Below are 71,866 nucleotides of genomic sequence, written 5' to 3' on the forward strand. Positions count from 1 at the left end.
GAGCATTTCTGCCTCAGCAGCTTCACTTCTTGCCACACTGGCCTTGTTTCCTCCTGGCCAAGGGGACTTCCCACCTTCACATCCTCAAATACTTAGTCCCTTCCAATTGCCTCTTTTCCACTTCTTCAGTGAGAAGAGTGAGGACAGCTCTGATTCCTCAGCCTGTCCATAGGGGCATGGGCCCATTCTTTGCTTCTGCAATGTTTTTAATTCCTTTGGGAATTCCACTTTTGGAAACCAATTTGCAAATTCCACTCATTCTCACCCAGGGAAAACTATCTCCAATATTAAGGAAAAGATTTTAGAAGTGTACTCCGAGCTTGGGCTCAGAACACCTTGAACAGCACTGCAGACTGAAGACAGTTTCATGACAGATACAAATGCAGTGTTGTCCCATTTAATCTGACATAGGTTTTCCTTTCTCCCTGATTTATGCATTTACTCATATAAAAATCTTACGAAAGTATACAAATGAAATCACAACCTTTTATTTCATAGATCATTTTTACTGAAAAGAATAAGATGCAATGGCCTCCAGACTGCTGGAAGAATCCAAGGTGAACAGCTTGGTGACAGTGGAGCCTGAAGGGAAGTGCTTTGCTTCTTTCGTCAGTAACAGTGCCTCCAGGACAGCTGACCTGCAGATGAGCAAACACAGCCTCCTCTTTGCCTTACTGAGCAGAATCACCATTGGGAAATGGACTCAGCCCACTCAGAGAAGCACGCTGGGCTGAAGGGGAGTCGGCTTGGCTGGCTCTGCTCCCAGGACAGAGCAGAGCAGGAGGCCTGGCACTCACCTGGCACAAGAGGATGCTGGGGGCTCTGGCCCCAGCAGGACGGGGTTCTCACTCGGCTTCCCTTTTTCTACTGCAGAATGTTCACAAGTCTAACCCTCTTAGTGTAACAGAGTGGGTAATATTTTGGACACAATTTGGAAAGCACATTCCTGAAGGGAGAGGATTGCTTTTGTGTGGTTTTAGCGCAGGAACAAGTTCTTTATTATCAGGAGTTATCACGAATTATATACTTCACTGCTTCTGACCCAACATCCAAGACCCAGTGAATGGTGACAGGATGCTCTGGGAGAGGCCCAGGACCTGCCAAGGACAGAATCACTTGGATCAACATCTATAAGCTCTGAACCAGCATAGAGCAAAGAACAGACTCTAAAAGCACATTACCTGGTTCAAGGTCAGACTCTGACAGCTGGCTGTCCTTATGCAAGTTGCTTCACCTTTGTGTACCTGCTTTTCCTCTGTAACACGGGAGAGGTGACAGTATGTCCCTTACGGGGGTGCTGAGAAGGCTGAATGAAGTTATCCACAGAAGGTACTTAGTAGCCACCTGAATGTCAGCAGTTTTTACTATCATCACCCTCCAGCAGAATTCAAAGGCCCAGTGGACTGCATCTCAACATCTCAATCTCCAGCCGGTGATTTCTCTCTCCTCCATTCTGCCCCAGACAAATCAACCCAGCCCTTAAGCTGAACTGTGTTCTGCCTTGTCCTGGCATGTATGGGTGTCTTGCCTAGCTAACACGACTACATCCACCTTGAGTTAGTAAAGCCCAGGTCTAAAGCTTATCTAGAGGGTACTCAATTATTTTGCCAAGCATATTATCCAGAATGACTTTATTTTAAGCATTATATATACATTTTTAAGTGCCCATATGATGTACTTTATGTACATGGGTTAGGTAGCTGTTTAAGGACCAGCACCTATGGGAAATTATTTTCTACAAAAGTAAAGTGTGGAAAATGATACAGATCAACTTAGAAGATGAAAACTATACATGGATATAAAGAATGGAAACAGGTTCTCATAATCAAGAACACTATCCTCCCCACCTCCCCCCCCACCCAGGTGGTCACACAGGGTAAAAACTTTAACAAACGACAGAGCTTCAAGGTGCTGGTCCCTGGCTGTGAGGGACAGAAGGGAAGAGCAACAGACTAACAGGCACTTCAGTAGTTGGCTGCAGCAGAGTGAAACCCAGATGAAGATGTCCGGTCATTGAGAAGTGATGGGCCCCCTGCTCCAACTTCTCCCTGACCGACTCAATCCTCCTGCCTCACAAGGACATCAGAAAGATCCTCAGTTCCTTCCAGCTTCAGGTTCTGAAGGATGATCAGACATACATGAACTGTGGCATACTGAGAAAATGAGAATCATAAAACAACGTCTAATCAAGGTAATAGTCTAATGACTACAAAGAATGAGGTCTGCCCCATGGTATTAAGTAAATAATGTCACAGCAGATGTAATTTGCATGATAAAGCTGGTTGCAAACCCTGGCCAGTTGCTGGGGAAAAAAAGCAAGAAGCAAGACTTCCCTGACACTGGTTCCTGCAACCAACTCTCTCATGAAGGGCCCAAGAGCTAAAACTGTTTGCCTCGGAAGGAAGGAGCTAAGGAATTGCATGGGGAGGCCACAAGGAGCCACAACACATTTATCACCCTGTCCTTGTATGGCTTCCTCCAGGTCCTCCCCCCACTGCCCCCAACCTTACCCTTGGTGATGGGCATGAAAACAGCCTTTGTCCCCTCTCTGTGCAGGCCCATTCCCTATTCCCAATTCCTCCCCCACCCTGGGAATTATCCAACAACCCCAGGCAATCATTTCCCTCAGGACTGAGCAAGCACCAGAAGACTTTGGTGCCTAACTTCACCGCCTACACACCTCCCCTGGCTCGCACAGAGGAAGCACACAATCCACACCCTGTCCTGTGCACCTTCCAGTACTGCTGGAGATGGGAAGCTCCAATCTGGCCTCCCACATGTGACTTCTGCAGCTTCGGTTCCAGAAGCTGCCTGGTTTGGCTAATTGGTGGCATTCTGCTGCATTATCCCTGCCGATTATCATGGTAATTATCAGGGCCAATGTTACCAGTCAAATCTTCTCAAGTAGCCCCAAACCAGGCCCCAGTAATGACCTGAGAGCTCTGTCCAACAGGCCATGGTCTGGAGCCACCTCCCTGTTCCTCAAATGCTGAGCACTCTGGGCCATTGGAGAGATGTGATCATAGCAAAATGAACAGAGCTGGCAGTGCCGCTGGGGGAAGCGGGGCAGCACCGAGCCAGAGCATCATCCACCTTCACTAGGCCACTGGATCATGACTGCTGCTTAGCTGGGTTTACTCAGCCTCGGGCTACTCGGGAACAAGTGGGGGCCACAGAGCTGCTTTCTCACAGGAGGAGGCAGGCTTCCGTGGAGACACACAGCCCAGGGCAGCGCTCTGACCCTCAGACTGGTGCACCTGAGTGAAAGAGGCCAAGCTCTTAATGTGGACTCAAGCTAAGAGCTTCTGAGCCTTGGAGGCACCCACACTGTAGGAGCCAGTGGGTGAGGAGAGCGCACACAGTGGGACCATCCACCGGCACCTTCACCCACAAAGTGGGCGTGGGACTCCAAGCCTCCCCCAGGACTGTTTAGCAGGGGACAACTGGGAACATCAGACAGATGGATGGCTTGTGTGCCCTCCTCCTCAGACATGGATCCCATCAGAGCCACTTGGGGATTTCTTCTCAAGATGATGACAACAGTACATCTTTTTATTCGTCTCCTTCTCTTAGTCAGTCTTCCTTCATGTAGTTTGCTTCTGACAGGATGTGTCAGGAATCGGCAGTAGACACTGTCAGATCTCCCACAACCACGGAGAGATGCTCTGGGGCCCCAGCCCTGTCTGCCTGACTTCTGAGCAGGACACTGCCCCCACTGCTGCTCACTGCCTTCCAGCCTGTCAACAACCATCTGCACCGGCTTGCAGCGCACGAGGCTTCTGCTGTGGCAGCCAAGCAGGTTACGTGTTCGTACCTCCGCTGTGAACACCCAAACCGTGGCCACAGGCCCAGGTGTCAGCACCACAGTCAGAGATGCAGCACTTGTCTTGGCTCGGTGGCTCTTCTACTCTGTTCCCCCATCCAAAATCAAACTAGCTTCTGTTAAATGGACAGCTTCCTCTTCTTCAGTGGGTCACGAGCTTAGAAGCTGAAAAGTGGTCCCTGACCCCAGTGGTGGGTCCCCTTGGATGGGTTGTCAACTGTGCTACACAGGCCAGTCCCTGGGGTAACATCTCTCCTTTGGGGCTGAGAGTCAATCCAAGCAAAGACAGGCCTGGGAAACAGCCAATCATTACTGCTCCTGATGTCATTGTGAGACCCGAGGCACCTGCATATAGGAAATTCTAGAGCTGTCTACCAGCACCCCCTTTTTGCTACCATTCCAGTACCAATTCCCTCAGACTATATTTATGTTCAGACAGGCATTAAGCTCTAATCCCCCAATGCCAGGCAGGACACCTGTCCTAGACGAGGTTCAGTGTCTACAGCAGTGGTACACAATGGCAGCCAGGCACCCCAGCCCTAGTGATGTTCTCCACTTACACTAAGGCCCAGCCCCCTCTCCTCTACATCAGGTGCTGAAGTTCTGGGGGATCAGCTGCCTGGGGACATTAAGTGACATCAAGTCTCGATGTACCCCACGAACGGGCCTGTTGCTGGCTGTCTCACTGAGTGCGTCCCGGTAGCACCAACAGACTCCTGAGAAGATGGGCCTCCGCCTGCTCTCTCAGTACCTGCTCCGCGGCTGCCCGGCTCTGTTGGCTGGTGGAGCATAACGGAGGCTGGTATGCTCACAGCTGGCACCCCTGCTCTGCTGTCTCCTTCCTGTGGCAGAGCTAACCCCCAGCTGTTCTCACTGCTCCCAGTGCTCCTGCTTTGCCCACATTGCCTTTACGCCCTATCTTTCTGCATCCTCACCTTTCCCCTCTCTTCTCTGCCATGGTTCCCATGTGTCTGGACTTTGACACTGGCTAGACTTGGCTTTTAAAGCCTTTTACTCCCAATGATGTAAAAGTACTTCATATTTTTAAGAGAAGAACTGACAGATTATAACTTCAGCACCTAAAATTTTCCCATTTGGGTCCTCATTATTTTCATGGCTAATCATAACTGATGGCCTCTAGGCTGCTTCCAGGTGCCTGGTTAATCCTCTGGGTTAAAAGTCCTGCATAGGTCACTGTGTTTAAGAGCTCCTATGAGGATGCCCATGGAAGATGTAATAAGCAGCTCAAATACTTTGACACAAATAGAGAATACTCCCAAGCTTACCAAATTTACCTACCTTTTCATTGGCTAAATGTAGGAGACAGGCAAAGGCCAGAGGTATAGAGAGGTTCTGAGCCATGATGGGAGGCAGGCTATAAAACAAAGAGGCAAGTATTTAGATAGGTTACTGCAATTCTAGGAACAAAGGCTCTTTCATTAAGTATGAATACACAAGTTCAATGAATAAACTAAGGAGAAACAAAGAAATATTTCCGATGCATTTTATAAGCAGGTTTTCCCAGTTTCTTATTTGGAAATAAAATATCTCCTATTCCATTCTAGCCATTGGTGCAGAAAAATACCTTTTTAAAGCTGATCTCATTTACCATATAACTCATTTATCAATGCAGAGAACAGAAAAATTGCTGTAAGTGTTAAAACAATAGGTTGTGTGCAAAGGGTCTATCACACTGACAGCTCAGGCTAGAGTACCCTCAGCTGGGGCTCAGAGGAGAAGCAGTGAGCTCCCCATGTTCACTGGCACCCACCTCTTCTGCAGGTCCTTTGTGAGCCCACTAAGCATCTTCTTGTCAGCCACCTCTGCCAGATCCCCTTCTCTTTCAGTTTCACTGTGGTTTGCCTAACAGATGAAGATTTTTATAGATTAGACATTTAGGACCAGTTTACTTTTGAGAGAGCAACATAAACTTACAAAACTGTATCTCCAAAAAGAAAAGCCTACACCTAATGGAACCCAAACATTTTCTCAGTTGCATTTTGAAGAAGGAGGACCCACAAAGGGACCCACTGCCTCAAGCGCTGGTCCATGACACTGACCACCAAGTACAGTCAACATGGGTGTCAATGACAAGTACAATCCCAGAAAAGAGGTTTCTAGGTACCTCTGAAAAAACAGTAAGGAAAAAAAAAAAAAGACAAAACAGTAACAAAAAGCCATGATTCATTTATAGCTTTAACTGAACTACAAAGCCAAGAGCAGCAGAGTCTGTATCTGAAGCAGACTTGAGCTTTCCACTTAAAACACACACACAGGATGGGGGCTGTTTCCTTGCTTGTAGGCTTTGAGTTTCAAAGCAAGTTCCTTCTGGAGATTTGCATTAAAACAACTGAGAGTGTGTACATGGGATGGCACAGGTCTGGGTGACAGTAAAAAAAAAACATTGACAACTATTGGAAATGGGTGTTCACTACACTATTCTACTTTCTACTTCTGAATGTTTAAATATTTTCATAATAAAAAAAAAGTCCAGACACTAAGGAAACAGCATTTCCAGGAAGATGCATCAAGCAGGCTTGAAAATGGGCACTTCCAAAAAGATTTGTGACAAGCTTTCCATCCCATATATCAGCACCCCTGATGAACAAAATGGCCCCAGAGAAGCCCCAGCCAGACCCTTTTATCAACATGGGTGCTTCCAGCATGAACTCGATACCACAGGATCCAGCTGGTCACCCGATACGGAGGATGCCCCAAACGCACCTCATTTTTACGCACACACAGAATGAAGAGCTGGAGCTCTATTTAGCCATACCATGTTTCCAGATAAGAATCTCCAGAAGGAAATTGCTTTGAAACTCACCCTACCTGAGTCAACAATAAAGATTCGGTCCCAGAACTGGTGATTCAAGAAGAGGAAGCAGCAGCAGAAACAACAATCACTAAAGTAAAAAACCAGATCCTTCTGGCCAAGAATGTGCCCACCTCATGCACAGCATCAACCAAACCTCCTCCTTTTATTCCTAGTGTTTCAGATTTCTATAGCTACATTCCACCTCAGACCTTAGGCTCTTCCAATATCGTATGGGACACTTTCATCACTGAAAGTCCCACAGGTGATGTCCAAATGCAAGATCCTCAGTTGGACAGGCCAGTGGCCTCAGTTCCTGCTTTGTACTCTGATGCTTATAACATAGCTCAAATCATAGAACTGTAAAGTCTTCTTGATGAGGATGAGATATCCAGGTCTTCTTTCCACTGTCTGTATCAATCTCTCTCACCCACAAGGCCCCAGCTAGAAGAACAGAGTGTTCCTCTCCTAGTATCTTTACTGGTACAGCTGTAGGTCTATCTCCTGGGCAAGCCTGATCCAGTAGGACAAACTGGAGCACTGCACCCTACCATCTAAGAGACAGCCTGGAATTCCAGAACCCTCCAGTACAGTGGACTCTGGATTTCTCTGATCCAAGTATTAATAAATACAAGGTCATAAAGAGAAAAAGTCCCCCCACCAAATAATAAACCTTTAATTAAACTAACCAGAATCCCTGCTATCATGAGTCATTTAAATCCCAAGATTAAGCAGAACCCCCTTCCCACTTAATAAAGAGGATGGTTCTCTTATATTTCCATCCCATTACATTTTAGTTGATAAAACCTAATGAACATGACTGAAGCATTATCTGATATCCAAGACTACTGTGGATAAAATGAAGGTTCCTGGTGGCCAGGATTCTCACCTGGCCCTGGTTGGCTAGCTCACTACACACGTGTGGGCAATATGTTGTTATTGACTTTATATAAAGAGCCCTGCCCAGTGCTCTGGGTGACACAGTGGCACAGCTGCAGGAGAGCAGAGATGAGACTGGAGTGGTGGCAGCACTGAGGACAAAGACTGAGACGGCTGCGTGGGCAGAGAGGCCCAGAGGCAGAGACCGGCTTGCTGCATGCAGACTCGCTCTGAGTGGACAGGACTCTAGTGATTGACCTGCCACTGTGGAAATAAAGTTGGGTATAACCCTTTCACCCCAAGAACGTTCTACTGTCATTTCTTTGGTCCCATTGAATCCATAGTGAACTTGCCCAGAGTCCTCAATCAAATCATCAATTTCACTTTTTAGCCAGCAGGAGAAGGTATGAAAGAATAGGTTGAGTTCGGAAAGCTCACAATATTCCCTGAGCAGAAGAGGTCTGGAAGAGGGGATGGAAGGATTCTAGTTAATTTAGAGTCTCATTTAGATGGAATGAGTTAATCAAGGTTTCACCTTGTACTGAAGGAACATGAATTATTTTTACTACTTTCCTACTTGGAATACACTTCCCAAATCGAAATTATCAAAGGCTGTAGGGAAAATGGAAGTTCCTATGGCCAGGATCCTCACCTGACCCTAAACTACTTGATGATGTAACTGGCCTGCTGCTAGGCTACTGCTCCCACACCCATAGGCAATAAACTATTACTGACTGAGTCCCTATACAAAGAGCTCTGCTCAGTGCTTTGGACAGAGGCAGAGATAGAGGTGGATTACAGACCTGCAGACTTACAGGGTGCAGACATGATTCTAGTGCTTGACCTATTGCCGTGAGAATAAAGCCAGGTAAAAACCCTCTTACCCCAAGAATGTTCCATTGTCATTTCCTGGTCTCACAGAATCCGCAGTGAACTTTCCTGGGGCTGAAACCCTCAGGCAAGAGAAGGCCTAAAACATTTTACAGCATCTGAGATATTAGAATTTGCTTTCCAGAAGGGTCATTTTTCAATTTAGAACTGCACCAGCAGTGAAGTACTCCAACTCAACTCCATACTGAAACACATTAACTGCTAATGCTGTTATTTTAAACCACCATAAACATGTTTTCACTTGTATTCCAGGATTACCAGCAAGGTTGAACAATGCCCATGCACTAGTTTACCACCTATATCACCTTTCATGTGACCTGCTGTGGATAAAGTGAGGGTTCCTATGGCCAGGATCCTCACCTGAACCTAAACTACTTTATGATGTAACTGGCCTACTGCTAGGCTACTTGCTTCCATACCCAGGGGCAATAACTGACTGAGTCACTATAAAAAGAGCTCTGCCCAGTACTCTGGGCAGAGGCAAAGATGAAGGAGGATTACAGACCTGCAGATTGTTGGATGCAGATGTAATTCTAGTGCTTGACCAGGTAATAAACCCTTTCATCCCAAGAATGTTCCTTTGTCATTCCTCGATCTCACTGAATCCACAGTGAACTTGCCTGGGGCTGAAACCCACTGGCAAGACAACTGCCTGTTCATACCCTTGTTCATCTTTCTTTCAGAGGTGTGATGCCTTCCTTGTGTTTCTGAATGAATGCTTCCTGCATTAGTGCTACTGATACTGGGAGCCTTAGACTTCAGCCACTCCCTTCCCACATGCTGGGCACCTGGAGAGTAACAGATCATGTTACCTCTGTGTCTGCTTGCTTGGAGAACTCTGTCAGCAAACGCCACATGCTCTGCTTCAACTTCTTCATGTCCATCTTTTTAGCAGTCTTGGCATAATGAATTTCAATTTTATTTACCTGAAGTAGGTATGTGACACAGTAAAAGAAAGGCAGAATAAACACCACTGAGTCACTGTAAAATCAAAAGTCTGAGTCACTGTAAAATCAAAAGTCTGGATTTTAAATAAAGAATCAATCTAATTTAATCCAAACAGTTATGCTTTCTTTGGACATACTAAAATAAAGTCCCTTATTTCAATCTAATTTCTTTCTGATCAAGTGCAATCCACAAAGGCTAACCTGGAATTCTAGTGTTAAAGAGACAAATGTGCAGGAAAGCACAAAGCCTGTCACACCTATTATGGAATAAAGAGACACTTAAAGAATAATTTACTATGAATTGAAATCTGGCAAAGGTTTTCCATAGTCAAACAGCTAGCCTCACTTAATCAGCATAAAAACCCATTCTCTCTGCCTATAGCTTTCATCCTTTACTTGTATGACTACTTTGCCCCTGGTCCTACAGTTTAGCACGATCTTTGCAGAGATGGCTAGTTCCACACAAACTTAATCAGCATCAGCTCATTCCCCTCCTCAGCCTTATTTAAGGATCAGCCACTTGGAAAGCAACAGGTTAAAATCAAGAAAAAATAAAAATCAAACTCAAACCAATGTCACTTTCATATAGGAGGCAAGTTAAATATATTAGGCAGCTAGGTGGACATGAACGGGTCTGTCCTGTGCTGGACAAGGTCCTCCCCTTCTCCAGCTACCCTTCTGTCACCAGATGGCAGAACTTGCCCCAAACCCCTCTTGTTTATGGTTCAGTCTCCTGCCTTATCAGGGCCTAACAAGATGTAAAAAGCCCCAGCAGGGCTTCCAGACAACCAACACAGGTTGGCACAGGCACATTAAGACCCAGAAGGTGACCCAGAGCTACCTCAGGGTTCATCATGCTATAATTATAATAAATTTACACTGTGGTTTTGCACCACCCCACCCCTCCACCTGCCTCTCCCACCTCCCAGCCCTTGGTTTAGCTTAGGTACATATGGGTAAGTGCCTGTACACTAGGAAGGTTATATAAGTCAATTAAATGACACAAGACATGGGGAGGGACTTTTCACCATTTTAAGAACCAACCCTAACCCTAACAGTGGGGCTGCTTCTGGTTTCCAGACAGCCCACTCTCTGCCCTTCTCCAGAGTATACTTTCACTTTGCTTAATAAACTCTTGCTGCTTAAGATTGTGACTGAGAAAACACAATGCACTCAACCAGTAACAAATAGATCTTAGGCTAACAATGTAAAGTATAATTCTTTGCTTCATCTTTACCTTCTGAGGCTCAGCTACTAGATTTGACTCCCCATAAGTGGTGATGTCTAATCCTTGGACTTCAGGCACATCATCGCTGTCTTGTGTTGTCTTAGGTGGATGACAAGGATAAGCTGAAAGGTCAAAAGTCCCAACTGGTCCCACAAATAAGTCATCTGACTCTTCATAATCACTGTCAGCTGCCTGGCAAGAAAATAGCTCTTTAAGTTTGGCAGAAGCTGTTCTGAGGGGCTTAGAAATATCCTTGAAAAAGCCCCAGTCTTTTTAATTACACAGTAAGAGCAGAACACTGGAGAGTCCATGACCTGAGTCAAGCCTGGAATGGGCTTCTAGGTGCCTCCAGTTATCTTCCTGTTGTACATAAACCTTACTAGTTCCACTAAGATCTCTGGAGTGATAGTTAAAAGGAATTCAATTATCATAACTGCCACAGTGTCCCGTGGCTTCTAACCAGTTGAGGGTTTCACTTTACAGAGAGCGTGCCTGAAACACCACAGTTGTGATGCGCACCCCTTACCCAACATGAGCACAGGAGATGCCAGGGGTTGGATGGTGGTAGCAAGGGTCCTGGCCTGCTGGACTGAGTCCAGGCGAACAGATGAGATCTCTGGGGTGGAGCTGAGTAAGTGTTTTATTAATAGGCCTCATTCTCAGGGACAAGTTGGAGAAGCCCTGGTCAGTCTAGATTTTCACTAAAATATAACTACCCAACTCTCCTTCAAGTAAGAAAATAAGGTCAATAAACTACTCTTCCAGTTATTTTCCCTCTCCCCACATATAGGGACACAGATGAGGCCTAATATTTTTCCTCTTTCTGTTACTTATATTTGCCATCTCACTAGTAGAATCACAGAAGGAATATTGAGATTATTTAGTCTAAACCAAAAAGTAGACATGGGGGCGTGGTTTGTATAAGCTCACAATGTGAGAACCACAATCAGAGCTACACACCTGGTCTCCTGTACTTACCCCCACCAGATTTTTTCCCATTAGGCCACATCATCTTTACACTGCTAAGTATTTTGTTTCCCCAACCAAAATATAACTCCTATGAGCAGGAGGAGTATTTAATTTCCTTTGAAATAATAAAACGCCCAAGGTAAGTGCTTTGCACAGGTTAAAGACTCCCTACATGTGGACTGGTTTACTGGAGTATATCCATTCACTTCCTGCATATAGGGCTGGAGGTAAGGCAAGGTTTTGGCTGTTTCCTCAGCTATGCTCAGTTCCCTGAAACCTGGAGTAGGGCAGGCATCCACAAAGCCCCACCTGATTCAGAAATCTCCTACAACCTTCCGCTGTATAGGAACCGGATAGGAAGCAGGAAATACTCTTTGGCTTAGAGAGAGGATATAGCTCCTCTCTCCTTTTACCTGTAATCTTGGACAAAAGTTGGCAGTGTCGTTAGGGTTATTGTAATCATAGTCTTCAATTTCTTCATAATGCTCAGTGCCTGCCCCCTGGTCTTGGGCCATCTTAATTAACTAGAACGAAGGACAGAACAATTGCAGTCAGCAAATTCTACAAAGGCAGCTACTATAACTACACTGGAGAAATAATCTTACGACCAATTCCCTAGAATTACATACTTTTATTAGAGTTATAAGGGCACTGAGAATCATCTAATCCAACCAACTTGTACAACTCCATTCTCAAGAAAACCCAGGTAGCAGGGCTTGGAGCCTCCATCCATCCCAAATAAGCCAGAGCAGCTAGTGTAGAGTTAGATCTACACACAATTTTATTTGAAAAAGGGTCCCTTCACTAAAAGTAAAACTGCCTATAGACCTGAAAAGAAGTCAACTTGCTGCTGCTGGAACAATTCTGAGGAAAACCCACCTAACACTTCACAGACAGCCTGTCCCATTTCTGGGGTGGTCATTGCTCCTTACACAGCCTCAGGGAGAGACATCCAGCTCTTCTCCCTGTCCTGACATCTGTGGGTCCTTGTTCTGCCCTTCAGAGCCTCACAGAACAAATTAGCCTCCTCCTTCAGAAGTACCTGCGACCACAGCCCCTCAGATACCTGCTGGCCCTGAGAACAGTGATTTTTACCTGGGGCATGTGTCTTTGGGGTGAGGGAAATGGGGCTGGAAGTGTGTACAGTTTACAAACCATAGAGAATATTTTAATACAACTATATACTTCAAAAGCAGCCCAAAATACACATAATGTTTCTGTAATACAAATCTAAAAATACATACTGAATTAAGAAATGCCCACTTTCCTCCACTGCTCTTCATATAACACAATTTCTAAAACCCCCCCCCCACTTAGGATACTCTCCTCTAGGCACTCTAAACTGCCTACAGACTACAAGAAGTGTTTCAGGAAGGGTATGCACCCTCCTCATGCACTGGCTAGTTGCTATTAGAATCACCCTTTAAAACTGCCATACTACAGAGTGAATTTGTTCCTGTGGATAATCAGAAACAGAAGTCCTTTCTTCTATAAGAAATAATTTTGGGAGTTCAGAAAAAGGTGGCAGCATATGAAGTGAGGCAGAAATCTCCCAAAACCACATTTACAAAAATACAGCAAATACAACTAATCCTAAAAGAGTGATCAAGAAGAAGATTTCAACAACTGGCCTACATCTGGAGGAAAAAAAAAAGTAGACTTCACGGAAAAGGGTAAAACACCAAGGCTGTGATCCAGTGGGACCAGGCCCTCCCCCAACTCCAGCTTACCAGCAGCAGGAAGAAAAACAAAGCAAGGAGGTAGTAGAAGCCCAGGACTGCTAAATACCCAGCACTGGAGATCTACTCCAGGAGCACAAACCCACACTGCATGGTGCTCTGGAGATTAGAGGGGTTGTAAAGCTAAGACAGGTAGAATACTTGGAGAGACTGAGATTCCAGCCACTTACGGAGAAAGAGGAGCCCACAACCAGCTACTCTGGGACAAAAGAAAGCTGGGAATGATGAAAGACTTCCTAACAGTGAGAGGGCTGCTAACGGGGCAAGGATTACATAGTTTGCTGCTCAGGAAAAGGGACAGGTGGACAAAATCATCCTGACACACACAGCCCAGCAGGTTGGGAACTTTCAGGAGCTTCAGGTGCTCCATCCCCCTGGCTGGTAAAGCAGCCTTGAGGCCCCCCATTGCGATATGCACCCTGCTTCTTCTTCCTCCTGCCAGCATATGCTGGCAAACCTGCTGTCCCTGCCATGGTGCCAGGCCAGCCAGAGGGTGGCCCTGCCTAAGGCAGCTACAGGAGTGTAACCAAGAGGCTGCTCCCTGCATACTCAGCTCACTGGCCCTGACAGTGGAGGCAGGCACTGGGGCTGGGAAGCAGTCCCACCTACAGCAGCTACAGAAGCATACCCAAGAGGCTGCTCCCTGCATGCTCGGCTCACTGGCCCTGACAGTGGAAGCAGGTACTATGGTGGGAAAGCAGGAAAGAGCCCTTTTCCCTTGGCAGGCACAGGCACTGCTCACCTGTTACCCCCACCATTGCTCCAGGTGCTGGGCAGTTCCGAAGAGTAGAGCTTCTGGGCACTAGAGGGCGACGCCTACACAAAGCTAATATTCCACCTTATCCAGTACGTTTATGAGAAGGCAAAAGAACCTTGTTCAATCCAAAACCCCTCAAACACCAGAAAGAGGGCTCAATGATACTGAAATCATCAATCTTCCTCAAAAAGATTTCAAAATAAAAATTGTAAACATGTTAACAGCTACAGAAAACTATTCAAGATCTAAGGGACAAATTCAAGAGAGAGACACATTGAAAAATACAGTATCTGAAATGAAACATACAATGGAGGGATTTAAAAAGACTATAAGGGGCAGAGGAGATAGTAAATGGAATAGAAATTAGAGAACAAGAATACAAAGACGCTGAGGCAGAGAGAAAAAAGGATCTCTAGGAATGAAAGAATAATAAGACAACTCTCTGACCAATTCAAATGGAACAATATTTGCATTATAGGGGTACTAGAAAAAGAAGAGAGAGAAAAAGGGATAAAAGTGTCTTTGAAGAAATAATTGCTGAAAACTTCCCCAATTTGAGGAAGGAAAAAGTCTCTTAGACCCTGGAAGTACACAGATCTCCCAAGACAAGGGACCCAAGGAAGACAACACCAAGACATATAATAATTAAAATAGCAAAGATCAAGAACAAGGACAGAGAATTGAAAGCAGCCAGAGAGAGAAAACAGATCACCTATAAAGGAAAACCCATCAGGTTATCATCAGACATCTCAGCAGAAACCTTACAGGACAGAAGGGAATGGCATGATATATTTAATGCAATGAAACAGAAGGGCCTTGAACTAAGAATACTCTACCCAGCAAGAATATCATTTAAATTTGAAGGAGGGATTAAACAATTTCAACATAAGCAAAAGTTGAGGGAATTTACCTCCACAAACAATCTCTACAGTGTATTTTAAAGAGACTGCTGTAGATGGAAGCACTCCTAAGGCTAAATACCTAGCACTGGAGAAAACAAAACCACAGTAAAGAAAGTAGACCAATTAATTACTAAGCAAATAAAAAATTAAATCAGCTACCCACAAAGTCAGTCAAGGGACACACAAAGAGTACAGAATATGACACCTACCATATAAAGAGGGGAGGAGGAAGACAAAGAAGGAATAAAAAAAAAAAAAGAATATTTAGATTGTGTTTATAATAGCCTAATAACCAAGTTAAGTTAGACTGCTAGACAGTAAAGAAGGTGCCATTGAACCTTTGGTAACCACGAATCCAAAGCCTGCAATGGCAATATGTATATATCCATCGATAATCACTTTAAATGTAAATGGACTGAATGCACAAATCAAAAGACATAGTCACAGAATGGATAAAAAAGCCACACCGACCTATATGCTGCCTATAAGAGATTCACTTAAAACCCAAAGAAATACACAGACTACAAGTGAAGGGATGGAAAAAGATATTTCATGCAAACAATAGGGAGAAAAAAGCAGGAGTTGCAGTACTTAGATAACACTGACTTTAAAACACAGACCGTCATGAGACAAAGGATGACATTATATAATGATAAAGGGGTCAGTCCGACAAGAAGATATAACCATTATAATAAATATCTATGCAGCCAAAATAGGAGCACCCAAAAATGAGCAATGAATACTAACAAAATCAAAGGGGGAAATAGAATGCAATGCATTCAGGAGACTTCAAGACACTACATACTCTAAAAGACATATCAACTAGTCAGAAAATAAGTAAGGACACAGAGGCACTGAACAAAACATTAGAACAAATGGACCTAAGAGACATCTAGAGAATACTCCACCCAAAAGCAACAGGATACACACTGTTCTAAAGTGCACATGGAACATTTTCCAGAATAGATCACATACTAGGCCACAAAAAGAACCTCCTCAGTAAATTCAAAAAGATCAAAATTGTACCAACTTCTCAGATCACAAAGATGACACGAGAAATAAATTGTGCAAATAAATCAAAAAGGCCCACAAACACATGGAGGCTTAAAACATGCTCCTAAATAATAAATGGATCAATAAACAAATTAAAATAGAGATCAAGCAATATATGGAGACAAATGAACAGTTCAAAACCCTAACTTCAGTGGGATGCACTGAAGGCAGTTCTAAGAGGAAAGGATATAGCAATTCAGGCCTATTTAAAGAAGGAAGAACAGTCCCAAATGAACAGTCTAACCTCACAGTTAATGAAACTACAAAAAGCAGAACAAATAAGGCCCAAAGTCAGTAGGAGGGACATAATAAGCATCAGAGAAGAAATACATAAAATCAAGAAGAATAAAACAAAAGAATTAATGAAACCAGAGCTGGTTCTTTGAGAAAATAAGCAAAATAGATAAACCCCAAGCCAGAATTATCAACAAAAAAAGAGTCTGTACACACATAAACAGAATCAGAAATGAGAAAGGAAAAATCACTATGGATACCACAGAAATACAAAGAATTCTTAGACAATACTATGAAAAATTATATGCTAACAAATTGGATACTCTAGAAGGAATGGACAACTTTCTAGAAAAATACAACCTTCCAAGACTGAACCAGGAAGAAACAGAAAATCTGAACAAATTACCAGCAATGAAACTGAATTGGCAATCAAAAAACTACCCAAGAACAAAATCCCTGGACCAGATGGCTTCACCACTGAATTATATCAGACATGTAGAGAAGACCTAATACCCATCTTTCTTAAAATTTTCCAAAAAGTACAAGATCAGGGAATACTTCCAAACTCATTCTATGAAGCCAGCATCACTCTAATACCAAAACCAGACAAAGACACCACAAAAAAAGAAAATTACAAACCACTATCCCTGATGACCAGAGATGCAAAAATACTCAACAAAATATTAGTAGACCGAATTCAAAAATACATCAAAAAGATCATCCATCATGATCAAGAGGGATTTACTCCAGGTATGCAAGTATGGCACAATATTAGAAAATCTATAAATATCATCCACTACATGAACAAAAAGGAGGACAAAAACCACATGATCATCTCAAGAGATGCTAAAGAAGCATGAGATAAAATTCAACATCCATTCATGATAAAAGTTCTCAACAAAATAGGCATAAAGGGCAAGTACCTCAACATAGTAAAGGCCAAGTATGATAAATCCATAGCCAACATGACACTTAACAATAAAAAGATGAAAGCTTTTCCTCTAAAATCGGGAACAAGAAGGCCCACTCTCCCCACTTTTATTCAACATAACCCTGGAGGTCCTAACCATGGCAATTAGACAACACAAAGAAATAAAAGGCATCCACACTGGCAAGGAACAAGTTAAACTGTCACTCTTTGCAGATGACATGACATTGTACATAAAAAATCCTAAAAAATCTACCCCAAAACTACTAGAACTAATACTTGAATTCAGCAAAGTTGCAGGATACAAAATTAATACGCAGAAATCTGCTGCATTCCTAGATACTAACGATGAACTAGCAGAAAGAGAAATCAGGAAAACAATTCCATTTACAATTGCATCAAAAAGAATAAAACACCTAGGAATAAACCTAACCAAGGAAGTGAAAGACCTATACCCTGAAAACTACAAGACACTTGTAGTTTTCAAGACACTCTTAAGAGAAATTAAAGAGGACATTAATAAATGGAAATTCATCCCATGCTCTTGGCTAGGAAGAACTAATATTGTCAAAATGGCCATCCTGCCTAAAGCAATCTACAGATTCAATGCAATCCCTATCAAACTACCAACAGCATTCTTCAACAAACTAGAGCAAATAGTTCTAAACTTCATATAGAACCACAAAAGACCATGATTAGCCAAAGCAATCCTGAGAAGGAATAAAGGCAGGGGGCAGGGAATTACTCTCCCAGACTTCAAGCTCTACTACAATGCCACAATGATCAAGACAGTTTGGTACTGGCACAAGAACAGACCCACACACCAATGGAACAGACTAGAGAGCCCAGATATAAACTCAAGCATATATGGTCAATTAATATATGATAAAGGAGTCATGGATATACAATGGGGAAATGACAGCCTCTTCGACAGCTGGTGTTGGCAAAACTGGACAGCTATATGCAATGAGAATGAAACTAGATGATTGTCTAACTCCATACACAAAAGTAAACTCGAAATGGATCAAAGACCTGAATGTATAAGTCATGAAACTATAAAATTCTTAGAAGATAACATAGGCAAAAATCTCTTGAATATAAACATGAGCAACTTTTTCCAGAATGCATCTCCTCGGGCAAGGGAAAGAAAATTAAAAATGAATAAATGGGACTACATCATGCTAAAAAGCTTCTGTACAGTAAAGGACACCATCAGCAGAACAAAAAGACATCCTACAGTATGGGAGAATATATTTGTAAATGACATATCCGAAAAGGGGTTAACATCCAAAATACATAAAGAACTCACACACCTCAATACCCACAAAGCAAATAACCTCATTAAAAAATGGGTGCAGGATCTGAACAGACACTTCTCCAAAGAAGAAATTCAGATGGCCAACAGGCACATGAAAAGATACTCCACATCACTAATTACTAGGGAAATGCAAATTAAAACCACAATGAAATATCACCTCATGTCAGTTAGGATGGCCACCACAGAAAAGACTAGGAACAACAAATGTTGGTGAGGATGTGGACAAAGAGGAACCCTCCTACACTGCTGGTGGAAATGTAAATTAGTTCAACCATTGTGGAAAGCAGTATGGAGGTTCCTCAAAAAACTAAAAATAGAAATACCGTTTGACCCAGGAATTCCACTCCTAGGAATTTCCCTTAAGAATACAGGATCCCAGTTTCAAAAAGACATATGCACCCCTATGTTTATCACAGCACTATTTACAATAGCCAAGAAGTGGAAGCAACCTAAGTGTCCAACAGTAGATGAATGGATAAAGAAGATGTGGTACATATACACAATGGAATATTATTCAGCCATAAGAAGAAAACAAACCCTACCATTTGCAACAACATGAATGGGGCTCGAGGGTATTATGCTCAGTGAAATAAGCCAGGTGGAGAAAGACAAGTACCAAATGACTTCACTCATCTGTGGAGTGTAAGAATAAAGCAGAAAAAAAAAAAAACTGGAGCAGACTCACAGAACCTAAAAATGGACTAGCGGTTACCAAAAGGAAAGGGGTTAGGGAGGGTGGGTAGGAAGGGAGGGATAAGGGGATTAATAGGTGTTATGTTTAGCCCACATAATATAGGTATGGCACAAGTAAGGCAGTATAGCAGAAAGAAGACAAGTAGTGACTTGTGGTGGGGACTTGATAAAAGGGGGGAATAAAATAACCACAATGTTGCTCATGCAAAATCTGAGCGTAAGATTGTATATCTATGCTATCTTAATAAAAACGGAAAAGAAAAAAAAAACAAAAACAAATTGTAAGGAATAAACCAAGGAAACATTTACATCACAAAAAGTGCTTTAATACTAAATGCCACAAATATATTTTTAATTGTTAGTCTACATAATATTCAGAAGGAACTGAAGTGAAAAAAAGTGAAAAAGAAAAAAAGAAAAAAAAAGAAACAATTACAAAAAAACAAAGTACATCTGGAGTGCAATGACCCAGTGACTTTGTTCTATCATCTTAAGAAGTGTATATGCAAATTTCCACCTAAGGCCACATTCTTAAAAGCTCACCGTGCCGGCTTGAGGGAGGAGAGGGTAGCTTGCCCACAGTAAGCAGCTCCAGGCTGGGCAAGGGTTGGTACAAGCAACTGTCCTGCTCTTCTGCCTCAGGGCTCCATTTTCAGAGTAGAGCAAGTTGCTGCTAGCATCTACCCAACACTGACCACAGCCAGTTTCTACTAATGCTTCACTGTGTATCTATTATTTATTTATTTATTTATTTTTCCTAAGGTATTTTTGATATACACTCTTATGAAGGTTTCACATGAAAAAACAATGTGGTTACTACATTTACCCGTTATCATGTCCCCCTCATACCCCATTGCAGTCACTGCCCATCAGCGTAGTAAGATGCTATAGAATCACTACTTGTCTTCTCTGTGTTGTACAGCCCTCCCTGTGCCCCTGCAACATTATATATGCTAATCATAATGCCCCCTTTTTTCCCACCCCCCCTATCCCTTCCTTCCCACCCATCCTCCCCAGTCCCTTTTCCTTTGGTAACTGTTAGTCCATTTTTGGGTTCTGTGAGTCTGCTGCTCTTTTGCTCCTTCAGTTTTTTCATTGTTCTTATACCCCACATATGAGTGGAAGCATTTGATACTTGTCTTTCTATGCCTGGCTTATTTCACTGAGCATAATACCCTCTAGCTCCATCTATGTTGTTGCAAATGGTAGGATGTTTACTTCTCATGGCTGAATAATACTCCATTGTATATGTACCACATCTTCTTTATCCATTCATCTACTGATGGACACTTAGGTTGCTTCTATTTCTTGGCTATTGTAAACAGCCTTCACCCACTTTTTAATCGGGTTATTTGCTTTTTGGGTATTGAGGCGTGTGAGTTCTTTATATATTTTGGATGTTAACCCCTTGTCGGATATATCATTTACAAATATATTATCCCATACTCTAGGATGCCTTTTTGTTCTGCTGATGGTGTCTTTTGCGGTACAGAGCTTTTAAGTTTGATGTAGACCCATGTGTTCATTTTTGCTTTTGTTTCCCTTCATCAAGATGTATTCAGAAAAAAGTTGCTCATGTTTATATTCAGAAGTTTTTTGCCTATATTATCTTCTAAGAGTTTTGTAGTTTCATGACTTACATTCAGGTCTTCAATCCATTTCAAGTTTACTTTTGTGTATGGGGATACACAATAATTCAGTTTCATTCTCTTGCATGTAGCTGTCCAGTTTTGCCAACACAAGCTGTTGAAGAGGCTGTCATTTCCCCATTGTATGTCCATGGCTCCTTTATCGTAAATTAATTGATCATATATGCTTGGGTTTATATCTGGGCTCTCTAGTCTGTTCCATTGGTCTATGGGTCTGTTTTTGTGCCAGTACCAAATTGTCTTGATTACTGTGGCTTTGTAGTAGAGCTTGAATTCAGGGAGCGTAATCCCCCCAGCTTTATTTTTCCTTCTCAGGACTGCTTTGGCTATTCAGGGTCTTTTGTGGTTCCAAAAATAATTTTATAATTATTTCTCTAGTTCATTGAAGAATGCTGTTGGTATTTTGATAGGGATTGCTTTGAATCTGTAGATTGCTTTAGGCAGGATGGCCATTTTGACAATATTACTTCCTATTCATGAGCATGGGACGTGTTTCCATTTATTGGTGTCTTTTTTAATTTCTCTCGTTAGTGTCTTGCAGTTTTCAGTGTATAGGTAGATCTTTTACTTCCTTCGTAAGGTTTACTCCTACATATTTTATTCTTTTTGATGCAGTTGTGAATGGAATTGTTTTCCTGATTTCTCTGTTAGCTCATCATTATCCTGTAGGAGTACAACCGATTTCTCTGTATTAGTTTTGTATCCTGCAACGGTGCTGAATTCATATATTAGACCTAGTAGTTTTGGAGTGGATTCTTTAGGGTTTTTAATGTACAATATCACGTCATACACAGTGAGTTTAATTTCTTCTTTACCAATCTGGATGCCTTGTATTTCTTTGTCTTGTCTGATTGCCGTGGCTAGGACCTCCAGTACCATGTTGAATAACAGTGGGGAGAGTGGGCATCCCTGTCCTGTTCCCAATCTTAGAGGAAAGGTGTTCAGCTTCTTGCTGTTAAGTATTATGTTGGCTGTGTGTTTGTCATATATGGCCTTTATTATGTTGAGGTCCTAGCCGTCTATACCCATTTTATTGAGAGTTTTTATGATGAATGTATGTTGAATTCTGTCGAATGCTTTTTCTGCATCTATGGAGATGATCATGTGGTTTTTGTCCTTCTTGTTGATGTGGTGGATGATGTTGATGGATTTTCTAACATTGTATCATCCTTGCATCTCTGGAATAAATCTACTTGATCATGACGAATGACCTTTTGGATGTATTTTTGAATTTGGTTTGCCAATATTTTGTTGAGTATTTTTGCATCTATGTTCATCAGGGATAGTGGTCTATAATTTTTTTGTGTGGTGTCTTTGCCTGGTTTTGGTATTAGGGTGATGCTGGCCTCATAAAATGAGTTTAGAAGTATTCCTTTCTCTTGTACTTTTTGGAAAACTTTAAGGAGGGTGGGTACTAGATCTTCACTAAATGTTTCATAGTATTCTCTAATAATTCTTTGTATTTCTGTGGTGTCCGTAGTGATTTTCCGTTCTCATTTGATTGTGTGTAGACTTTTTTTTTCTTGATGTCAGGCTAGGGGTTTATCTATTTTGTTTATTTTCTCAAAGGACAGCTCCTGCTTTCATTGATTCTTTCTATTGTTTTATTCTTCTTGATTTTATTTATTTCTGCTCTAATCTTTATTATGTCCGTCCTTCTACTGACTTTGGGGCTCATTTGTTCTTGTTTTTCTAGTTTTGTTAATTGTGAGTTTAGACTGTTCATACGGGATTGTTATTTCCTGAGGTAGGCCTATAGCAATATACTTCCCTCTTAGCACCACCTTCGCTGCATCCCACAGATTTTGTGTTGTTGAATTATTGTTGTCATTTGTCTCCATATATTGCTTCATCTGTTTTATTTGGTCATTAATCCATTAGTTATTTCGGAGGATGTTGTTAAGCCTCTGTGTGTTTGTAGGCTTTTTCGTTTTATGTAATTTATTTCTAGTTTCATATCCTTGTGATCTGAGAAGCTGGTTGGTACAATTTCAATCTTTTTGAATTTACTGAGGCTCTTTTTGTGGCCTAGTATATGATCTGTTCTTGAAAATGTTCCATGTGCACTTGAGAATGTGTATCCTGCTGCTTTTGGGTGGAGAGTTCTGTAGATGTCTTAGGTCCATCTGTTCTAATGTGTTGTTCAATGCTTCTGTTTCTTCCTTATTTTCTGTCTGGTTGTTCTGTCCTTCAGAGTGAGTGGAGTGTTGAAGTCTCCTAGAATGAATGCATTGCATTCTATTTCCCCTTTTAATTGTTAGTATTTGTTTCACATATGTAGGTGCTCCTGTGTTGGGAGCATAGATATTTATAATGGTTATATTCTCTTGTTGGATTGACCCCTTTATCATTAATGTAACATCCGTCTTTGTCTCTTCTGACTTTCTGTTTTAAAGTCTGTTTTGTCTGATACAAGTACTGCAACTCCTGCTTTTTTCTCCCTATTAGTTGCATGAAATATCTTTTTCCATCTCTTCACTTTAAGGCTGTGTATGTCTTTGTTTGAATTGAGTCTCTTGTAGGCAACATATAGTTGGGTCTTGTTTTTTTATTCCTTCAGTGACTCTATGTTTTTTGGTGCATTCAGACCATTTACATCTACGGTGATTATCAATAGGTATGTACTTATGGCCATTCCAGGTTTTAGATTCATGGTTACCAAAGGTTCAACGGTAACTTCCTTACTATCTAACTTAACTCACTTTGTAAGCTATTACAAACAAAATCTAAAGGTTCTTTTTTTCTTCCCCTCTTTTTCCTCCTCCATTCTTTATATATTAGGTATCATACTCTGTACTTTGTCTATCCCTTTTTATTACCTCTTGGGACAGCTATTTAATGTTAGGAACACTTCCATCTATAGTAGTCCCTCCAAAATACACTGTAGAGAATGTTTGTGGGAGGTAAATTCTCTCAGCTTTTGCTTGTCTGGGAATTGTTTAATCCCTCCTTCAAATTTAAATGATAATCTTGCTGGATAAAGTATTCTTGGTTCAAGGCCCTTCTGCTTCATTGCATTAAATATATAATGCCACTCCCTTCTGGCCTGTATGGTTTCTGCTGAGAAGTCTGATGATAGCCTGATGGGTTTTCCTTTGTATGTGATCTTATTTCTCTCTCTGGCATCTTTTAATAGTGTGTCTGATTAGTACTGATTAGAAAGAAAAATTTATCAGGGTTGGTTTAGAAAAACAGAATGTAAGAACTCACCGAATTCAGGAACTGATACATATCTTAAGACCTTGTGGAGAAAGAGGCAAAATAATGAAGAGGAACTGTAGACTGGATTCTTGACACAAGACCAGAGCCAGGAACGCAAAAAAGAGAGGGTCCAGATCAAATGGAACTTAGCATAAAGTGCAGAGAGCACTTGCTTGCAGTGCCACCCAAGAGCTACAGGCAGATATTCAGTATATCAGTGACTAGGTGCAGCGCCAGTGGCCTGCTGTTCATCTCTACTGCATACGGTGTGGGCCGGAAAGCTTGAGTGGCAGGCACACTCAGATGCTTGGCATCTGCATTACCTCAGGCCACAGTGGGCTCCTGTCTACACCTTGACCCAAGGGAGGCAACGTGGTCTGGGAAAGCATCTGGCTAGTGAACCTACAATGTCTATGAGAAAGTGAAAGAATCAAGAACAACTAACCTCCTATAGAAACCTCAACCTAAACACAAGATTTTGTTTATCCCCCTAGCATTTCAGCACGCAGGCCTCAGTGTCCACCCAGCATTCTCATCAGGTGAGGTACTTCTGGATCTCCAGTGGGCATCCATCCTGTAAGCTCCCCCCAACCCCCCAGCTCAGCCATATCCATTTCATCTCCCTGTATTGTCCTCTGGCCGACACACATTCCTGTTCACACTTGGCTCTTCCCCAAAGGAGCACCTGACCCCTCCAACGCCATCACCAGGTTCAGGAACTGCAGCAGCAGGAAGGAACCATGAAGAGTCTTACCCTGGTGCCTGGTTTGAGATGCAGCTGGACAAGGTTATCAGTCTCATAGTGGAAATCCGTAGGAAGGGTGGTGGCTTTCCAATGCTGGCTCTCCAAAGTAGACTTAGTCAGAACAGTGGCAGCCTATTAATTTTTTTTTAAAAAGTGGTTTTTAGGCATCTTGAAGAAGAATGGTTAAAATATTTTTTTTTAGGAGCTTAGGAAAGGTTTGGGCAGCACTAGTCTATCATCACTTCCTAGCTCTGTGTAAAACAGTGATTTTGCTAGACATTCTCCATAGTCTAAACTTGAATTCTCTCTGCCACTGAGTTTGGCACTATTTTTCAATTCTTCTAGGGATTGAGGGAAAATGAAACCATCTATTTACCCTAAGTCTGAATTTATAATCAGGTTTTAAAAATCACATCTGAAAGGGGAAGAGAGATGAAGATAACTTAAGGAAGCACAAGTGTTAATAAATGTAGCACAAACCTTTGTTTTTTGAAAATATACATCAAAGTCAATATCATCATCAAAGTCAATTTCAAAATCTTTCTTTGTGGTCCTCCTTTTGTTCTCTGATTGTGAGGAAGCAGCATCTTCTGCAGAAATGAATATAGATGTCAACACTTCACTTCTGTGGACAAAATATATACTCATTTTGCAAGATCCACTGACAGCCTTATTAACCACAAGATAGCATTTGGGTCTGAGTATCATTAACAGCATTAGGAAAGGCAATCCAGACACCTAATTTTTATCCTTCACTCAAAATTTGTTTTTGCTAAAACATGATTAAAAATATGCTAATTAATCCCTACTTTTCAAAGAGAGAATATAAACACAGAATGCTGGCACAGGACTTTGGTTTTATACAGAGTGTAGCTGCATGAGCCCAGTGGTCTTTCCTACCTGTGGCCACTGCTTGAAGTCACATGGGTACTAGGCAACTAGGCAGTAGTAGAAGGTCACAAGCCCAGCTCTCCTGACTCTAGGCATTCACTCTTCTCACTCAGAGTCTCAATCTTAAATGACCCCTCATCCCAGGCCAGGTCCACTAACTGTCTAGCCAGCAGGTTGGCATATCTATATACTTCTGCAACCTACTGGGGCACACCCAAGCCAGAGGCTGCCATTCCCTTCCTTGGCTGAAATGCTGACTAGATGGTCAGTCATCTCTGCTCTCCAAGTTCCACGCAGAAGTACATACGTTTGTGTCGGGGTCTAAAGCGCCAGTGATCCGGGCCAGCCCACATTGACATGGTATGGGGACTAAAATAGGAATATTCTCCAGGTTTCATGGATAGAAGGGGACACATAGTCCTAATGTCTCCGAGAGGAATCATTTCTTCCCTGTAACACACATGAAATCATTTTTACATGTACAATCACATACATATCAACATACACAATACAATCATGTGTTTACGTGTAAAGCAACATGTAATGCACCTGAACTCTACCCACAAATGAACATTTCTAAGAGTAAGTCCAATATAAATATTTCATCATTAATAATCCTTTCATTTTTACTTCATCAAAGTACTTCTGCTTCTCTTAATTTTATAACAATATAAGGAGGCATCAAAGCACTTCATAAAATCCAAGTGTTCCAATCTGAGACAAGAAAACAGCAGTAGGGAAAAATTAAGTTTTTATATAAGACTGCACAGCCAGTAAAATGCCAGAGCTGGGAGTAGTTGGACACGAGTCTCTGAATTCCAGCCTGAGGATCTTTCCACATACGTACAAGGTTTCCTGCCACACAAAATGATAATCTCTCATTCTTTCTCCTTATCCTTCCATAAATGAGGGCTCCAAGAACACTATCATCATTCCTACTGAAAGTGAATAAGGTGTTATTCCAATTTATGTTCCCCAAATGATGTAGGGGGCATATATGATATAAATGATATAATCTATGTGGTAAGCTTCCAGCTTTCTTCTTTGCTGTGTGTGTGTGAGGTGTCTAACTGGCCAGTCCAATATGGCACTTCAGGGCTGGTTTTTCGCCCTTCCTGAGAGGTACTACAACGTGTGAGGTGGCTTTCTCCTGAAGACCTCTGATTCTTCGGAAAGCATGTACTGCCCTCTTGAAGAAACTGCAGACAGCAAGGGGCTTCTACCTGTACTGAGCCACATATATAAACCCTCTTTATAGCAAGCTGACAGAATAAGCTAAAAAAGCTTTTAAAGGAGACTTTGCCTCTATCTACAGAATCTTTTTCTAAAAACCAGGAAATTGTATTTGTGTATTTATTAAAATTTAATTAAAAATCTTAAAAGTACTGAAAAATTCACATTTTAGTCTGTAGAATGCCCAGTCTATTAACTAACAACTGTACTGCACTGTGAACTCCAGAGGGAGGAAGAAGATGGCTTCAGTAGTATCCCCACTCAATTCTTATAGATATTCTTCTGTTAAAGTTTTGGTGGTTGGGCTGGGAACTTATAGGCAAAGCTATAAAGAGCCTGGCTCAATTCCCTGAGTCTGTGAGCCATGGCTGGACTAAGGCCCTGGAGGCTTGAACACTAGCCATTTAATAATTCTTGCAATACACAATGCTATGTGGCAGGCACCCTACTGGTCCCAACCTCCCCATCAACAACCAAGCTAATCCACTGTCTATCCATTTTTCAAGGCCTGAACCCCATCAAACTCGTCTAAACCCTCTAGAGGATCTCTTTCTTTCTCCTACTCCCCTACCCCAACTACAGGGCCTCTCCTCCAATTCAGCACCAGTTCACTACTACCTGCAGGTGGAAGGTCTCCTCCCAGCTGGTTCCTGCCCATCACTCAGCATGCAGCAGAGTGCCTCTTGCATGCATGGAGCTGGCGTCTTAAGACCAGAGACTAGGTCTTTAACCACAGCAAGCGCCTGCACCAGAGATCAGCTCAAGAACATATGGGTGCAGGCAGAGGGAGTGGGTCCAGGCTGCTCTTAGACCCAAAGTACTTTATCAGTTCCGTCCTTGTCAATGTATGCTGTGCCATTGTCTGGGCTGGTTTTTCACCCTTTCTGCGATGCACCAGAATGTGTGAGGGGGCTTTCTTCAAGACCCGATTTGCCATTCAAGGACAAATAAGGTTGGTATCTATAATTCATCATTCATTGCCTCTACTCCACCCTGAGCTAGAGAAGACCTTTCATTATAGTACAGTGTTTGCAACCCTGGGTGCACAGCACCATCACTGGAGATTTGGAGAAACAGTGAGGCAATGCCTGGCCTCTAAGATTCTCAGTTAAATGCTCTGGGGTGGAGACTGCTAGCCAAAGCTCATTACCTGCAGCCAGAACTGGCAAAGGTGCTGGGCTATACCCAGTTCCACCTCATTACTTAATTTCTCTGAGCCTGTTTCCTCATCCATAAAATGAGAATAGGACCTAAATAAAGGCTGTTGCCAAGGATAAAGTAATTTCATTTTATATATTGTGTAAATTATGCTAAATAATGCAGGTAGGGCACTTGGCATAGTGTCCGGCACAAAGAGAAAAATAAGGAGCTCAATAAATATCAAACATTACTATTACCTAATCCCAACCCTTCATTTAATGGATGAGGAAACACAGACCAAAAAAGGTGACACTACTTGCCCCACATCTCACAGCTATCTATGGCAGAGTCTAGTCTGTTCAGTTCAAAGATTTACTGAGCTCTCAGGAAAGGCCAGCACCATGCCAGGGACAGGGAATTTCAAGACAAAACCTTAGACTAGAAGCTAAGCCCCCTGCCCTGAAAGCACCTGGGAAGGTGGATTCTAATATTTTGTTCTGTTTGAAACTGGGGAGAAAAATAAAGTTAGTTGTTCAAAACTTCTTCAAAACAAACCATCTATGGTTATAACAAAATGCAAGTGACTAAAGCCCTCTGTGACATCAGTTCCTCAGATGTCACCACGTTGTTTAGGAAAATAGTTCTTCTCTGACATTTGAAGATGATATTAAAAGAGCTCATCCCACCAACCTGCCTACCATTTCTCACTTCGTAGAAGATAGGATGGGAGCAGAGGCAAATCGCAGGCGTATTAACAGTATCAATCAGGTGAGGATAGTGTAAGTCCGGGAGTGGGTCCGGGCTGCTCTACTGTATCAATCACATGGGTAATTTTTACCTCGAGGTGCCAAATGCTTAATTAGCCCCTCAATTTATACTCCAGTTTGAAGCTGTATCATCAATCTAATCATTTCCCACATGGGCAAAGAAACTGAGCTCAAGAAAGCAATCTCTTATCCTGGAGACAATCAAGCAAAGTTCTTGAAGGGACTTTTACCTCAATGGGAAACGATACTGGACAACTTCTAAGGTATTGCCCCTACTCAACCAGCTTGGCTGCCCACAATGTCAGGCTTGCAAGGCTGTTACCAGCACAGGAGTTACAGAGAGACTGTTGATTCTCATCTCGTGTCATCTCTTACACACCAGCCCATTCAGGACCTTTAGAGGCCCTCAGCACTACAGGAGTGTGAGATTCTGCTTTCAAATCGTATTCAAAATTCAAATACTAATCTGTTAAGCACATATCCTGAAGGACAACAAAGCTGGGTTTTCTTATATGCTTACTAGAGCAATACAAAATTTCATTTACTGCAGACCAGCCCTACCAGCTCTCCTCCTGACCAATAAACTCAATTTTATCTACTTATTATTTCCCCTGCTTTTCTCATGGCCAGTCTGCCTTTCTGGTAACACAGGGCCACCTTTTTCCCATAAACAACATGCTAGCTTGTTTCTACCCCTAACAGATATGGAGCGATTCAGCCAAAGCCAGGTGCCTGCAGTGTGTAGAGAAGGAGTGTGCTCCATGCTAACAAGGTGTGAGCAGTAACAGCCACTGCCGAGGTAGCTGCTTTTTTTCAGCACTTGACATATTTTAGTTCCATCCTCACAAACTCCTACAATGCCAGTTTTATAACCAGTAAGTGGCTGAACCAGCTTTCAAAGGCAGGTGTGACTCCACCAAGTCAGGATGGCTCTGCCAGTACGCATGACAGGGCAAACCAGCCCAGCCAATCAGAGATGAAATCAGATTGTCCCAGCAGGAAATCTGATGGGACTGATGGAAAACTCCTATGGGAACATTTTCCACCATTCCGAGCCTTACTGGCAGCTGTGGACGTGGCACGGCTGGTTCTGGCTCCTGAACTCTGTGTGATCTCCAGCTGTGGTGCGGTCCGGTTCCTCGCTGGCATCAAAGTCGTCCTCCAGGGGTCCATCAAGGAAGTCCCCACTGTCACTGTCCTCTACCTCAGCGTTGATGTCAAATACCTGATCATTCTTCTTAAACTTGTCCACCAGGGCCGACACAGACTGGAGGGGGAGGAGAGAGGGTTCTCTAGTTTTCATTCTCATGAGCACTGTCACTGTTGGAGGAGCAGCTGCCGGGGTGTGCCTTCTCCTCCCTAAATTCCAGTTTCCAGCCTTCTCCCCACTTCCCCAGAGCCCGTGTTCTCACGACAGTAAAACACTGAGGAAGTTTACACTGTGTGGCACAGGATGAAGCTGTATTGTCATTAGGCATGTTTTGTAAGACATGAAACAGGAATCTATATCCATTAACTAAGTGTTTAAAGTTTTCCATGGAGACCATTTATTCTGGAAGCAGTAATAAGTAGGCTAAAGGGGGCCATGCTAAAAATACACAGAGGAAAGCTTTACACATGACAATTTCTCAGGAAATTCTATGCCAAGGGACTCAGCCCCAAGGAGCAGGAAATTCCTTGAGCTTGATAGCAGCCTAAGAGACCAGAGGCCACGGGGATGTTCAAGAGTAAATGTTATAAAAAAATAAGATGCACCCTGGAATGACTGGGCTGCCTCACCATCAGGAAGCAGAGAAGAGGCCATGAAGCTGACCCCCAAATTCACTGAGCTATGTAATGCTCCTATTGGAGTGCACAACTCCACTCCTAGCCCCCAGGTTTTAGTCCCTACACAAAGGCCAAAAGAAATATTTTCTGTACTCTTGGCTAAATAAAAATGATGCCACAGTTTTGGTTCCCACTGGGCAGAACTTATCTTGGGCCATCTCACTGAAACCATGAGCTGCTGGAGAAATGCCCACAGCCCTTAGAAGTCCAAAAGCTCACCACACCTCATTATGTGTTTCCCTGTCCCATTTGGTGAACTGGAACCCAGCCAGGGAAGGGCAGATCTGGCAATCTTTCACACACTGCTGCAAGGATGCTGGAGAGGGAAGGAAATGGCAGATGGGTTAGAAATGGATGGACTCCTCACCCCTCAGTGACCAGAGCAGCACAGTGGAGGAAAGACAATCATCTCTTGTTCTCTGGCAGAGAGGCTGGCTGGCAGCCAATGTCTGTGTCACAGATGCTCTCTAGGGAGAGGAGATGCACAGGTGCACATCCATGCAGAGGTAGGCTCCATACTGGCATTCTGGGGATTAGTAAAACACTAGAGCAGAAGCCTGAAGCAGAGACATTTGATTCTGAAATGGACTCTGTGCCCTATGCTATAGATGGGAAATGAAAAACCTTCCAATCATACAATGTTACTTATTTTAGTCCCCAACTAAACTAGCTACAGATTACCTACCTCAGAGAATTAGAGCTCCAGTTGAAAGCATAAACTTGGAAAATGGATTGTTAGCACAAAACAATTATACTCAGCAAAGTCGAGACAAGGATAGAAAGGAAAATGGGCAGCACATCTATGTGGTCCCAGCTGGGAGGATCAATGTCACCCAACACAAAGATGATCACACACAGGGAGCTATTGCATTCTCGTGTCTGAGCTTCATATCCACCTGTGCCTGTCACAACATTCTCAGGGGAGCCCTGATGGGTTAGGAGAGTTAAAGCCCTTGTCAAGCCAATATAAGGGGCTGACAACAGAACGGCCTATTCTCAGATGACTGAAATAATTCACAATGCCCTCTTCTCCTCAGGACCTCCTGTATTAGTAACTAATAAGAACAAGGCTTCTCTGGCTCCATGAAAGTCTCTTAAAGTCCCTTTCTCAAGTCCAAACCCTGACACTCCAATGTTGGCCTGGGGCCCTAATATGTGACTATGAGAACTGGCTGCTAACAGGGGCATTGAGGGAGGAGGCACATACAGATCAAGGGCAGTGGTGAGCGTCAGCTACTACTGTTTCACACTTCATGCTGCAGAGAGGAAAAAAGTTGGCTTCCCCTGAAAGGATGCCCAATTTGCTGTTTCAGAGGAATCTTCTGGGGAATTTGAATAAGCAACATAATAGCATGATGGGCTTACCATACCCCATGGTTTTATGGTTTTTATGATGATTGAAATGCTCTGGTGAACGACATTATGTGTACTCACTTTTTAAATCTGTCATTTCTACCCAACCTAAATCTGGCAAGTCAAGAGGTTCTTCAGTGGAGAGAGTTTGGAGGTCAGCAGGAAAGAGCAGCTCACTTCTATAGTCACAGCTGTTTAGGGTGGACAGAAAAACGCCGGATGGGCTGCACTCATCAAACGAGGCTGCAGTCTTCTGAAACATGGGATCAACCTGAGTACAAAACCAGGAGGCAACTGAAGAATTATGGGATGTAGCCAAAGGAAATACAAAATCTGGACTGAAAAGTCTCTATACATGCTCAAAAGAAGGGAGGGGTTTTCTTCCTGAGCAGGTAAAATCCCTAACAGAGATCAGTTCAAAAGGAAGGCCCTATGTGTCAGATGAGTAAATGTATACTGCTCAAGCTTATGCCATGCTCATCTGTTTGTTACAATATACACACACAGTATCCTCTGCTGGTCTCTTTCCAGAAGTCACCATTTAAGTGACTACCTTTAATAGAATTTTATCACAACAAATTCTGCTAACTTAAAAAGCCTGTGTGATGGATCTGTTCACAAGATCCCATTATCCCTCTGAACAGAAATATTTTCAAGGATTTGGAGAACACAACCAAGAGATGCAGGCAAAGGTCCCCAAGGCAGGGTCAAGGAGCAGAAGTGGTACAGCCCCACGACAGCAACCCTAAAGGTGGCACAGGGCGTAAGTAAGAATGACGACTGGGCAAAGTACATCGTGTGTGTAGAAAGAGGGTAGGAGCAAGCACTTCCATTAACTAAGGAACATTTAAAAAGCCTTTCTGTGCATTTGGTTTTTCATCTGATGAAAGGCATGACAGATAAACCACTTGCCTGTGGTTTAGAGGATTAAATGGGTTGATGTATCTCTAACACTTAGAAAAGCACAACGCAAAATTGAGTGTTCCACGCACATGGTTGGTGACAGTGCTTACAGGATGCATCTAGGAGAACCCTGCAATAAAGGCCAGATCTCGTCCATCACTGACTTCCTGGCTCCCTTTCGAGATGGGGCATGAAGCTGTGCTCAGAGGGTTTGCTGGGGATGGAGTGTGTGGCCCTGTGACAAGGAATGGTCTGGGTCCTAGGTTCCCAGGCCTTGTTGATGTCTTAGGACATGGCTACTATGGAGAGAGGGGGCCTTGGATAGGTGCAGATGTGGTGGTTTTCCTGGCCCCCTTAGCTCTGAGTACGACTCACCAGAACTGAGGTTCTCCCCTTGCCTCCCCAGTATAAGCCCATCTTGCCATCTTCCTAGCCCCAGAGCAGCACATCACCACCACGTCCACCCTGTGTCCTTCCCCTTATCCAGCTGCACCACCTGGTGGGCTTTGCTTCTAGTGCATCCCTACCCTTTATCCCTTCCTATCCCCTGGCACCAATACAGTCCTCACCTGAGCTGACCCTTGTCTCTGGTCTCTCCCATTTCCTGTCCTAAAAATCCCAGTGTTGTTACTCCCATTCCCTTCCTCAAATGCTAACCAGTCAACAGCTTCCCACCTGCAGCCCCACACCCCTAGAGGCCTTGTGTAGGTAACGCGACTCAGCATTACAAAGAGTCAACATGGAAACTTTACACTGACCCACATTAAAGCTAAAAAAATTAAGATGCCCTTGTAAAAACAATAGTTCTTCCATGTGATCTGACTGACATCTTTGAGTAATTTGATGGGAAAACAAATTATTGCTGACTGCATAGTTTGAGTAGATGACCTTGCGAAAGAAGGGTCCACAGCAAGGAAGAGAAACAGTAAAAGGAGGCCTGGGTAAAAACAGATGGATGGTAAAGTCCAGGGTCATCTCTGCCTTATGAACAAATCCTAAGCTCTAGCCAAATGTATACACTGTCTAGCTCCCTAAAGAACTAGAATTTTCCTGTTTCATGGCCTTTGCTTATGCCTCTGCCTAGAGTCACCTGGGAAATACCAACCCTTCCCTCAAGGCCCAGTTTAAACTTCACCTCTTCCATAAACTCTGACCTCCACCCACTCTGATTTCCTATAGTGTATGCCCTAACTTCCTTGCATTGTGTCTATTTGTGCTCTTGTGGTATAAAGAACTAGAGTATAATCAGGCTGGAATCTCCCATGACAGCAAGCATTCTGCACACAGTAGAGAGCTGTGTCAAAAACAGACCAGCTCACACACAAACAAATGATCTCCACTGGCCTAGACACACCTATAGAACATTTGCCTTCTGATCTCCACGCCACCTCCAACAGAGTACAAATTCAATAAACAGTTGAAACTTCAAATTTTAAGTGACAATCTCTGCTTCTTTTTCATCTTCCCTGCTTTTGACTATTACAAGTTTATGGGAGATTACAGAACAAAAGAAATTTTACAGGATTGGAGTACCTGGTGTTTCGTCAATACCCTGATTTCCCTTAGCATAAACATACCACAATCTGGCAACCATGGCATAGAGGGTTGCCTGCATTTTGTGCTGCTCGCCCTCATTTTCTGTTTGTAACAATGCGAGACGCTGGTTAGTACCAGCCTCTTCAGGCTCCCCAGATTTGGAAAATAGCATTTCCAACCATACTGAATTGAATATTTCACTGTAGAACCAGAAGCAAAAGCAAGAATGACAGTGAAACAAATATTCAGATTATCTGAGAAGGGGAAAAAACATGGAGATTAGGGAGGAGAAGGGGAGGGAGGACAAGATTTTATGGCTCCCTTTCTGATGTGTACAACACATTACTATGGACAAGGCACTGTGCATGAACCGATTCACTAAGACAAAACACATATGGGGGTGGGACCCATGTAACCTGTTTTTTTATAATTTAACAAAGTTAGATTCAGAACCTCTTCTCAGGCCACACAGCTAAGATAGAACCAGGTTCTGAATTTACATCATCTGCCTCTAACTCTGGTAATACCCAAGGTCAATGCTAACACACAGTTAAAGGAAAAGAACACAACCCCCTCCCACAAAAGTGCCTGTGCCCCCAGCCTCTGCCATCCCATTTCAACCTTAGCCTTAGTAGCTCCACCTCCCTCAGGCGCCTCCCTGCCCATCCACACAGTCCTCACACCAACATAGGCTGGAGACACCAGGAAGCACAAGGCAGAACTGCCCATCACTCAGTGAACCTGGCAAGGCCCCTCACCCCTACCCCACCCCCACCCCAGGAGCTCAGCCTCACCGCTACTATCTGCTGTTGAGATCACAAAGGCTGATCTCATTATTGCCCTTTACTTATTTATTTACTTACTAGTCACATAGAAAAGGCCCCAAGGCCCCCAGGAGTCTCCATTGCACAGGCTCTAACCCTACACAGCTCTGACATCCTCTTTGCCCCATCTCCCTCTTCTCTCTAACAGCCAATATTTCTCCCAGGGCCCTCTAGACTCAGTCAGTCATCAGCAAAGTTCCCTATATTTCCTACTTCTTCCCTGAAAGTTCTCTCCATCTACTTAATCTAACATGTTCATTCTCAGTGGGGGTGCTATTATTTCCAAGGGGATGAAAATTGGTTCTTGGGAGAGGGTGAAAAATTTTTTAGAAATTACAATACTTTGTGGCTCTCCAAAGCTCAACCCTACCTGACAAAATTGACTCCTTATTAATTTTGAGAAGGGTAGGAACAAAATATCTAAGGCTCTGAAGGGGAGAAAATAATGACAAAAGGCTGAGGAACACTGCTCTAATGGAACACGGTACCCACCCAAGGCCCTCCTTCCCCTGCAGCTCTCACACCACTGGCTGAGAGGTGAGATAGGCAACTTCTCTGCTCCTCATTGCTACTTCTAGACTACTCTCCTTCCCCAACTTCTAAAACCATCAGCTTTAAACACACATCAGACTTTACTACCCTCTGCCCATCTACAACAATCAACTTCCAATCCCTGGCCTACACCCTTTTGGGGAGATTTTAATATGAGCTTCTTGGCTCATTACAATTCTCCGACATTACTGCTGTTGTAGTTTTTGGTGCTTTCAATATCCATATATTAATCTATCTAGTACTCTGGCCCCTCAGTTCCTTGGTATCCTCTCCCTCAAAGGTCTTGGGCTTCACCCTAAGGACTCCAGGACTCTGAGATCCCAGCATGACCCACCACCTCTGCCTTCCATTCCCTTGCCTGTTCGCTGAATTGAAGTATTAACTGTGACCACAGCCTCTCCATATGCTCAATTCTAAGTGCCCTTCACCAACAACCACCTCCTGCCTTTCCACACTAACACCTCTTCTCTCCAATGCCAAGAAGTCTTTGACCCCACTGGGTGCTACAATTTACTGATCAAATGGCCTTACACAGCCCCTCACCAGCCCCAAGTCCATAAGAGATGATTATAACCACTGCCCTGCACGGGCTCTGAACTACAGTGCCCCTCTCCAGCTGTATCACATTCACTCAGCTAAACACAATCCTTTGTTAAAACCAACTCTCTGCCTACTCCATTCTTGCACTCATAGCTAAGGATGGCTGGAGAAAGACACAAAGGCATGCTGGCTGACCCTCTATCCTCTGCTCTGTGATGCTGGATCTAGGACCACATTTAGGCTTTGCCAGTAGCTACTTGTGGGCCTCCACCAACAGGGAGCACTAGAGGGAGACTGAAGGGCGAGAAGAAGGGACTTGCTTTGTTCTGTAGGCTTCCTGATCCCGTGACTGCCACCAGCAGCGGGTCTTCACCCCAGATGCAGAAGGTCCTACCTGTAGCAGTAGCTGAATTCAATGTGCACTTTTTCTCACACTCACAAAAAACAGCCTCACTGTGTGCCCCTGAGACAACCCAGCACCAACCAGCACGCCCTCCTCAAAGGTCTAGGTCTTGGGCCCACAGGTCCCAATTCCAAATTCAAGGACACCAGCAGCAGCCAAACAGCACCCCTTCCTTGGAGGTCTGAGTTTCAGCCCCAAAGGGCCTTTCTCCAAGCTCACAAGGGGCTTCAGGTTGCTATGTTTGACATGGTTGATCACTCCTTCCTCCCTGAAACATTCTCATTTGAATAACACACTCTCCTGGCTTTCTTTCTACCTACTGGTTGCGAGCAGCAATAGCTTAGTAACTGGCAGGAAGGTAAGGTGTACCTTACTATTTGTAAATGTTGCGGAGGTAAGAGAAGGAAGTAATCTAGCCCACTGTTGGTAGGAGAGTAAATTGATACATTTTTTGAGGGCAATGGAAATGCGATGATTCAGAATTTTCTTACAGGTATACTCCCAAAAGAATGCAAAGATAGTATGTATGAGACTGCTCACTGAGTTATTGCTTTTAATAGTAAAAAAAAAAAAAAAAAAAAATTGTAGCAACACCTACTTGCTTTAAATATTACTTACTAATAATATTATTTACGATAATCAAGAGACAGAAGAAACCTAAGTGTTCATCAACAGATGAATAAAGAAAATGTGGTACATGTATACAATAGAATATTTCTCAGTCATAAAAAAGAATGAAATCTTACTATTTGCAACAACATGGACAGACCTAGAGGACATTACACTAAGTGAAATAAGTCAGACAAAGACAGATAAATTATTTCACTTACAGGTGGAATCTAAAAAAAAAAAACAAAATAGAAACAGACTCAAAGAGAACAGACTGGTGTTTGTCATAGGGGAAGAGGGTAGGGAGATGGGTGAAATAGGTGAAAGGGATAAAGAGGTACAAACTTTCAGTTATAAAATAAATTAGTCACAGGGATGAAAGCACAGCATAGGGAACATAGTAAAAAATACTGTAATATCTAGATATGGTGACAGATGGTAACAGCACTTACCGTGGTGAGCTTTTAGTAACCATATAGTTGTCAAATCTAATTATGCCTTATGCCTGAAACCAGTGTTATTTATCAACTACATTTAAATTAAAAATTTTTAAGTAATTATTTAACTGTGCTAATTATAAATGAGGCTTCTGGTACCATTCCTTTTAAGTAGATTCCTTAGATTTGCTAGATCATAAGGTTGTTTAGGATCAAGGACTCTGGAGCCAGAACACTTAATCCTAGTTTACTTACTAGTTGTGTCATCTTACGTAAGTTACTGAACAGCTCTGCACTTCAATTACCTACTCATAAAACATTACAAGGACATTGTGAGGATTAAATGTGTTCACAGGTCACAGGCTTCAGGCAGCACAGTGCTGTTAAGTACACAGTAAATGTTACTGATCATCATCGCTGCTGCATATACTATGAAAGAAAATAAATATTTCATCAATCAGATTTCTCAGTTGCCATCTTTCTATTCAATCATTCTGAAATACTGAGGGAAAAACAGCACTTACACTCTCCAGTCTTCACTGTAAAGCTAGAGGACAATAATGCAGATACCCTTGAGGGCTAACACAAGCAAGGCAGGCTTGGCCCTGCTGCATGTCAGCCGAGGCTCTGAATAGTCAGAGACCACACCGTCCTGCACAGTTCCTCACCTTGCACTTGCGATCTGCTTCAGAGACGTTGAGGTTGTTTATGTTCTGCTCGATGGTTTTGTACGAGTGCTTCTTCTTTGGCTTTGCAGCCTTTTTGGTTGTTCCTGCTTCAGCAGCACTTTCATCTAAAAGGAGTAAGAATGTGTTACTACAAGGATTGCTTTGGAGCATGTAACTGAACTTACTAATTCAAATTCTTCAAAACTCTCAAAAGTGATCATAATTGAAACAAGTGCCATCCTTTCAAAGCAACAGGCACATCCAACCTCGAGCTTATGGAGAAACCAAACAACTAGATTAAGTACCTGGCATCTAATAGAAATCAGTTTCTAAAGACCCCCAAATTGGAAGATCTTTAAGGGGTAATATTTACTCAATGTTGCCTGAACACAATCTAAAAGGTTTCATAGGTCCTTCTCTTTTTCAAGGAAAAACAACTCTAGTATTTGAGTATCTTCTCATATACAATTCCGAAAATGTTCATGCCTTCAGCAGAATGAGATCATCGATTCCTTGTAACTTCATTCCAGTATATCACTCAAATACCTATCTGCTACACCCTTAACAAAGTCACTTAAATAGTAAAGAACACCATGGTTCTCTACTGCACCTACCTGCACCATGGTTCTCTGTTTCTTCTGGAGATGGTGCATCTTTGCCCAGTCCCCCAAGGACTTTGTATACATCAGCATGGACGGCATCTACACGCACAGCATAGATCTTGGTGCTGGCATCCAGAGTGCCAGCAGCCACCTAGTCAAACAAGCAGAGCTGTACTCAAGGGGATGCATAAAAAGGAACTGCTGAACCAGCAAACATGGCAAACTTCATAGGACACTCATTTGCCCTTAAGAAAAAAATGACAAAAGATTCCCCAAAGAGTAACAGGGAATAAACAAAACATAACAGAAACACCTTCTCCACATTTCATCAATTTAGGTAAGAAAGTAAAGTATCTAATAAAATGTCTTAAACAAGGAAGTTTCGTGCAGTTGTAGAGTTCAATTATTGTGCTATGCTAAAAATTAGAAATAATCCTTATTAATTCAGATACAAGAGAAGGTGAATATCCTTCTTACTTTAAAGTTGGTCAGTTCGGTGTCTTTCTGTTTAAGAATCTCTGACATAAAATCAATCAAGTGCAAGCCAAAAGCATTCTTGGTAGTGATTTTCTGAAAACAGAAAATTGCAGAAAGGTTATTTATATAGCCTAGGCTCATGTAAATAATGGTATCCTGATAGAGGAAGCTGTTTTTAAATGTCTCTCATCTTACCACAGTTATCAATTCCCACGAGCCCTTGGTGACACAGCTAAATCATACATGTGCCTCTTCATCCCCAGTGCCCAGAGAGTGACAGCACAATTCCTGAGTGTTCACTGTATGCAGGCCCTGTTCTAAGCGCTGCACACAAGGAGACTCAGCTACCCCTGGGATGACGCTGGGAGGCAGGGACTATTTTACTCTTACAAAAGAAGACCCTGCAGTAGACTGCCGAGTGACTTGCCAAGGCCACACAGCTCGTAAGCAGCAGAGACAGGATTCCAACCCAGGCTAGCTCGCAAGTTCACAATTAGCTCCACAATTCTACTATCTAAATACTGTGCAGCTCCAGAACTCACATTATTAACCCTGAGGCCATGCTGCTTAGGTACACTGCAGGTGGCAGGCAACCTGTCAGAAGGTACACCAAAGGACTATAAGAAACAGTAAAACCATACTGAATAACAGCAGCATTAAGAGTTGCTGGAGAACAAAAGCACACAATTATCATCAATTTTGCATTCTCTACAGCATCAAGGCTAGATTTCCTATGATCAAGTTGTAAAATCTTCACTGATAAACCAGCAGATACTCACATTTTCAGTGGATAGTTTGATACAGGTGGAGTAATGCTCTGTAATCTGTGTGTTTGTAAACTTAGGAATTGTGGCTGAAACATCAGTATTCCTAAATGAAAAACAAAAGCAAAACCTATAGCTAGGATCCATAACACTCTAACTTTTCAAAATCTAGACCCAAATCCACAAGGTGGTGTAGAGATGCTAGACCCATGTAACCCATGTCAAGATGGCCCCCCAGGGAGGCAGCCCAGAACCCCTCACCTGCTGGAGGGGGAGGCTAGAAAGTGAGGTGAGTCTGTGCTGAGCTGCAGGTCAAAGACCCTGGAACGCCTCCGCTGCAGCCGCTCCTTTTCATCATCATTCTGGGCAAAGTCTTCAAGGACTGGAGTGCCAGGAGTACTGAGGGTGGCCTTCCTGGGCAGGGGCATCGAGAACACCCGTTCTGAAGGTGAGGAGACACTGTGGGGGTGGCCACGGATCTCTGAAGAAGAGTTATTCATTGTGGCTGACCGTGATGAACAGAACACTTGCTTAAGAAACCTTCAGAGAACACTTCTTATATCCAAAAGGGCTTGGGGCCTGTTATAGGGGTGGAAGTTAACTGCACATTTCCCACCAAGATCTTTTCCAGCTCTGTGGCCAGAACCTCTATAGTTTGGGTTTCTTGAAGGATGATGGGTTTCTGATGCTTTTTTGCTGATCTGGGACAAATACCCACTATGTAGCTCTTATGAACCTAAAGCACTAGATGGAACATAAAAGTGGGAAGGAAAACGTTGCTGCCTCTGGTAAGCTCACAAACAGACACATAGAACCACATGCCAGGCAAAAGAGAGGTGAGATGCTGAGATAAGAGTTAGGTATGGCCTATCAAGTTAGACAGGCTAGTTTCTAATTCTAGCTGGAGGGGTGGGGGTGGGGAGCACAGAATAAACACAAATATTAAACTAAATAGAATATTCCAAAGAATCACCCACAGAGTATTTGTTAACTACAAAGAAAAAAATGTCTTTTACAAAGAAAGATCTAGCAGTCACCACATTAACCAAGCAATCAAATGTAGCCTCTCAAAAAACGACACAACTTGAAACTAATTCATCTCCTGATAGGACAGAATATGAAATTCACAGCATCACCCATAAAATATTTTTGCCAAAGATGTTTAGCCTGAATTTAACTAAGACAGATCTAATTCCAGTTTATAAGAAATACAAGGGCTACAAGAACAAATTTAATGATATTACAAGAAAACATTCAGACAAATCCAGAATGTGGGATACTATGCGAGACAACTGGATTCATCTCTCAAAAAAGTCAGTATCAAAAAAAAGTAGGAGGACCCCTCAATTAAGAAACCAGTCACACAAACCAAAAATAATGTCCAAACTTTTGGCCAATCTTTGGTCAAACAGAAAAAACAGCTATAAACATTTTGGGGATAAACTGGAAAATTTGGAATATAGTAGGGAACTGATTTTTATTTTCTTAGGTGTGATAGTGGTATTATGGTATGTAGAATATCCACTCTTTTAGGAGATGTATGAGAAATAATTAAGGGGTGATGTGACATGATGTTTGCAACAGGGAGAATAAAGCATATATGACAAACTGTTAACAGTTGCTGGATCTGTTAACTGTTAACAATAGTGATGAGTATAAAGCTGTCTACTGCCTTCATCTTTCAGGTTCCCTGTTTGAACATTTTCACAATAAGAAGCTGGAAGGCAGCCAGCATGTAAGGTAGAGAAAAGTAAAGCACAGAAGGGAAATGAGGATTAGGAAACGGAAGTGAAAGTCTTGCATAGTATCCCACATTCTGGATTTGTCTGAATGTTTCCTTGTAATATCGTTTAACTTGTTCCTGTAGCCCTTGTATTTCTTATAAACTGGAATTAGATCTGTCTGTTAAATTCAGGCTAAACATCTTTGGAAAAATATTTTATGGGTGATTGTTTTAAATACAGTGGTTAGGAAAGCTTCACCAAGAAGGTAACCTCAGAGTCAAGACTGGGCAGATGTTTGGGAGAAGCTACAATGAGAAAGAGGGAATACACAGGCAGGGACATAACTTGCATGTGTGAGGGGGGCCAGTGTGGCTCAATGGAGTGAGAGGGTATGGAAGTGAGAGGCAAGGGTGTCAGGCTCTCCTGGGCCTGGTAGAGCAGGAACACCATTTAGTCAGAATAAGGAAAGGACTAGTAGAGGTGTATGAGCCATACTTATGCTCCCTGTAAGGCCTGGCTTTCATGCAGATGAGAAGGGAAGTGAGTGCATGGTGATGAGAGGAGGAGCAAAGGGATCTAACTTATGCTTCAAGATCCCTATGGTTGTCATGCTGAAAAGAGACTGACAAGGGAGCAAGAACTGTCAAGCAAGAGGACCGATTAGGAGGTGACTACTATAACCAGGACAAAAGATGGTAGTGCCTCAGACCAGAGAGGCAGCAGTAGGAATGATAAGTGGTCAGACCCTGGATAGTCTCAAGATAAAGCCAAGATGGTTTCCTGATGGATTAAATGTGGGGCATGAGAGTAAACAGAGGAATCAAGAATCAAGGATAACACCAAAGTCACCCCAAACAATTGATAACAGGGAGTTGCCATGACCTAAAAGTGGAAGCCTACAAAAGAAGCATGTGTGAGGAGAAAGAAGGCAAGATCAGGACTCAGTTCTGGACTGCCAGCCTTGAGATGTTTACTAGTTAACCAACTCTGGTAGACAGCTGGATATTTAAGCCTAGAGTTTAGGGAAAAGTTCTGGGCTGGAAATATAAGTTTGGAAGTCATAGCATACAGAGGGTATTCAAAGCCATAAGACTAGATGAAGAAAACTCCAAATGAATGAGTATACATAGAGAAGAGCAGAAGACTGATCCTAGGATACTTCAAAAGTTTAAAGAGAAGGAAAGAATGAGGAAGCAGCAGAGAAGTAATTGTGCAACTAGTGAGACAGGGAGAAAACCAAGAGCATGCAGTGTTTTCTAAAAGTCAGGTGAGGTATTCCTAAAGTAGCAGGGGGAGGAGAAAGTCCATCAGACACAGATTTAAGAAAAGATGGAAGAAGAGAAATTGGAGACAACAAATGGAGACAAGGTTTTCAGCACTTATGCCATAAAATGAAGGAGAACTGAGTGGAAGGCAGTTGAAAGTTAAGTGATATCAAGAAAATAATTCTGAGATGGAAAAAAGAAAAACCCAGGTTGGCAGAATGAAGAAAATAAATTGTATTAGTTTCCTATTGCTGCTATAACAAATCACCGTAATCTTAGTGCTTTAGAACACAAATCTATTCTCTTGCAGTTCTGGCATCAGAAGTCTAAAATCAGGTCAGCAGGGCTGCATTCTTTCTGGAGGTTTTAGAAAGTATCTGTTTCCTTGCTTTTTTAGCTTCTAGAAGCCACCTACATTCCTTGGCTTGTGGTTTCTTCCTCCCATCACTCCAACCTCTTGCTTCTGTCATCAAATATCCTACTGACTCTGACCCTCCCTTATAATGACCATTGTGATTGCACTGGGCCCATCAAGATAATCCTAAATTATCTCCCCATCTCAAGATCCTTAATTTTATCCACAAAATCCTTTTTAGCATGTAAGATAACACATTACCCAGTTCTGGACATCTTTAGAGGCCATTATTCAGAGAGATCATTTGAAGAAAGGGTAGAAGGTGCTTAACAATGTACTCAAACAGGTAAAGGGGCTGCCTCTGCTGAGAGCACAGAAAGCCCCTCCACAGCAACAGGAAGGCAGGCAGACAACACAGGCAGAGGTGCAGAAGCAGGTACAATGGTGGTCTTGTGGATGTTCTTTTTTGATTGCTTTTATTTTGTTAGTAAAATAGGAAGTGAATAAAAACCAAAAGTTCAACAGCTAAGGATGAGGTCCTAAGAGGAGGTACTAGAGTTATCAGGAGAGAAAGGAAGGTATGAAACAGTCACCTGGGAGCCCGAGTGGATGAATCAGGGAGTACAGCATGACTGCTGGGCAGCCCTTAGGGTCCCACTGAGACCACCAAGTAGGACCTGGGGCAGAGAAGGTAGAGTTGGAGATAACTAGGGTTGTGATTTTTGTCAAGGAAGTGTGAGGAAGCAGGAAGAGGGCAAGGGGTTACAGGTGTGTGAAGGAGAACACTGACTGTCCACAGACTGTAAGCTAAGTCAGGAGGGGAACAAGGCCAGAGGTGAGGGAGAGTGATAAGCAGAATATAGGTCTGCTGGGTCAAGAAGACTGTTGGACTCAGGGAACACGAGAGTGAGTTGGAAAGACAGGAGTGGCATTGAGCAATGGGGTGTTTAAAATTAAGATGATGACAGAGTGGTGTGCTATTGATAATAACAAGGTTTAGGGTGTGACTACGGTATTGAGTGGCTATAGCCAAGAAGGCAGGGCAGGAAACAGGATCATCATTAGAAGAGAGATGAAGAACTGAGAGTCCTATAGTGGGGGGAGGGTTGCAGGGAAGTTTTTCAGATTTAAGAATCAGAAGGCTTGGCTTCAAACCCCAGACTCAATAGCTGGAGAAATTTTAATCAAGTAAATGTTCTGAGCATTTGCTTCTTCATCCTACAAATGGTAAGAAAGTATCTCTCAGCTGGTTCAGAATTGGCAATACAAGAAAAAGAATGCACAATATGACACATATTTTGTTGGAACACATTAAAAATAAAGTGACACACAATTAACATTAAATGGCTGCCCACGTAAGGGGAAGAAAACAGGAGTGGTAAACAGAAAAAAAAAGGGAATAAAATACAAGAACTTGCTTCCCACCAGCTGAAGAGTATGATTAACATAACTCTCAGCTGATCAAAACACACAAAAAGTAAAAAATGGAAAGGAAGGAGGCAAGAGCCATTTTTAGAGATTTAATCAAGAGGGCTTGTGACTAGTTAGATGTGAGCACTGCAAGGTAAGGAAGGGAGTTGGACCTTGGGAGAAGCGATCTTAACAGAAATAGGTAGCACTGAAGGAGGAACTTGTCTAAGAGGGAAATTCAAGAGGGAATTAGAGGCATGCTTTAATTCTTTGTACAGTCTTTCTCCGATTTCTCTCTTGCCAGTCATCATGCATTCGTTCACTCAACAAATGGTTAGTGAGCTTAAAAACACTTTCTGCATTCACTTCCTCACTTCCTACTCATTTTTCAACCTCCTGTGCTCTGGTTGCCATCCCCACCACTTTATGTCTCAGGTAAGTCACTTACCATATTCCAAATTTAACTCTAAATTTCCAAACCTCTTACTAAGACCTGTAAAGGCCCTGCCTACCTGGACTACCGCACTCACTGTTTAGTCACAATGTTCTGGTCCTAGCCCAAGCCAGGCTCTTTCCTGCTTGCCCCCTTTTTTTTTTTTGGCTTTTGTGCCTTCTTCCTGAAACACATTCCCAAGTCTCTGCTTTAAGATCTCCCCTGAATTCCTAATCTGAACACTAAGATTTATGCATTTTGTTGTATGTACCTCAAAAAAATAAATTACACAGAATTCAGGAAAAAAAAAACATAGCGGAAAAATTTAATATTTAAAAAATAAAATGACATTAATACGTTACTGTACACCTATTAAGCGAGCAAAAATAAATGGAAATGATAAAAAACCCAGTAATGGCTAAACTGTGGAGAAACATGGTATGTAAAGGCTGCATAATATTCTGCTACACAAAAACACCATTGTTTAACTGGTTCCTGTAGTTGGGCATTTACGTTCTCATCGGATATATCTTAACAATCTGCGAATAAAAGTTTACAAATTTTTTAAAAATGAAGAAATTAATAAAGGGGCCCACTTTGCTATTGTCCATCACAGCACTCAGCCTCATTTGTAATCATTTCGTTTATTTATACTACAAGCTCCAAAGGCTGGGATCTTCTCTCTTTTGTGGTTTGCTCTATCTGCACCTGACAGAGGGTTTCGCTCAAAGCGCTCGATACACATTGAATTAATGTAAAAATGCATGCGTGTTAACCATACAGCGGTAGCCACAACGCCTCCATGACCTTGAACTAAGGTGCATTTCAGGAAAATCACCTACTTAAGAAAGAGACACCCAGCCCAGCATAGGAACTCGAGAGAAAGAACCCCACACCGCTCTGGGAATCACAGGAGTGAGACGGACCCCACGCGCGCTCCCGCCGCGGGCGGAAGCCACGACCTGATTGGCGGAGCGCACTACCCGCCCCGCCCCCACCCCAGCGCCTGACTCTCCTTCCACCGGCTGACAAGGCCACCAAGGCCGAAAATACCTGCACTCTCAGCTCAGGCCCTTCCGCTGGCCCAGAGTACGACTCCGCGTTGTGCCCTTTGCGCCGCGCAACGCGCCACCATTCCTCACCTGGGCAGGGAGGTCCCATCTTGCTCTCTGCGTCTCTAGAGCTGCATTTAAATCGCGCGCCAAGACGCTCAAGCGCCGTAACGGCCGCGGTGACGTCCCCCGTGGGAGGGGCCAGAGGCGCACCTGCGCAGACCGCGTAGATCATCCACGCCTGAAGGACCGACTAGAAGCAGCACGGAAGTGAGCCGTCCAGGATTGAGGGCCCCGGGGAAGGTCCTATGAGTGGACTGCAGAGAGTCTATGGACCACCGGCCGCTCCTCCCCCAGCGAGAGTCTAAAAACACTCTCCTTTCGAGTGCTGGAAGCGGAACTGGGCACTAGGGACTCGGAATGGAGCTGGGCGGGCGAGGGCTCTGCTTCTCGAATTTGCAAATGGAGAAGGCAGCCTACCAGAAAACAAGGTCAGTTTTCCATACTGACTTGTAATGTGAGGACCTGTACCGTGAGGAGGTAAAAGTGGTGGATAGGGTATGCAACATAAAAGGGAGCAGACACGGGAATGAGGAGCATTCCAGGCGGGAGAAGGACAGATATAAAAATGTTATGAGTACATTTGTAAATGAAGCCGTTGTTTTTAATGCAGGGAAGTTCCCTGTGTATCTCCCCGCCCCGCTTTAAAAAAAAAAAAAAAGCTTAAGGTTTCAAATAAGGTGTAATTTGTTGCCTATCTTCGCATTGGCTGTTTTCATTGAGCATCTAACCCCAACTGTGGTACCGGAGGAAAGGCCGAGGCAATTCCCCTAAATACCCCTAGAAAATCCTATAATTTCTTAAAACACAGCTGGCATTTTATAGTTTCTCCTCAAGGGTGCTATTAGCAATAAGGGTGAAACAATTATTGACTCGTGGGACCCTTGCCCTCTTTGTAGGACTGTATAGTAACCCAGACACCCTTTGCCCACTAAATGCCATCAGTGCTCCACAGTCACTTTGGCAACCAAAAAGTTGAATACCTGTGAAAAACATTTTTTAACCCTACTTGTTTTTTGCACCAACTTGTTCTCTCAGTGACCGTCTTCATATCTTCAGTGTAAAACAGTGTGGGATGGAAGAAAGAAAACAAGTTTATGGTGTTGATTTCAGTGAATTTCTACCAGCCTCCCAGGAGCCATCCTCCATGTCTCCCTCTCCCCCACTCTCTCCACACACAATCCATTGTTGAACTCTGTTTGCTTCCTAAAAATCTCTTCAGTCCCTTCTCTCCATTTTGTCCACATTACCTTCTTGCTGATCTGTAGCAGCCCCACACCTGCTCTGAGCCCCTTCTCATCGGGTCCCAGGTGGTAGTTGCTGACTAATTGTTATTCTTACTTATAAGGAACTTATCACTTCCTAAAGTCTAAAATCATTCAAAAGTCCCATTGCTCTGGGAATTTATAAAGTGAGCTGCAAGGCCCTGCAGGGTCTGGTCCCCACAGCGTCTCGAGCTTCACCTTGTACCTTGTCTCCATTGCTCCCCGCCCTCCAATCCCTTGGGCCTTCTTTCAGCCTCACCCCACTGCAGCAGCTCCCACTCCACATTCTCTGCACATGCCATACCCTCCACAGGATCCTCTTCATCCCCACCTTCAACTAGTTGGCTCCAGGTTTCAAGTTTCAGCTCATGTCACTTCTCAGGGAGGCCTTCCTTGATTTGCTGAAGTGTCCTTCACTGGAGACTTTAGTAGAAATTTAGTAGACCTTTGCAGTTGAACATCTGCTGGCGTGACTTTCATGTCTATCTCCATGAGGATGAAGCCATGTCTTTACTCACTATTGTTTTCCCAGGACTTGTTGCTAGCCCTGGACACAGCAAGTACTTAAATGTGTATTGAATGAGCGAAGTTGGAAGACTATTTTAAATCCTGGATTGGGCATCATAACCTCCCTGGGCCTCATTTGCACCCCCATTTATAAAAGACTGATGAGATTACCCCCTTTCACTGTGCTTTATAAAGAATTCAGTGGTAGGTTAAACCCTTGTATGTGGGCTCAGTGTGCAGGAGAGTCCCTGTCATCTCAGTTGTTCTCTCTGTGCTAAGTGCATCTGAGAACAGTGGGAACAGGTTGTGACCCCCTGAATTCTACGTGTGCACCAACTAAGAGCAGTGGGGACTGGGAGGGTGGTAGGAGACACTGAATCAGGAGCCCCTGAAGAACTGGCTTGGAACTGCTGGCAGAGGGGCAGAAGGAGGCTGCCGGCTGACTCAGTAGGTGAGGCATGAAGCTATTCTGTGCTTGTAATAAGCCTCCTGAGCTGATGGCTTGGGGGCTCCATGTTGCAGGAGGCAGAGCCAGCTCCACCCACTGCTGGCAGGTCTTCCACCTCTGGCTCAAAATGCTGTCTTTGTTTTGGAGGAGTTAGGACTACAGAGGATGCCAAAAGATTGAATGATTTATCAGTGGTATGCAAAACTCAATTCCTCCCTGTAAAAGCAAAGTAATGGGGCCCCTCCCCTATCACTTGCCTACCAGAAAAACAGTGCTGGAGCCATTCCCCTGCCCCATTTCACTCACCAAGATTCTACTTCCCCATAATGACTGGCAAACAGCCTTAGTTTAGGTGAGGAACAATAATAGCGTTATCAGTTGGCTACCTGAACAATCTTTTGGCTTCAAATTTGCCCTGACTTTCCAGCATTCAGCTGGCTTATCTCATAATGTGGTTCATGATATAAACTACTGAGTCATTGGGGCTCAACAGGCATGTAGTAGAAATGGCTTTGCATTCATTTTGGCCTCTGAGCAAATGCTTTTAAATTTTGTATGTGATACGAAATTTCTGACCTCCTAAAGACTGGGCTAAGCGCCAACAATTTCTGTCTTTTAGAATTTCCAAACAACATACCACCCTTTATCTTAGAATTAATACAGTGCTTTTTGCTTTTCAAAGCACTTTGACCCCTACGTCTTCTGTTGGTCCCAAGGCCGTGCTGGAAGGGTGCTAAGACAGGTACTTTCTTCCAAGCTTTGCCATTTACTAGCTATATGGCCTTGAGGAAGCTGGGTACCTTTTCTGTGTCTGTTTCCTCACAGGTAAAATGGAGGGGATAAAACACCCACTTCATGGGGTTATAGTGTGAAGATTAAATGAGTTACCAGATGCGAAGCATTTAGAACTGTTCCTGGGCCATTGGCAATGCTCAATGAGCACTAAATATTTCATTACTATAACTGTTACACACATCCTGGGTGCTAACCAGGTATTGTTTTAGAATGAAGCTCAGCTTCCTAAATATCTGGAGAAACTTCCCCTTTCATTGTAAGAGTATTCCCAGAGCACTACAGCTCTGTTCTTTCCATTACTGCTTGTTTTCTCTATGTTGTTTCTTAACACCCTCTGCCCCACCCAGGCTTCGTTGACTGTTCCTTTTGTAATCTTCGGCCTGCTCGTAACTACATTTTCTTTCTTGCCTCTTACTAGACTAGAAAGCACACAGTCCTAGAACATCATACCACCTTCTCTCTACTTACATCTTCTAGAGCTTATGTGTGTTGTTTGGAGCCACTAAGATCATTTAATGTGGGTGATATTTTGCTTCGGGCACCATGAAAATAAGTAACATAGGTGTTCCATAATATTGTGAATTATTCTTTCCTGGCTACTGGCCATGCCACTGGGAAACCTTAGGGCAAACTGGTTCGAAGTACATTGAGAAATACCAGGATGTACTAGATGAAGCGATCAGGGTAATATGAACTTCTTGGGAACAGGCATGTAAGAACACTGATCTGCTGTTTGTGTGCTATTGCACAGATTCCAATTGACAGAGAAAATAGCATCCTTTATTGATTTGGAACTAAAACACCAGCAAATTATTTTCTAAACAAAAAGCATATGGATGTCTATAAAATACCAAAATCTGAGCAGCATAGAACCACCATTATTGCATCTTAGCTTGAAAGCAAGTACGTGGCAGGTCCCGACAGACAGGTTGGGAACCCGGCAGCAGTTGTGCAGTGGGAGCCCCAAATTATTGGCTGGCATCAGCTTCTGTGACCCTTGTAGTTTACTTTTGCAGCAGATACGGATTTTACAACCAAAGCCCATAAGGCCAGCATCTAAACCCCCTGCAGTCAAGTTAAATGTGGGGCCTGGTCCTGCTTCCCGGCAGACCTTCCTGGCAGGCAGTATAGGAACAGCATTCGTATTTCCAAAACAACCACACCCACAACTAGTCACATTTCTTAACACTCCACCTCAGGGGGCCCCGAGTTTTAAAAGAAGAGAAAAATACACCCATCCTCACTCCCAAATTGCGACTTTGTTAGAATTGGACTGCTTCATGGCCCCTTCCTGTTCCACCAAGGCAATGGGCCTGGATTGTGATGACCCTGTTTTTGCAAAACCACCAATGTAGTTCAAATAATCCCTTTGTGGTCTTTGAAGAGAGAATATAAAGGCATTACCAGACTGAGAAAACGCACAGCTATTCATGGTAGCTGACCTTTTTTTCATTTAACAAACAAGTGGCTCCCCTCAGAAACAGTAACTCTTCATCTCAGAGCCCCAAAGATTGTCCTTATTAAGGGTTTATAATATTGCTTCCAAGCACGATGTGGTCTTCAAGTGTCGGCTATTTCATTAATTTTAATAATTACCTCAATTATGGGACAGGTGACTATTGACTTAATATTTGTGAACCAATGCTAATAAATGATTTGGTTAGTATTGGAGTTTTTCAGATGCATAAAAATGGCTTTATTTCATATATCACATGAAAATAGGGCTAAATTAAGAAAATGGAAAATAGACATCTTGGTTATATCTTCAAATAATGAATATCTGAAAAATTAGATCCCAAAATATGAGAAGTTACCATCACAGTATTTGGGATAAAATAGAGTGCTGTCAGCGTCGATATGAATTAAGCTAACAGTTCAACAAGGAAACCAGTTTACAAGGAGTGTTTTAGGAGTCGTTCACAAAAAGGAATGAGCTGGAATGGAGGTATTCTGGTTCTCTTTCACTTCCAGTGTAGATGCAAAACACAACTTCACAGGCCCTCTCTAGATCTCTACTCTTGAGCAGCAAGATCCTCCCGTAACATCTGCTTCCCCTGGGCCCTCTCTGGGTCATGATGAAAGTCAAGTCAGAAGAGAAAACCTCAAAAGATCCACCCTTGATTAGCCTCTGCAGGCTGGACCCCATCCTCTTTTACCACTTCACATGCTCCTTAAAGTGTCTTAATCTACCACAGCCCCCGCTGACAAAGGCGAAGGTCACACACGCTGGTATGTCTGAAAAATCAAACTCTTTTTCAGCCTGAGGAATCAGATATCCCTTCTCCCCTTTTTTAACAGCCTTTACATTAATGTGCACCAGCTGATGGGGCACAGGGCAGAGTTTTCATCTGGGTCAGAAGGTTGTGGAACTCTTCCAGTGCCTGTGAATGTGCCATGGGGTTTAGCACCAGGTGTTGGAAGAGATTGACAGGCTCGGCATTCCGAAATGTCTTAGGGATTGGGATGGTCAGAGGCAGGAAGGCGTTACCGATGAGGAAATGATGGAGGGACCTTTGCTGGAGGCCTCGGCCCAAGAACCAGAGGATGTCCTGGAGCCGCTGTGAGAGCATGCTATGCTGCCACTCTGCCAGGGGCAGCCGCAGCAGGAGGTGCATGAGGGCTGTTTTGAAGTGGTAGGAGGTGAGGATGGGACGGGATGCTCCCTGGGGTAGGCTCTGAAGGTCCCGGAGACTTAAAATGATCTGGAGGCACTTGAGGTGACAGGTGTTCTCTGGAGCAAAACGCCCTACCAGCTTCAGGAACAAGTGCTCACAGGCAGCAAAGGACTCGGGCCAGTCCACACTGGTGAGCTGTTCCTGGTCGGAGGCCTGACTCACCAGGTAGACCAAGGTGTCTTCTCGTTGTACCCCTAGGACCAAGCGGATTGAGAGAAAGCGGCCTGAACGATAGTCCAGCCTGAGCTTGCAGGAGGTGGTGGATGGTGGGAGGCTGAGCTTAAAGTCATACTTGTGGGCCACCAGGGCCCAGGCATTGCCCACCATGTTCTGGAACCACTGTATGGTCTTGCACATGTCCAGGTGGGAGCCAGTGCAGAGAGTCGCCTTGATGGAACTGCTACACTTGCCCAAGAGGGCCGAATGGTCCCTGTGGTGGTGCACCAGGCACAGCACATCCCCCAGAAGCTTCTCACGCTTGCACACACACTCTGACTCCACCAGCACACAGCCACAGCGGCGACCTAGGGCCAGATTCCTCATCTCCAGCACAAACATAGTGCCATGAGGGGGGACAATGGGGACCAGGATATCAAATTTCTGGGTCTCACGGAGGGTTCCCCATTTCTCAAAGGCAGCCCCGATGCCCAGGCAGTCCTCCAACTGTGGTTGGGCATCCTGGCGGCTGAGCACCCGACAGGCCTCAATGAGGTCGTCCACAAAGCTCTCCACAAACTCACAGGTACAGGGCAGGTCACGAGTGGCATTCTGGACATAGTGTTTGTAAAAGGATTCCAGGGCCTCTCTCGAGGGGAAGTTGGCAAGCCAGTTGTAGGAAGTGACTGGCATAATGCGGATTTCCTCCTCCTCATCACCGCTGGAGTCAAAAGCTGGCTCATGCTGCATGTTCTGTCGCAGGAGCTCAAAGATGAGAAAAAGGCAAAAGAGGCCAGCATTCCACAGGTTTCCCAGCATCCAGCCCAGCGGCCCCTCCTGACCCTCAGCCTGCAACGGCCACCTCATGTCTTTCTTCCCCAGCACTAACTGGTCACTTGGTATGTCTCCCTTCCAGAAGTTCTCTGTTTTCTGCTTCTGCTCAGCTGCGTGCCTTCTCTTTTCAAACTCCATCTCTAACTGACGCATCTCCTCACTCATGCGCTTCTCCAGCTGCCGACTTCTGGCCAGTGTGTCCAGGTCCATCCGGTCACTGACCATCAGGGGGTGATGAACAACATACATCACTGCCAGGAACAGAAGGCTTATCACAGCCATGGAGGCCTCTGCATCTGGAGAAGGAGGACGGTGGGGGTCAGTGGTGATCTTCAGGACTCATCTGCTCTCCAGTGCTTATTCCCCAGAGCCCTGGAACCCCAAAGCCTGGCAGCTAACTACTCAGGAGGGACAGAAAGCTCACAGGGCTTGGGTTGGACAGCCGAGGGTGGTCTGCCGGGAGGCAGGTTGGGAGAGGGGGTAGCAGCGTGTGCCACTCAGTCTCCCTACAGCTTTCCTGCCACATGGTGTGCGTGGTTTTTTGCCTTCCAGAGTGTGGACAAAGGATTGATTTCATTTCTGTGTAGGATGGGAAGGGGGGCCCTTGTGGTAGACTGGCCTCACCCATCTCATCATTCCACCACAGGCACCAGGTGTACCCTGCTGATCCCCGAGGCTCCCTTCCACTGGCAGAAAGCACCGGTGTGCCTGGACAACACCTTTCCTTTTGCCACCCAGCCCCAGGCCCCAGCTGTAATATCCCACTTCCTCTGACTTCACAATCCTCTGCTCACCCTGTGTCATCAAACCACTCAGCCTCTCCTCCTCCCTCCTGCCCACTGGGCCAACCCCCAACGGGCACCAGCCCCCAACGGCCACCAGTGCGGCCAGCCTCCTTTCCACTGCTTCCTGCTGTGTTCTCTGAGGTCCTCAGGGGGCTGTAGGATGCCCCATCGGTGGACCGCGCAGCTCCACCGCAGCCCAGGAACCTTGGTGATGAACCGGGTGCACAGGGCACCTGACAGCCAGCAGCCTGGCTTCCTCTGGCTTCCCACCCACCACAGAGGCCAGAAGCTTCCTGCATTCATGCGACTGGTTCACGAGCTACTGGGCTTACCGAGATCGTGAAGACCTGCCGTGTGGGCGCTGAAACCAGGTGGGGGACTCTCCTCCCTTTGGAACTTGGCCCTGCTTAGTCTCACCGCCCTCTCAGGCTGCCCTGTGAAAATTCACGAAATACCTGGGGGCTTTGGCTCAAAGCGGGGTGCCTTCCCCAAATTCCACGCCCAGAGATCTGAGCTCCCATCCGCCCTTCCTCCTTAGGGTTTCTCCGGGGACCTGCGGCCAGGTTACTCACCGTCGGTGTTAGGAACACCGTCTTAAAGAGACAGCACGGCCGGACTGCCCCCGCTTTCTTCCCGGCGGGGTGGGGGCGCCGCATTCCTCTCCGGGTCCACCCACGGGAATGGCCCCGCTGCCCTCCTGGGAACACACCATTTTGTCCGAGTATCCGAACGCCTGGGCGCGGCAGGCCCCTGGACATAGCAGTCCGCGCGCGGGGCCAACGGCGCCAACCCCGCGCAGTTGCTCCCGCCGTCCAGGCCCCGCCCCGCCTCGCCCCGCCCCCTAATCCGGCCGGGTTGCTGCTGCTGGAAAGCAGCCGGGGCCTGGGACACCCCTCGCGTCGTCCGCGCTCTGGCTGCCGCGCGGGCTCCTTCGCGTTGGAGTGCTCGGTGGAGGGGTTGCGGCCACAGACTCGCTGCTAAGGGGCGCTCGCGCGGCAGCGGCTCACCCCTCTCTGGTGGCACGAGGGGGCACTGCAGTGCCTGCCGTCTGCTTCAGCTCGGCCCAGTGGAGGATACTTTTGGCATTTCGAATGCACTTGCAGTGAGGATGACGGAGGGATGGTATAACCAGGAATTGACCGGGGTTGGGTCGACACGTCATTCCCACCTCTGGCTGGTCCGGTGCAAAATGGTACAGGGGATGAGGTCTGTTGCCAGCACTCTTAATTTGCCTCAACCCTAGCCCGTGCCCAGACTCAGGTGTCTTTCACCAGCCCCTTTGGGGAAAAGACCAGACTGCACCAACAGACCTGGCTTGAGGCCTTACTTGCAATTTACTAGCTACGCGAGAATAAGAATCCTAAACGTAGATAGCGTTGTTAGTGAGATGGAGACTGGATAAGCCTTATGACACACTAAGAAATTCCAGAGGAATGGGTTTCTTGAAAAGGACCTTCAGAGTATCAGAAAGAGCCCCAGCTTTTAGGTCCTGTGTTAGCTATCCAAGGAGAAAAGGAAGCGATGATTTCTTGATACTAAAGTCCTTCTGCTCAAAGACAAACAAGTTTCAGATCTTCTCATCCAGTTGCAATACAGGGGAGGCCCCAAACAACTCAGACAGTACTTCAAAAATACTGATTTACTTATTGACCGAGGAGGGAAGACTGTCTTTTGGCTGACCATGACTGAGGTTCCAAAATTACTTTTCATAAACTTGCATGAGGAAGAATAGACCACAGGCTACTATCACTATGTCTTAGTGCAACCACAGTGATAATGAAATTCTGTATTATTTTTTTACTTCTGACATGACAGTATATTTCAGAGTGTAAAAATGATGGTGTTAAAAGCCATGTGTTTAAAAATATGTATTCATGGTCAAATCAAGGTTTGTTTTGAAAGTGATACTGGGTTAAAAGACATTTGCTAAGTCAATAGTCCACACAGAAATGAAGTTGCTGTACCAAAGGAAAGACTGCAAGCTAGAAAACTAGTAATGGATTTAAAGATCATACTTAAATCAACAAAAAGCCCTCTATCAGTGGACATTTCTTGATCTGATTTTTGGTGATATTTCTTCTTCAGCATGATTTGAAGTGATTATTGGCTTAGTCAGTGGGATTAATGGGAAACCAAATCATTAGAACATCTGGACACTCATGTTAATTGTGATTGTGCACAAATGACATGAACAGTAGTCACTCACTTTAACAACTGAATTGCAGTGAGGTGAGATTTACCCTTGCCAAGCAAGGCAACACGGTAGCTCTTCCCCCATATGAATTTATTTTCATCACTAAAAAAAAGTACATAGAAAGTAAGAACCCACATAATCTTCTCAATTATACCTCTTGGCTCACAAAACCTAAAATTTGTTTAAGACTTTGCCTTTTGAGTGAGAACAGCTGCTCAAACTTGAGAACATTGGAAGAAACATCAATGATCAATTAAAAACAAGGTCAGTGATTTTGAGTAGCTTTCCTTGGCTTGATGAATCAATAGATAGTGCTGATAATTTTTGTTACTGTTTATTCAAGAAGCCAGTGCAGAGTTTGCAGTTGCTAAAGAATTAGACTCTATGAATAGTCAGCATGGAACAACTACAGGCAAGAATATTTCAAAGAAGCTGAGAAAACACTAATTCCACACAACCTGAAGTGGAATCTGCTAATATGTTTACAAAGTACTAAAATAAACGTGGAGCTTAGATGGACAAATTTACAAAGCCTGTGAAAATGTAAGTTGTTTAAAACCTATGATTATATTTTATTCATTTATATGCGGAATACTTTGCGGAAAATATTTGAATCCATCATGTATTAGGGAATCAATAGTATCAATGGTGTACTTGGTTCACTCTCATGAACTTAGAAATCATCAATTCTATGAATTCTTGTCAGAAATAGAAGCTGACTATCTTGCTCTACCATATCAATTTAATCTTTTTGAGCTTGGGGCTGAGATTGAAATTTTTCTAAATGAGAACTGCCCTCTACTACTATTATCAAACACTGAATGATTTTGGAAATTAACTTTTGTTGTGGACTTGATACTGTTTCTTCATGAAGTCAACCTAAAATTACAAGGCAAAATGGCATTTATATGTGAAATTTTCCTATGATGAAGTCATTTCAACAAACTTTGAATCACAAGTAATATCAAGTTGCTTGATACACTTCCCTTGCTGTCAAAAGATAAAACAAGAAACAAAATGTCAATTCCCACATCGGTTTGCAGCAGATCTATTTTCTAAGCTCAAACTACAATTCTAGCAGTTTGTCAGACATCAGTGCAAGTGGAAAGGACAGTTCGACATTTCAAAATCCATTTAACTTTCCATTTGAGAATCTCCCACATAATCTTTAATTAGAAATGATTAATATCAGTGTAATGACATACTGAAAGGCAAATATCAAGAGAAGAATCTAATTATTACAAGAATGAATATGCTTAATTAAAATCACGTGCTTGGGGATCAATATACCAATATTTGGCAGTAACTATCTGTATTGGAAAACATTTTCAAAGAAGCAACATATAATATCTCATATGTTTAGCCTTAATAGATAAACATTTGCAATCTATCTGTATTATAGGAAACACTAACTTTTAGCCCCAATTAAGTAACACGTTGTTTCCAAAAAAAGAAATACCTTCTTTTTATTAGTAGACCCATATTACCAAAAAATATTGCACTCAATTATTAGTATTATATTTTCAATTTTGTCAATAAAAATTTTGTAGAAATTTATTTTCTGTCTTATGTGAGTACCTACATAATATCCTCAATTCTGCCTCTTGGCCAGCAAACACTAAAACATTTCCTATCTGGCCATTTACAGGAAAAAAAAACTTGACCTTTGCGTTTAAGCATCAAAATGTGCTTATTTCCCCAGAAATTTATTTTTAAAGTCTCATTTTTGTAAAAGTGACACATGCTTTTGTAAAAATACAAAGTATACATGAGGAACAGAAGAAGCTACCCTCACACCCACCACCAAGAGGTAAGTGTTACAATTTGGGGAGTACTTTCTAGATATGATTTGTGTGAGTATGTCCAAAAATGTGCCCCTGGAACTCTAGCTGCTTGATGACCCTCAGCAAAAGGATTTATATGCTTCTTGATAACATTTTTAAAACTCATAAAAATAAAACATTGATCATTGTGAAAAGTTTGGAAAATACAGAAAAGTTTTAAAGATCAGTTTTTTTAAAAACCACCCTGAATCCTGTGGTATCTGTTAGGATCCCCAGCAGCATTTGCTGGCATTCTCATGCTGGGTAACTGAGGAGAGTTTAATAAAGGGACAAAAGGGTTTCAGGGTTTGGGGAAAACCACAAGGGGTGGTTATTGTTCCTGAAGCCAGTCCACTGGGAGACCACCTCTGGGTTAAAGTTGAGCAGAAGGGAGTGATACGTCACCAGAATTTGGAGAGGATGATGTCAACCCTTTGGGGCCCCCAGGAAGAGCTGAGTTCTCTGAAGACTCATTTTCTGCTGATGCCTCCAATTGGCTGAAACAACTGGAAGCCGAGGACAAGGGAGTCCTTTGATTCAGTCTGGCTAGGTCACTGCCCCAGGGCACAGAGCAGGGAGGAGAAAGGAGAGAGAGAATCTACAGAAGATGCACATGTCATTGCCAAAGGGACCCACACTTATCTCACACAAGCACCAGTCTGAGTGCACACCCAGAGACAGCTGCCTCTGCTACATTTGAACACCTGTGGGGCCTCATTCTGAACACTCAACTTGGGCCTTCTGTGCTCTAAAAAGAATCAGAACTCTTTGGAGGATGACAGTTATGTGTATCAGGACATCCAAAAAGTCAGGCAAGCCTAGAGTATTTTGCTCATGTTGGAAAGCAGGGGAGCCATTAGTAGACCTGTCACAGGTGATTTTAGAAAAGATGTGAAGAAGCTGCATAAGAATCCCACTGCTAGAGTGAATGGCAGATTGTCTTGCCAATGGGTTTCAGCCCCAGGCAAGTTCACTATGGATTCAATGTGACCAAAGAAAATGACAGCAAAACGTTCTTGGGGTGAAAGGGTTATACCCAACTTTATTTCCAGGTGGCAGGTCACTAGAATCCCATTCACTCAGAGCGAGTCTGCATGCAGCAAGCCTGTCTCTGCCTCTGGGCCCTTCTGTCCGCACAGCCGTCCTCTGGGCCTCTCTGCACAGTTGTCCTGCACAGCCGTCCTCTGGGCCTCTGTCCTCTGCTCTGCTCTCCTGCAGCCTTGCAGCCCTGCCACCGTGTCACGCCCAGAGCACTGAGCGGAGCTCTTTATATAGAGTCAAATTGCCCACAGGTGTGCAGTGCGCTAGTCAACCAGGGCTAGGTGAGAATCCTGGCCACAGGAACTCTCATTTTACCCACACAGATTATGAATGAAAAAACAATTATAATCATTGGGAAAGGCTGAGTCATGGGTCTGTGAGATATTTTTTAATGATACACAAAGCATAAAGTTTTTGTGAAAGATTCTTGTGGTGTACCCACATGCTTCCAATATTTTTAACCAAAATCAAGTCACTATATACATCTTATACTCGTATTTTGGTCATTACCTAATAAACCTATAAAAATACAGTAAATATGGTATATATAACAAATCTACATTAAGATGGAAAGCAGACCATAACATATTAAGTGAAAAAAATGAAGATTACAAGAGTATGTCTTGTAAGAGTGGTTTAATCCCATTATTGGTATGTGTATCCTTTGCCTAGGAAATAATTTCAAGGGGTGGATTCCACAAGGTTTACAGGGACCTGATGTTAAGGGATTGATACAGGGGACTTTTACCTTTTCCTACGCCTTTCTCGAACTATTTAACAGTGAACAGTTATTAGTTTCGCAATATAAACATAACAAAGCAGGAAGTGCTGGTCGCATGTATGAATGGACTGCGTTCCCAAAGCTCTAGTATTTCTTAGTTTAATGGGGCTCAAAATGCGTTTCCTAAATGAGCAGGTGCGCCGGAGCTGGCGTGTTTCACCCGGGATCCGGCTGGTGACGGGCGGCGGCCTCGCGGTTCCGGAGACCCCGGAAAGGAGGTCCGCTCACCCTGCCGCCGGCGGCCTCCTTCCGCCCCTCACTCCGCCGCTGTGCCCGCAGTCGCGGATGCGCCCGCAACCTCCCGCCCCGTCTAGGCTCACGGCCCGGGGACCCCTCGGTTGCAGCGGGCAAGTTTTGGGGTCACAGAGACGGGCGCGCACGGTTGCCAGCCGCTGGCGAGCTCGGGTCCGCGGAGAGCTTGAGAATGCGCATCTGAGCCAGCGTCGCCGCTGCGCCCCGAGTGCGCGTGTGCCCAGCGGGCTGCTGCGGCACTGCTGCGCCCTGGGCCGGGCACCTCTGAGCTCTCCTTGTCGCGCTGGAAAGAAAACCCTTCCCTTTGTGCTCGTTAGCGCGTCATCGAAAGACCGTCCGCGAGGATCACTCTAACTGCGGCTTCCGGTACGGCTGGGAAGGAGGCGCGCCTTCTGACACGGCGGCCCCCGAAGCAGGACCCTCGCAGGCGGGATCTGGAAATGACGAGTCTCAGGCAGCAGAGCCAGGTCCCCAGAAGGCTTGCGGGCGGAACGGAGGACGGACGAGCCGGAAGGATGGAGGCTCGCGCGCAAACGGTCCCCCTGCCCAGACCCCGGCCCTCTTGCCCGCCGCGCGCCCCGGTGCCGTCCATGAGCGCGCTGAGAGAACTCCTTTGCCTGTCCTTCCTGCCGCGCGGACGCAGCTTGAAGTCGAGGGAGAAAGGGGATCAGGGGAGCCAAGCCTCACAGCCTCGTCCCACTGCCAACTGCAATCTAGAAAGTTCTGAAATTCCCTGAGCCTCGGCTTTCTCATCTGATAAAGACAAGGATAAAAGTTTCCCTTTTAAGGTTGGTGTGCAGATTGAATGACCCATATATACAGAGCACACGAATTAGTCACCTACCCCTCCTGGGCTTGCTTATCTCCTTACCACATGAACTGCATCCTGGGTAGCTGGTTATCTGTTGGTTTCTCCAATGAAATTCTGAGCCACCTAAAGGCACAGACCAAAATTCAACAACGCAATTCCGTTTTTGAATGAACGAATGACACAAGGATATTCCAGCTGTGGAGAATAGGAGTGTTTGGGGTGGGCTAGGCACTGTACCTTCTTTGTTTGCAGAGGCTGTTTGGAAGTTGGGAATAATTTAACAGGAAGCAAACCTAGATCCACACAGAATCCTGACCAAGAGGATGCGGGTATTGGGTCTGTGGCCAAGAATCAGCTAAGCAAATAAATATTTAGATCTTAAATGGGGTAATAGATGGTAGATCAGGATAACTAGGCAAAAATGACTGTAATACAATAAACTAAGACAAGCCATTTTATCAACCACAAATTTCAAAAACATTTTTTTCAACTGGAATATTTCCATCACACCAATTTCTTGTTATCACATGCCCCAAACTTAATCTTGCTCTGATGGCAAATAGTTTGTGAAGCTTGTTGTACAATGAAAAGCCTGTGTGGACAGACTTGTATGAACATAAGGGAAAGTAGAAAATTGCTGTCCTGTTTTCCATCAGCCAGGAATGCTTTATGGAGGAGTATTATTATTAATAGGTGAGCTACTATCGATGCATAAAACATACCACTCTTGCTTAATAAATCTGAATAGCATATCAAAGCATATTATTTACTTCTCATACGTGTCTTCAGAAAAACAATTAACAGTCTTTTCTCAGATGTAGCACTTGTATTATTGGGAGACCAACAGATACTCATACCATTAAATAGGAATTTAAAGGCCCTGAGCAGGTTCTGTCCGAAGTCTGTCATACTGAACTGTTCATTCATTCGACAAATATTTATTTGAGCATTTTTTTAATAACTATAACATTGTTGGTGTATTTGGACTAGATGAAATGAGAGGTATGAGAACAGGATCAAACTTCTCAGAAGGGGTCTCAGCTATATACACATATTTCCCATTTGTTCTCCCTTCCTACTCTCAGTTTACTGGTTACCATTCTTCTCTCTCCTTAATGTTCTTTTCTTTATCATTATAGTTTTCTTCCCATATGCTGGTCTCTTTACTTTTTCTTGCATTTCATTAGCATTTTTTTCCCAGAGCTTTTTAGAGTTCCTACACAGATTTTCAGCCTTTCATACCTTTCTTAAATATGTAAGCCTTTAAATAAAATAAACATTCCAAAATGCAGAAGCATTTTTAATCAAACACATGGTCAGAATGGCATTCTATTTCCCAACAAATTGATCGTTAATTACAAAAGGAAAAGTACTAACTTCACAGCAGAGAGGCCTGGCAGTCACCAATTTAACCAGCAGTTCCATATTAATACCATCATGTGCTTCCTGGAGTGATGCACTGAAAAGAACACAACATTGCTCATAGAACATTCGTGCCCAGAATGCATGAGCTGTATAACGCACATCATGAAGAAACCTAAGTCAAATCAAAAGGCATTTTATAAAATAACTGGTACATATTCTTCAAAGTGACAGTGTCAAGAAAGACCAAAAAAAGGTCGGTGGAGAATAGCTCCAGATTTAAGGAGACTAAAGAGATAAGCCAGTTAATTTGATGCAGAATCCTGCATTGGATCTTAGAAGCTGAAAAGTGCTAAGAGACATTATTGAGATAACTGTCAAATTGGAACATGGAAATAGCATTGTAGTACTGTTAGGTAAGAAAATGTCCTTATTAAAAAAATCAACAGAAGTATTAAGAGGTAAAGAGGCATGACCTAGTAATTTTAACTATTTCAGGAGACAGCATTAGAGAAATAGAGAATGGGAAAACAAATACAGCAAAATGTTAATTGGTTAATGTGGATGAAGGGTACATACGTGTTTAAAATTACTTCAAAATAAATTTTTTTAAAAGAAAAATCAATTTTATCTTTATTAGCACCATAAAGTACTCTATTAATTTTAAAATACAGAGCACATCTTGAGCAAACACGTTTAAACTTTAGAGAAATTTATGCTTAATTCAAGAAGACTAAACATTCAGAAACCCTTGCTGGCTTAGTCACTTCCTGCCTCTCATCCACCCACGCTGACATCTGCCAACTAACAGACATAGTTCTCCTGTGACACTGGATGCTTGCATGTTCTTTGGTTGAAGTGATCAATCACATGGATATTACACAAAGGTGAACCTTGGGAAAATACATTGTGACACAGAATGTGGCCATACTTCAGCCTGGCAATATTCAAGGGTTTGGCTGTGAGTGAGGAGAGAGATTAGGCCAAAGTGGTTTCGTGACTTAGAAAACAGTAGTGTTGGCCTGTATCTGGAATATTTTTAAGTAGCTTGAAGTTTTAGGTGCACAAGCAAGAGATGTAGTATGTGTTCACTGAAGAAATCTTACAAAATATAGGTAAGCAGAAGGAAGACAGCAAAAATCAGCCACAACCCCACCACCCAAGGTAACTGCCATCAGCATTTTGGAGTTTACATAGGTCCAAACAACGTCCACATGGAGGCTGAAGAGTGGTTAAGAGTGTGGGCTATGGGGCCCCAGCTCCACTCTTTGCAGTTGTGAGGCCTTGGGCAAGGTATTTAGTCACTTTATATCTGTTTCTCCTATAAAATGGAGAGAATAATGTTACCTTGTTCAAAGGGTTGCTATGAGGAGTGAGTTAATATTTATAAAGCACTTAGAACAATGCCTGGCATGTGGTAAAACAGTATGAATATTCCACAGATTTTCTTTTTCTCCGTGAAATTATACTTGAAAAAAAATTAGAACAGTGATTAGAACAGAGATTGATTACGAAGGGCATGGGGAAACTTTTCTGGAGGAATGATAATGTATAAGTTGGTAGTGGGTTGAGTTTACATAGGTATATGCATTTGTCAAAACTGAGAATTTTACACTTAAGGTTTGTGTATTCCATTACATGTAAATTTTGTCTCAAAAAAGCAAATATATTGAAATATTCTTAAGATGTTCATGTTATGGATGGAGCTGGAGGACATTATGCTTAGTGAAATAAGCCAGGCGGAGAAAGACAAGTGCCAAATGATTTCCCTCATTTGTGGAGTATAACAACAAAGCAAAACTGAAGGAACAAAATAGCAGCTGACTCAGTGAACACATACTACATCAGAAGGAACTAGTGGTTGCCAAAGGGGAGGGGTGTGGGAGGGTGGGTGGGGAGGGAGGGAGAAGGGGACTGAGGGGTATTATGTTTAGTACACATGGTGTTGGGGATCGTGGGAAGAACAGTGTAGCACAGAGAAGGCACATAGTGGATCTGTGGCATCTTGCTGCACTGATGGACAGTGACTGCATTGGGGTATGGGTGGGGACTTGATAATATGGGTAAATGTAGTAACCACATTGTCTTTTCATGTGAAACCTTCATAAGAGTGTATATCAATAATGCCTTAATAAAAATTTTTAAGAAAAGATGTTCATGTTAAAGTATTTAGGGGAAAATGTACTGATGTCTATAATGCATCAAATCCATCAAAAAAGGTGGATGGATGGATAGAGGGTTGGATACATGGATAGGAACATCATAAAACAAGTATAGCAAAATGTTAATGTTAGATTAAGGCAGTGTTCTTCAAATTCTTTCAACTTTTTCTTTGTGATTAAATTTTTCACAATAAAATATGAAATATGGGAAAAAATATATAATACTGTTAACACCATTTTACACTAAAATGTATCATGGTTCCATGTTATTAGTCTTTTTCATAAATGTAATATATAATATTTTATTGTATAGATGAGCATAATTAAACCACTATATTTCAACTGATTCTGAATTCATTACAAAGCAGTCTGAAGGAAATAGAGACTATGCAGTGAAAAGAGTGCTTTGCAAAAGAACTATCATTCTTTTGCAAAGCACAGGGCCCGTCACGGGGCTCTTTGGAGTGCAACAGAGCCTATGAGTTGAAGATGAATGAAGGTTGTCATCATAAATATTTTCCATAGACTTTTCATAGAGGATGGAAAAAACTACTGAGAAAAAAATCACTCAGAATGTAACTGCATATAACAGTATATAGGTAGCTGCAGATGAATGTTCAAGTCTGTGACTATGGCTTTTAAAAATTCTTCATTACCTCAAGTGTTGCATGCAGCACTTTGGAAGGAAAAATGAAGAATTGGTCAAGAAGGAATGAAGCAAATGACCCAGGAAACAGGTCCAATAAATGTACAAACTGATACCAGGGCCAATGGAAGAAGTATGTTGATGTTTAAATTTTAAAGTTTGCAATTACAGATATTTGTCATCTATTGAAATGGTCATTACAGTTTTGAAGCTGAATAGTGATGTGAGGAGGTGGAAGAGGCAGGGAGAGAAGGAATGGGAGAGAAACACTAATACTTATTTGATAAAGGTTAAATGGATGATCAAGGATAAAGACACCATGTGTATTTCTCAGTTATTAAAAACCATTGAGAATAAAACAGACTATGGAGAATAGAGAGCATGGAGATAACCCCCCCTTTTTTTGACAAGGTGCCAAAATTATTCAATGGGGAAAGGACAGTCTTTCCAAAAAAGACAATCCTGGGAGAAAAAAAGAAAACAAAAGGTTGGTCCCTTATCTTACATCATACACAAAAATTAATGGATCGAAGACCTAAACTTAAGAAATTTAACTATAAGATCCTTAGAAAATAAATTGGGGAAATTCTTCATGGTGTTGGATTTGGCAGTGATTTCTGGGATATGACACAAAAGCGGAGGCAACAAAAGAAAATAAGTAAATTAGATCAAATCAAAATTTTAAGTGTTCATCAAAAGACACAACAGTGAAAAGGCAAACATGGATTAGGAGAAAATGCTAGCAAATCATCTATCTGATAGGGGGTCTACAACTCAACAAGAAAATCCAATTTTTCAAATAGGCAAAAGACTTGAATAGACAGTTCTCCAAGGAGGATGTACAAATGGCCAATAAACACATGATAAGATGCTCAACATCACTAATTAGTAGAGAAATGTGAATCAAAACCACAATGAGATACCACTCTACACGAATGGCTACTATAAAAAATAAAGAAAAGAAAAGCGTTGGCAAGGATGTAGAGAAACTGGAACCCTTGTGCATTGCTATTTGGAATGTAAAATGGTGCAGCCACTATGGAAAACAGTATGGCTGTTCATCAAATATTTTAAACAGATTACCATATGATCCAGCAATTTCTCTTCTGAGTATATACCAAAAAGAATGAAAACAAGGTCCCAAAGAGATTGTACACTGATGTTTAAAGCATTGTTATTCAAAGTAGAAGCAAACTAAGTGGATAAACAAAATATGGTGTGTATACACACACACACACATATACACACAGTGGAATATTCATTATTAAACAACAAGGAAATTCTAATGCATGCTACAACAGGGATGAACCTTGAGGATATTATACTAAGTGAAAAAAGTCAGGCAAAATAAGACAAATATATGATTCCACTTATATGAGGTACCTACAGAAGTCAAATTCTTAAAGATAGAAAGTAGCATGGGAGTTGCCAGGGGTTGGGGAAGGACAGAATAGTGAGTTGTTTAGTGGGAAGAGTAAAAAGTTAAGAGATAGATGAGGGAAACAAGGAGAATGAATGTACTTAACACCACTTATGATTAAGATGGTAAATTTTATGTGTATTTTAGCACCAAGATGGAAAAAGAAAAAAGAACTAGAGTCCAAAAGGAGTTTAAAACAATACAAAAACACCTGCCACATACCCCTTTCCAAGAAGCTGTACTGGTCTATACCACAACATCTGCTGGATGTTCCACTGCCCTGAACCCTTGTATCCAGAGCCTCCTTTGTGGCTTTGCCCACTCACAGCACTGGAGTGGCCTGGTAGACACTCAGGAAAGCTGAAGCCAGCCTCCAATGCAGATACTCTGCCTTGTTTGACCTTCTCCTGGGACTTCTGTCTACTGGACCATGTTGCCCTTTCTTTGCAGCTGGGTTTGTGCTGGCTACTCACTTTCTCAAAACTGCACAATATATTTTTTAGAGATCATACATAAGCAGTAAAACTATGAAGAAAAGAGTCAGGAAAGTGGTTACCTGCGGTCTGGGGAGGGTGGGAGAGAGAACTGAAGAGAACCCCAAGGGGGTTCTGAGGTACTAGAGTGATGGGGACACGGGTGTGTGCCTTCTTTCCTAGTTCCTTGGCATATTGCTCTCTGGCAGGGGTTGGCTTTCCAAGCCTTCACCAAGCTTGCCCTCAGCCAGCTGCCTGCCTCTTCAAAGAGCCTGTGGTTGGAGATGCTCCTCACCCCAGACACAGAAATGAGTGCATGGCAGGTACCGTGTTCATGCTTGTGAACTTGTTTAAAAAAAGTTGGTCAGATACACAGTTTGGAAGGCTAGAGTGTCTCAGGAAAAAATGATTAGGGCTTGGGACTTGGATTTCATCCAGACCAGCAGTTGGGGGACATCAATGGGTAGAACTTGGAACTGCCAAGATGAAGAAATTCAGAGCCCAGAGAGGAGAGTGGGCAGGGGTGCATGCAGTAAGATGCAGTGCAGGTATAATTTTTAAAAATTATTCAACAGTGACATTTTATTTTCTGAACATCACTTTTACATTTTTTTTAAAGGCTCCTGTCTTAGAAAGGAGCCTTTAAAATAGAAACTGGACAGAATGGGCTGGTAGGGAGTGGGAAACCTAGAGGAGTGCTCAGTGCAAGTACAATATTCAGCTTGTCACAGGAGTCTGTCCTGCATACATGGCAGAAGCCAGTCTTCAAAGATCTGCAAGCAATCAGCTGCCTGGCTAGGAACAGATCCATCACGGCAGCAGTATGAGCCATGCCTCAATGAGGAGTCTGTCTACATTTATATATAGTTATGACATCCATTTTTAAGCAAGCATATGGCAGCCTGCACACCAAAAAGAGATCTCAGTCACTGCAAGTCAGCCACCTGGTGAGGCCATGTCTTTAGTCTAACAATACAGCCCCTCGCACAGCATACTGGCACAGTCACCCCCACCCAAACTATAGGCTTGCTATTGGATACATTAAGTGCTGGCAAGCTGTTCTCTTCTGCATAAGGGCTGGAGTTTGGGAAAGAGCTAACAGTCATTCAGAAGCAAGTTTGCTGGGTGGCAGGGCCATCAATGGTAAGAAAGTTTGATAAGACCGTTTGGGATAAGAAAGGAAGGATATGACAAAGAATGGGGTCAGTTTTCCTGTGTTTGAGTCACAAACTGCCTCCAAACACAAAGTGTTTCATAAATGCTTTTAACAGGTCATTGTGTTCATATGCTTTAGCTTCTATATAAGGTATATATGTTCAGTCCCAGGTCTGGAGGCATATCAACATCCTATATACAAGTTACCAAGGTTTTTGGGTGATCCAGCCCCAAGAGTTCAGGCAAATTAAGGGTTTCCTGGACTCACCAAAGACAATCCAAGTCCCTTTGAGTTTTATTCTCATTAATAACATTCTACAACTCCTGCCCGTGGTACCTTAATCAGGCACACCAAACCTATTGCCCCATGTCCTGCAATAGCCTTCCATCTTAACTCCCTGCCTCTGGTCCTCCTGCCCCCATTCTCCCACTATCCATCTTACCTAGTACTGTGAGAATCACCTTTCTGATGCCCAGATCTGTGAGGAAGCCCCTACCTGTTAGAGAGGCCCTGGGATGAGATGGTCCAGTTTTGAGGCAGGTGAGGCCAGGCAAGTCGGTTATTTTCTCTGACCTCAGTTTCTTCATTGGTAAAAAGCAGGGGAGGGGGGCACCAATATGTTTCATAGGGTTTTATGAGGATTAAAGGAGATAATATGCTGAAGTAGTACTTTGCAAATGTTGCCATGTGTAAATAGTTTTTCTTAGCCTAAATGTTGGTCCCTCTAATCAAACACCTGGCTATAAACCCGGAAACAAGCAAAAAAACAAAAACCCTTCAATCCAGAAACTCGCTATGTGTTCCTATTGTCTCCTAGGAAAAAGTAAAAACTACAACGGTGTTATTTTTTCAAGAGCTCCTAAATTATATCTATGTTCCATTCCTTACATTTGCCTTGCCCTCAGCTGGACTGAACTCAGAACAGTTCCCGAGACATGCCTCTGTCTTCCCACCTTAATGTTTTTGCTTTTTCTGTATCCCTCTAAAATTCTCCCCACCCCCTGCCTCTACTGAAATCCTAGCCAGCATCTAAATCACAACTTGTAAAGTCCTCACTCAGTCTCCTAAATCAGAAGCGACTTCTCCAGTCTCCCACAACGCCCCCTTGTGGCACTCACTGCATTCTGCTCTTTTAACTGCAGTTATTTGTATGTTTATTTCTCCTGCAAGGCCGCAACTTCTCAAGGGTTCTAATGGCATCCTGTTTTTCTTGGAGTTCCTAAAAGTGCTCACGGAGTTTAGTGTACATATAAATATTTGAGAGGTAACTAAATGAAGTGATAGGTCCTCAGGTACAGAAATGCAGGGCCCAGGAGCCTGCGTAATCTGTGTCCAGGTCTGGGGCTAGGGAATAGTGAATGCTGAAGGTCATCTTTAGAAAGGCAGCACAGTGGAGCACATATAGACCAAAACAAAGCTAAAGCTGAGCCCGTCTTAGTAACTAATGTCTCCACAAGGGTCTAGGCCTATCAGGGTGCTCCAGGTCCTTCAGCTTCAAATAATCCTGTTAAAATTTTTTTAACAACTTTATTGAGATATAATTTATATACCATACAATTTTCCCACTTGTACAGTTCAGTGGTTTTAAATCTACATTCAGAGTTGTGCACCAGTCACCAAAGTCTAATTTTTAGAACATTTTCATCACCCCAACCCTTACAGTTACTCCCCTTCCCTCTTCTGCTACCCCCACCCCTGCAACCACTAATCTACTTTTTGTCTCTATCGATTTGTTTTTGACATTTTATGTAAATACATACATATGTATCATACAATATGTGTTATTTTGTGACTGGCTTCTTCCTCTTGTAAAATTAATTAAAAGTGAGGGCATTACACTGAGGTGGTTCTAATACCTTAGCCTATGTAAGCAAACCAAACCTAAGCCTGAAATGCTTCCAGGTTAAAAAATCAAAACCTAAGGACAATGAATCACCAAGGAAGGCAAGTGCTTAAACCATAGCTAATCAAATAATTTCCTTGCTTTGCTTCTTCATCTTCTCTGTGAAAGTGTTCTCCTAGCTCCTGCTGGTAGAGCACACCTAACCACTTCTGGTTTGGTACTCCCCAGTTCAAATAGATGTTTGCTCAAATAAACTCTTAAAAATTTAATATGCTTTAGTTTACCATTTAACACACCTAACATCTTTTTGAGGTTCATCTATGTTGTAGCACATATCAGTACTTCACTGGTTTTTGTGACTGAATATTCCATTATATGAATATACCACAACTTACATATCCATCAGTTGATGGACATTTGGGTTGTTTCCTCATTTTGGCTATTATGAATAATGCTTCTATGGGCATTTGCATTCAAGTTTTTGTGTAGACATGTTTTCAATTCTCTGGGTAGAATCCTAGGTGTGTATTTGTTAGGTCAAACGCTAACTCTATGTTTAACTTTTTGAGGAACTGCCAAACTATGTTCTAAAGTGGCACACCATTTTACTTTCCTTCGACCTGTGAATGAGAATTCCAATTTTTCCATATCCTTGCCAACACTTCTTACTGTCCATCTTTATTACAGCCTTCCTAATGGGTGTGAAGTAATGTCTCAATGTAGCTTTGGCTTGCATTTCCCTAATGTCTACTGATGTTGAGCATCTTTTCATATACTTACTGACATTTTGTATATTTTCTTTGGAGGAATGTCTGTTAGATCCTTTGCCTGTTTTATAACTGGGTTGTCTTTTTATTATTGAGTTTTAAGAGTTCTTTGTATATTCTGGTATGGGTAAAATTGTAAATTTCCAGAATATCTTGCCTGGCTTTAGTGCATTTGCATATCCTCAGGGGTGGAGACAAGTTCATCTACATGTCAATGGGTAATTACCTGGGCAACTGAGGGCGTGTCTGAACCTGAGAGGTTAAAGGGAGGGGCTTGCTTGCCTGCTTGCTTCTTCCAGAGGAGCGGAGGGAGACTGCGCTGGACTGCAGTTTGTAAGCAATAAATGGGTTTTAAACTTTATTTCTCCCTTTGACTAATTTTGGTTTTTAGAGGTATTTTGCCCCGGAATTTCCTCTCCCCGGACTTAGATCTGGTTACTAATTCCTTATCAGTCCTTTACATTCCTGATGGTGTTTTTTGAAGCATAAACATTTTAAATTTTGATGAAATCTAATTTCTCAATTTTATCTTCTGTTGCTTATGCTTTTGCTGTCATGGCTAAGAAACCATTGCTTAACCCAGTGTCATGAAGATGAACCCCTATGTCTTCTTATAAGAATTTTACAGCGTTAGTGCTTACATTTAGGCCTATGATCTATTTTGAGTTAATTTTTGTGTATAGTATGAGCTAGGATTACAAATTCATCATTTTGCATGTGGATATCCAGTTGTCCTGGCAAGATGTGGTAAAAAAACTCTTCTTTCCTTATTGCATTGTCTTGGTATCCTTGAGAAAAATCCTTTGTTCATAAATGTGTGAATTTTATTTTTGGACTTGCAGTTCTATTTCATTGATCTGTATGTTTAATTTTCCTTTAATCTTAAAACAAACTGGCTCAAGCCTCATTCTACATGTTATGAGGACAATAGCACCACCCCACTGCCAGGAGTCTGGAAATTCTCAGGGACACATTTTCCCCCCATTACTTCTTTTTTTTTGTTTTTGGGGTTTTTTTTTGTATCATTAATCTACAATTACATGAGGAACATTATGTTTACTAGGTTCCCCCCATCAC

General features: G+C 43.1%; 2 protein-coding genes and 1 pseudogene across 8 annotated transcripts; 1 reads left to right on the forward strand and 2 right to left on the reverse strand.

The window, feature by feature from the left end:
• Positions 1–1,616: 1,616 nt before the first annotated feature.
• On the reverse strand, positions 1,617–46,746 carry NCAPH (non-SMC condensin I complex subunit H). Of its 5 annotated transcripts, none has more exons than XM_057496974.1 (18): positions 46,624–46,746; positions 40,556–40,775; positions 40,310–40,400; positions 39,531–39,623; positions 39,066–39,204; positions 38,452–38,576; positions 32,061–32,250; positions 30,851–30,942; positions 29,861–30,066; positions 25,967–26,109; positions 25,249–25,355; positions 24,778–24,900; positions 11,963–12,073; positions 10,590–10,772; positions 9,218–9,331; positions 5,595–5,686; positions 5,123–5,198; positions 1,617–2,117 (listed from the first exon to the last, which is right to left on the reverse strand). In XM_057496974.1, the coding sequence occupies exons 1-18, from the start codon at positions 46,640–46,642 to the stop codon at positions 2,058–2,060; spliced, it is 2,184 nt and encodes a 727-aa protein (XP_057352957.1). In that variant the 5' UTR covers positions 46,643–46,746; the 3' UTR covers positions 1,617–2,057. The 5 variants fall into 5 exon arrangements, with proteins under 5 accessions (XP_057352957.1, XP_036744376.2, XP_036744402.2 ...); XM_036888481.2 differs by having other exon boundaries at positions 25,249–25,358; XM_036888507.2 differs by having other exon boundaries at positions 25,249–25,358; positions 40,556–40,708; positions 46,624–46,706.
• LOC118913983 (arginine-fifty homeobox-like) lies at positions 6,425–7,153 on the forward strand (annotated as a pseudogene).
• Positions 46,747–51,280: 4,534 nt separating the features above from the next.
• On the reverse strand, positions 51,281–55,815 carry ITPRIPL1 (ITPRIP like 1). 3 transcript variants are annotated; one of them, XM_057496975.1, is made up of 3 exons: positions 54,631–55,815; positions 54,391–54,487; positions 51,281–53,569 (listed from the first exon to the last, which is right to left on the reverse strand). In XM_057496975.1, the coding sequence occupies exons 1-3, from the start codon at positions 54,814–54,816 to the stop codon at positions 51,915–51,917; spliced, it is 1,938 nt and encodes a 645-aa protein (XP_057352958.1). In that variant the 5' UTR covers positions 54,817–55,815; the 3' UTR covers positions 51,281–51,914. The 3 variants fall into 3 exon arrangements, with proteins under 3 accessions (XP_057352958.1, XP_057352960.1, XP_057352959.1); XM_057496977.1 differs by having other exon boundaries at positions 54,391–54,492; positions 54,631–54,787; XM_057496976.1 differs by lacking the exon at positions 54,391–54,487 and having other exon boundaries at positions 54,631–54,777.
• Between the last annotated feature and the right edge of the window lie 16,051 nt (positions 55,816–71,866).

Source organism: Manis pentadactyla, chromosome 2 (assembly GCF_030020395.1).
Source record: "Manis pentadactyla isolate mManPen7 chromosome 2, mManPen7.hap1, whole genome shotgun sequence".
NCBI lineage: Eukaryota > Metazoa > Chordata > Mammalia > Pholidota > Manidae > Manis > Manis pentadactyla.

Bases quoted from the DNA above. Each gene is read 5' to 3' on its own strand.
- NCAPH (XM_036888481.2), bottom strand. The intron at 24,901-25,248 runs GTTTGTGCTACA...AAAAATTAATAG, and splicing joins TATATTTTCAAAAAACAAAG to GCTGCCACTGTTCTGACTAA. The intron at 2,118-5,122 runs GTAGGTAAATTT...ATCATCCTTCAG, and splicing joins TACATTTAGCCAATGAAAAG to AACCTGAAGCTGGAAGGAAC.
- ITPRIPL1 (XM_057496975.1), bottom strand. From the start codon at position 54,816: ATGTCCAGGGGCCTGCCGCGCCCAGGCGTTCGGATACTCGGACAAAAT. The intron at 54,488-54,630 runs GTGAGTAACCTG...TTCACAGGGCAG, and splicing joins CGGTGTTCCTAACACCGACG to CCTGAGAGGGCGGTGAGACT. The intron at 53,570-54,390 runs GTAAGCCCAGTA...CTCCTTCTCCAG, and splicing joins GGCAGGTCTTCACGATCTCG to ATGCAGAGGCCTCCATGGCT.